Raw genomic sequence first — 71,426 nt, 5'->3', positions numbered from 1 at the left:
AATGATTTTAGCTCTGGGATTGTTGAAAGTAAGATTCATGTATTCGCTGACGACACTATCATCTATTCAATTGCCCCTTCTGTTGAACTAGCTTTGGCAAACCTGCAATCTGATTTTAATGTTATCAAACATGCGTTTATTGACCTTAAACTACTACTTAATCCTAAAAAGACAAAGTATATGTTATTTTCAAGGTTGTCGTCTCCTCCTCCACCTGATAACGCTATTTTAACCTTAAACGGAACTTCAATTGAAAGAGTTTTAAATTATAAATATTTGGGCATTTGGATAGATAATGTGTTGTATCACATCTCCGAACTAATAAGAAAACTGAAAGGTAAATTATCCTTTCTTTACCGGAATAGAGCTTGTTTTACTTTAAATTGTAGAAAACAACTTGTTCAGTCCACGTTCTTATCTGTTGTGGATTATGGCGATGTTATCTACATGCATGCTTCCTCTTCCGCACTGAAACCCCTCAATGCAATTTATCATTCTGCACTTCGCTTTATCACTGGTGATGGGTTTAGAACTCATCACTGTGTTTTATATGAAAATGTTGGATGGCCATCATTACCTGTAAGAAGAGAGCAACATTGCATGATTTTTATTTCTAAAGCTTTACTTGGTATGTTACCTCAATATTTGACTAGTTTGGTTTCCGTTAGATCTTGCAATCTGCGCACTCGTTCACAAAATGTCCTAACCTTGACTGTCCCTCATGTTAGAAAGGAATTAGGAAAAACAGCTTTTGAATTTTATGCTGCCAAAAAATTGAATGATTTACAACATGCGCTGAAATTGGAAACTTTGGTTTCCTTGGAATGTTTTAGAAACCTTATTACCGGTGTTGTGCAGACTGTTTGTATGTGTGAACTATGATTGTTGCGGTAACACTTTACTTGATGGGTGAGTTCATAACACATTCATAGCAGCTGTCATAAACTGCACATAAAGTATTCATGACTGTTTCATGAGACATGACTCAACATTCATACCAAACCTTTCATGAATGTGGAAGACAGAACAACAACAACTTGTCAAAATACAACTTGTATAGTGCTGTCTTGAGCATGTTCAGGTAGTGTCACCAAGTTTGACCTTTTTTTTGCATTGGGAAAACACTGTGAGAATTAACTGTCATAATGAAACCCAATGAATACCCAATTTATTAGCTAGAAATGATGCCACATGTCTACATTCAATGCTATTTAAGCCACTTCGAAAGTTTGTTTAGATCCAGTGATTCTGCCGTCATGGAAATGCTACGTCAGACTTCGGTACTCTATAACAGAAGCGTTATGTCATAAACGTTTATGACTTGTTTATGACATGTTCATGACAGTCTCATGTCACTCACTCACATGACAGTGTCATGTCAACACTCTTTTGTCAATGTTATAAAACAGCAGAGAATTGTATGAAAGCAACTGATACATGTCCAAAAGAATTTGCAATTTGTTCAGAGGAAGGGGAAATTGCTACTATGATGTGTACAAATGACTAAATGTTGTGGAGGTTGAACTAATAGTTATGAGAATTTTCATTCTGATCTGAGAAAAGCACCAAAGCGACTGAGAAAAACTGTAGGCCTATTGTAAATTGTAGGTTACACCTTAGAGTTGGGAGTTTGATTGCAAGAGACTGGACAAGATTCACATTTCTATGTTGTGGGGGGGGGGGGTGAGACTATTCAACAGAGACCTATTATAATACATTTTGATCAACATGACAAGCAATATATAATGTAGAAAACAGCAGAGAATTGTACATAATCATTTGCATGGATGTACCAAAACATTTGCAACTTGTTCAAAGAAATGAGAAGCTTTTTTGATGTGCACAAGTGACACAATGATGTGAAGATTGAACAGGTTTTAAGAATTTCAATTCCGAGCTGAGAAATGTACCAAAAGCGACTGAGAAAAACTGTAATATGACATTGTACCTCTCTGTTTTATATTACAATATGTTGTTTTTTATTTAGCCTCTTACTCTCTTTTCTTCCATCCTTCCTACCATCCTTCATTCTTTCTTTCATTCTGTCTTCCTTCCTTTCTTTGTTTTTACATTACAATAACAACAGTAAAAAGATGAAAGCAGTCAGGTATTGATTGAAACTAGTGATTTTATTTTATTCAGACACAAGGCCATGCTCTAGCAGGAGTCCATGATGCGTCTCATGGAGCTGACCCTGTTCATGCTGCTCATGCCCATGTCTCTCCAGTTGCGGTACTCGCCGGGCCTCAGGTACATCATCTTGCCACGGTAGTGGGGCTGCTCGTACATGAGCCAGTGGCCATCCAGCACGTTGCAGGACTGCATGTCGGACATGCGGTAGCGCTCCTGGATGGACTCACAGTCTTCCATCAGCTCGTGCATCTGCCCGCCGAAGTTCTCCCTCTCGTACATCCTCATCCTGTAAGAACCTCTGTGCTGCATTGGGAGAAGGGGAAAGAGAAGGGACGTGAGACTCTGAACTGCTTTAATTGTGTTCTGGCCTGTGTAACCCATTGCACTTCTGTCACCCTAAATTCTCATTCATTATAATCAATAAATGACACACAACATTTTGTCTCTTTCTCTGTCTCTACAGTTTTCAATAGATAGATAGATAGATAGATACACAGATAGATAAATACAGAAATACAGATAGATAGTTAGATTGATAGATAGATAGATTGATTGATAGATAGATAGATAGATTGATTGATAGATTGATTTATATATTGATAGATAGATAGATAGATAGATAGATAGATAGATAAATAGATAGATAGATAGATAGATAGATAGATAGATAGAATTGTTCAATTATATCATCAGAAGTAACTCAGGTGTGACCGAACCTGTGGAATGAGGCGACAGGATTTGATGGAGTCGCTCATGCCCATGCGCTGGTAGTCGGAGTACTCGCCCCTCCTAACAAAGTACTGCTGGCCCATGAAGTTAGGATGGTCATACACCATGAAGCAGCCGCTCTCCACCTTGCAGGAGTTGCAGCGGCTCAGGTAGGGAGAAAGCTCGGGGCAGTCGCTGCTGCACTCATAGGAGCGTCCCTGGAAGTTCCTGTCCTCGTAGAAGATGATCTGAAAGCAATCATGTACGATGGGTGTTTAGCACAGTACAGTAAAGGCATTACTACACAGCTGTATTACCTGTTTTAGCCTTTACTTCAGAAGCTTTAACTTTCTCGAACGTATGATGCCTTTAATTTAAAAAAAAGCATAGATACTATTTTGTAATGGCAAATATACTCAACAGCAAGTTATATCTGTTTAATGTAAATAAAGCACAAAGCTGTCTTTCAAATAACTGAGAGGACAAAATGTGAGAAAAAAAATAAAATAAATGTATCTCTGCAAGAACCCTTTTATCTGTCAATAGCAGACTAAAGCCAACAAATCATTTCAATCCCCCATGGCCGTGAAAGATTAACAACTGTAAATAAATGTCAAAGCAATAGACACAACGTTGAGTGCATTTGCCTCTGACATACCTTGCCCATGTTTGATGCTGGCTCTGGGATGTTGTCCAACTAGCTGTCGTCCACTGTCTGCTTTTATACTTAATAGGCTTTGCTGTGCCTTTTTGTCATTCAAATCTCTGAACTTGATGAATAAGCAAGATGCTCTTTACTGTTAATTTGGTTCTGTATCAGAGTCCATAGAAACACACAGAGGTTTGGACGCCATCCATCAGGAGGCCTGACGCTCACAGCTCCCACTGCCATGACACAAGTTGAACTACTGCCCTGTGGTCATCCAGAACAGAACAGAATGGACACAGTTATCATGTATGGGACGGGCCATTACTGGACATTTCCAAGAATTTCTCTTATACATGCAGTACATTTTATTCCATAATAAAATTTAAATAAGCATCCTCGGCAATATATGTTGCCAGTCTTTGATTAACAGTATATGACTTTCTGTATGAGTTTAGTCAACTGAAGGAGTTTAGTGCACTTTAATTGAAAGGTGTTAGTCCATATGGAGGCCCAGAGGTCAATGGGGTGACGGTAAAGTAGAAACTTCCCCACAATGAATGACTTTTATTGAGTGCTTTTAGAAATGACTTCTCAATCAGTGGTGCTGCGATGGAAACAATGTGTCTGTTGCCATGACAGCCGATTTATGTATGGGGCGGATAAACAATTGTTCAGGGTGACAGACAAGGTCACCAGGTCATGTTTGGAGTTGGCTTCCATGACTCAGGCCAAACCAGGTGATTTGTTTCGGTTCTCACCAGAGAGAGAGAGAGAGAGTGTGAGAAGCAGACACCCACTGCTCTCTTTGTCATACAGTAGTCATGTAAACATTATGCAATTGGCACAATAACTTAACCCAAATGGATGCTGTGTTTTGCATTTTGTTTTAAAAAATGTATATAGTGAAGATTAACCACTTGATGTAGATGTTATACTGTTCAAATACACACTATGAATACCAACATAGTCTTCCAATTACAAAAAAGTGTATGAGCAATGTTGATTTGTATTACAGGCTTATATGTGTGTATACCAAACATCTACCACCTCATATTCAAATTGTCAGGGAGCTAAAAAGAGTGAACAACCAAACAAATGTGTACAGAAGTAGAACTTGTTTCACCTTATCCTGCGTCATCTCTCTTAAGCCCTCCTCATATAGCACATAGGCACCAACAAGAGATGCATGCTGTGCTTTCAACATTAGATAACATCAGATTCCATTGTTTTCAATACAACCCTGCACACCATCACCAAATCCTTTTGGCGCCGTGGTATATAGGATTCAGTTCATTTCTTTTTAGTCAGTGTCCCTCAATAAAATCCATTGTTTATTGAATGATTGAAAATTAAAGATTTCAGTGTGTTGGGCGACCGCCCCTTCTGGTGCCCCCATGATTGAAATAAACCCTCAAAGCCCTCAAAAATGTCTTGAAATGTTCAAAAATACGGCGGTTTTTCATAGATCTCTGTTTCTCAAGGTCAACAAGTAAGGTCAACACACACAGACACACAAAACAATTGGTAAAGCAGCCAGGCAGCTACAGCGCTACACTCTGGGGCCATGAACATACAGGCTCATGAAGCCTCCAGAGTGTAGCAGTGTAACTGTCTTGAAGCTGTAACTGTTTGCTGCAGCTATTCTAGCTAGGTAAAGATTATTGTTTTCGGATTTTTTATGTACCGACAGTACTCGTGACCTCGAGAATCGGAGATATATGAAGTTTTCTCCTTTAGAAGTAGCTTATAGTAACTTGTAGTTTTGCTCACTACATTTTGCCTATCACTGGTCTTAATGAATGCCCTTCTAGTGTTGTAAACATAATGCAACATCCTATAAGGTGCCCCTTAAAATGGTCTATACTTGGCGTTCCCTATGTGTGCCCTTCCATTGGAAACGGGTACCATTCTGGAGTGGCCTCTCTATGCTAAAAAATGCCAGTGTTCCAAAGGGTGCCATTTTCAGTACCAAATGCAGTTGAATGCAGCCCTATACATTATTGTACTACATGTGAGAAAACATAAAGAAGTGCCAAACATAGGTGCTTCTCTAGTGGATAAAAATGTGATGCAGTGAAGTAAAGGGTGTCCCTACTTCTATCGATTTAGGGACATTTCCTAATAGATACCCCTGCAGTGCAAAATATGTGATAAATAGGTGCCTTGGAATAAACGTCATGTTCCCTACTGAGGCAAATCATGAAGTGCCCACTCAGATAGCTCTGCATCACTATGAAGTGCCCTTGCAATGGAAAGGAACAAATCCCAGTAAAATGAGATACCCTACAGTCAGGGATGGATTACTGAATGGGGCTCAGGGGGCTCTGAGGCCCAAGCCTCTGCATGAGGTCACTACTATGTTCTCCACCCCTCATATCTAAATAGGGCCCCTCAGTCAAATAACATGGATTCTGTGAGATGTCTTAATTGGGCCCCTCAATCATATACCATGGGTTATGTTATTCACCCCTGATATCTGAATGGGCCCCTCAGTCAAATAACACTGTGCTGTGTGTGATAATGCTGCTTTTTAATCGGCATCATTTTCACAGCAAAATGCCTTAAATCTGTTGATGGTTGTGTCACATTTGTATATCTCAATCTGTCCATTTCTTTCCACAAAAAAAAGATCATTAAAAGAGTTATTTTTTAAAATTCTTACGTGCCCCCCAGCTTAGCTGAGCAACCAACTTTATGAGGTGTGACCTTTTCATATCTGTGCCCAGGGGCACATTGGCTCATTATCTGTCCATGCTTGAAACATCATAACTTTTTGCATGGGGTTGGGACCCCATGTTGTGAGATAGGTGCCCTTTTTGTTTTTGCGCCCCTGCCCTTCAAGAAGTCTGAGCCCGCCACTGGTGAAGAGAGTAAGTCTGTGCACCCTCTGGAGGCAATACATGGAGACAACAGCCTGAGAGGCATAGTGCAAGTCGACACAGACGTGAATACATAGGAACGGAGACACTGCTGGGATACAGATGAAATTTAATACAAGCCAGAAAGTAGCAGAGTTCTAATACATCAAGATAAAAAAATATTAACTTACATTCTCTGCATTAATTCAATTGTGTGCCAGGATTGTCTGATACGTGTCGTATATGCTGCAACTTTTGAATTTGCCAGGCTGTATCACAGGCACAGCACTCATGTTGTCTAGCAACCAATGAAACATGACCACATCTTTTCATGCCATCAATAGAGTATTTATTTTTCCCTGATAAACACAATTGATATCTTACAGTATGAATACTTCAACAAAAAAAGAGACAGCGACAGGATTCAAATATTGAAAATGCAATGCAAATACAATAATTTAAGACTGTATATCTCAACAGGAAATGAGAGTGAAAAAATGCTATTGTGTAGATAGATCCTTTCAACTGTTTCTTTATAGTCCTCCACTCCACAAAAGAGATGAAATGACATTCTAACATTCAAACAAGTTCCAGGTTCATCTTTCTCAGCAGTTACTCACACAGGAGGAAACGCTGAACTGTTTGCAAACTAGTATTTGTCATGTTCTTGGCTCAGCGCCCTGGACAGCAACAGAGGGTTTTCCTGATCCACTCAGACTCCGACTCTAACATAGCATGTAGATCTCATCTCACACACCATACTGCATACATCCTCATCTGCACCAGACATTTCCACCAGGGCATTCTGTACAAGCCCATGTATGTGATGAAACACCATAAATATTGAATGATATCAATATAATCAGAAGTAATGCATGTCAAAAAGCATGTTAGTGGTTGAGATGTGGGTATGATCCTGGAACAGTGACTGACTGAGAGAGTGTGATGACAATGGCTGGCAGTGTATATGCCTTTATAGGGCTTTCCTCTGTGCTCTGCCAGTTGTTTAATACAGTGTCATTAAATTGTAACAAAGAGATATCAAACTTGAACAAATCATTTGCTGATATGCAAATCAAGGCAATTTAGTTAACAATTGCTTTTGGCGGTCAGCGCATTTTGTTTACAGATAAATACCTTGACAGCTGCAGAGGCTGAGAAGGAGCTCCACCATATCCAAAATGGGAAAAGTAAGTCCTACTTTAACGAGGAGTGGAAAAACAGGGACTTGATTACTGTACTGGTAGATATAGGGAGACTTGGGAACTCAGTCAACTCCATGACTCAATGCCTTCAGATTTTATTGCATTACATGTAGTCTCTCTTAAGTCTCTCTAATTCTCTTTCCCTCTCTCTCTCTTTCTCTCTCTCTCTCTCTCTCTCTCTCTCTCTCTCTCTCTCTTGTTCTCATCCTCCCCTCCTCTCTCCAGATCACATTCTTTGAGGAGAAGAATTTCCAGGGCCGTTGCTATGACTGCAACAGTGACTGTCCAGACCTGCGCTCCTACTTCTCCCGCTGTAACTCCATCCGCGTGGTCAGCGGCGCCTGGGTCCTCTACGAGCACCCCAACTACAAGGGCTACCAGTACATCCTAAGCCCCAGCGAGTACCCCGACTACCAGCAGTGGATGGGTTTCAACGACAGTGTCAAATCCTGCCGCGTTATCAAAAACGTAAGACGCACACCCATGCTGCATGTCTAAAAAAAAAACTGTGAGGGAATTTACTGTCTTACAGGATATAAAGGGGTAAAATGTTAAACCAGCTGGTGTTAATATGATGTATTGGATTAGTTTGGGCTGTTTTGTTTTGGGGCTTTTTTTTATGTTAGGCCAATTTTGTATGAATTCTTTATAGTCGGAATATGCTGTACAGATTATACTGGCCCAAAAGTCTTAGAAGTCACATGGATTGATTTGTTTGCTGAAGCACAAGTTATATGACTATGAAAACATTAGGGTGAAGGGCAAGGCTCTAGACCTGTGTCAGTGCTGTCATCCATTTACCTTAGATGTATCTATTCCAGGTTTTATGCCAGTATTGTGCCAGTTTAGCCTAATTGCTGGATAGTTGTCCCTATCATTGATGGAATGTCAGTGAAAGCACCATCATGGTCTTTATCCAGCAAAAGCCAGTAGACAATAACCGCAGACAAAAGGGCCATTTTTTGGCAGAGGTTTACTCCAAACTCATCACACATGCCAAGAAACTCTTTAAAGGGGAACACTCGAGAATTTGACAGAGAAAACCATGACAAACCTCTGGCCTAACCAGGTCATCAAAGAGTCAAAATAACAAATTGTCTCGAATAGATAGATAGATAGATAGATAGATAGATAGATAGATAGATAGATAGATACTTTATTGATCCCCAAGGGGAAATTCAAGGTCTATATATTTGCTTTGATGTCTTCATACAGAAACTAACCGTTTAACAGGATTAATCATAATCATTAATTACATCTATAGAAAATACTGTAATATCATGTTCATGCTGATGGACCTCACCCATTGAATGTTATTTTGTTTTGGTATTTCCACTATCTCTGCATGCACTAACAGGTCTATGGCAATGCTTGGAAGTTGAGGCTCTACGAGCGCCCTGACTTTGCAGGCCAGATGGTGGAGTACTCTGATGACTGTCCGTCAGTGCAAGAGGCCCTCAAGTTCCGCGAAGTCTTCTCCTGCATGGTCACCCATGGAGCCTGGTGCTTTTACGAGCAGCCCAACTACAGGGGGCGCCAGTACTTCCTCGAGCGCGGCGAGTACAGGAAGTTCTCCGACTGGGGGGCCCAGTCTCCTGACGTTGGTTCCTTCCGCAGGATCACTGACTTCTAAAACCCCGCCGCCACCTCACCCACCACCTCTGTGCAGATCCATGTTGATCTGATGAGCGAACCCAGTTCTAATACCAATAAAACTCGTGCAAAGCAAAATGTGTCCAGGAATTTGTTAGTAGTAAGTATTAATATACTCTTTTGATCCCGTGAGGGAAATTTGGTCTCTGCATTTATCCCAATCCGTGAATTAGTGAAACACACAGTGAGGTGAAGTACACGCTAATCCCGGCGCAGTGAGCTGCCTGCAACAACAGTGGCGCTCGGGGAGCAGTGAGGGGTTAGGTGCCTTGCTCAAGGGCACTTCAGCCATGCCTACTGATCGGGGTTCGAACCGCCAACCCTCCAGTTACAAGTCCGAAGTTATAACCAGTAGGCCATGGCTGCCCCTTGTTATTGCCAAATTAATGTGGTGGCATATAAATGCATTCACCATGATCCGGAAAGGTCAAAAGGGTCCTCTGATCTATGGACTCTGACTATGGTCATGAAATCCTAATAACATATATATTGTCGAGATCATGCTATCTATCAATTTTCTGATTAAATGAAATCTCTCAAAATACATAGAAATAAATATGAAAATGAATGAAATAAATAAGTGATACTTAATCACTTAAATTGACAGTAAAGCAGTGCTCATATTCCTGAACAGTGCAGCACAAACATACACTCCACTGATATCCCTCACTACCGGGATCGCCTGGCTTTAGGCTGAATGGACTGCTACAAATGAGGGTTCTGTATTCAAGAATGACTTTAGCAATTATGTCTTGTCCTCACCGTGGGATAGAGAGAAACGTAATTTCGATCTCTTTGTATGTCTGGAACATGTGAAGAAATTGACAATAAAGCTGACTTTGACTTTGACTTTGAAAATGCGGACAGCTCCCCAGCAGTGCATTTGACCACGCAAACTGATACATTACTGTTGACCCAAAGACGTTCAAAGACATTTCTTAAAAAAACAATCTTACATTCAGTTAGTAAAAAGGATGGCGACACTTCAAATAGCATATCCTTTTCAACAATTAATCAACTCTGGTAACAATTTGGTTTAGGGAACACATGTTAACCATCAATATATAATTACTGTGTCTGTATTAAGCATCATTGCACATTTATTAGGTCGTTATTGAACAATTTCTTATTCTTGGTAATAAGCTACTAGTTTGTCTTGATCTAACTTTGCTGATATAATATGGATCAAAACGAGAGTTTATAGACTCCTAATACACTCCAATATGTGCACATTAAACCGGGTAAATATAAGTAAGCCTAATTATTTATCCGTCACACACACGTCCACATTAAAACGGCATATTTCAACACAGGAAATAATGCTTTTCAAAAATTGCTCTCTGAGGTGCGTACATTTTAAAACTCTGGCTTTGCGTTGAAGTATGTACAGTAAAAAAATGCAAAATTTCAGATACGACAACGTGCGGTTGCCGTGATATTTAGAAAATGTAGTGTAACACCACCAACAACAAACTCTTCTACAGTACATGTATGGCATTTCAGTGTTTCAGTGTGGACGCAAAACTTTTGAAAAACAATATGAAAATGTTAATGTGGAGGGAGATTGTTTTCACTTCAAATATGCATATTTATTTCTGCCCAGCTTAAAGTGGACAGGGCCTAAAGTGACAGAATAGTAACATATAAAGACAATGTATTGGACAGCTATTAAATGTTTGATGCTGATCAACCGTCTGCTTTCACTTTTGAATAAAGTTCCAGTCCTTGCGTAGTGATATGAAATACCTGAATTAGAAGCACAAACTGCTATTGACAGCGGTCATTATTTTTTTCAGAGGTCCTTTCCTCGGAAATAATGATCGCTAGAACTTTGGGAAATCCTATTCAAGTCAATGGAGCGTTCTACTTGCCTTGTCAAGAGCCGTGTAATAAATGCACATAGGCTATTAGCTAAACTAAAGTGTTATTCTTTCAAAAGTCAAGTGTAACATATGGAGTGTCAATAGCAGATGGATAGATTGACTTTATTCAATACTTTGGAAGACAATATATAGAGATCTGCTTCTCATGCACATTCTTACAAAGATACACAATAAAGCTAAAAAAGCTTATTTCCACTGTGGTCCTCAATGGGGTAGGGGTAAAGGGTGAGGGGACCAAGCAAAGCATTCAAGATGTTTATGTGTGTGCAAACTATCAACTTCCTGTTACACAGTGGTTGTAATAAGTGTGCTGCCCTACACTTAGTATAGTCACAGTGGTACATGAAAAGGTACAATGATAAAGCTGACTGTAGCACTTATCAAAACTGTGCTTTTTTATATGTTTTATTACAATTCCCCATACCTTGTTTTCGTCTTCACAGACGGATCACACTCACATCAAATGATTAGCAATACTCAACATTTGTGCATGCATTCTGTGACTCAATCACAGAATTCTAGTCGGATACTGCTCCATTGGGACTTCATTATGGGGCATGTTTCAACCGATATACTGTAGGGAGGAAAACGCCTCTGCACTCAATTGGATAGACCTAATCAGAGCAACGACATAGCCTACCATGTATCCTGTAGGAAGAACACCCAAACTATCCTTCTTCTGCACAAATTAGCAAGCTTAACAATGTTTTCTGGTTGTTTTTTAAATATTGCGCTGTCAACAGACGCGATAGCGAAAATCTAATGTCTAGCTTAGATAGATAGATAGATAGATAGATAGATACTTTATTGATCCCCAGGGGAAATTCAAGGTCTCAGCAGCATACATACAACACAAACACATTCTTTAACAGCAGAAAGAGTAATTAAAGTATATAATATAAAAACACAACTAAGCAGTAAGGACAGTAGAAGATAAAGAATATGCTAAATATACTAAAATACAAATTACAAAAATACAAATTATACTAACTAACACTTAATCTAAATCAATTCTAAAAACAGTATCCACATAGTGGTGATTAATAAATCAGAGGCGCTTGCAATGATGAGGCAGGGACTGAACCTGTGATTCTCTGTGCATAGTAAGGTATGGTAAGGTGCTCTAAGGTGCTCTGTGTGAATGAGTGTCATGGTGGTAGTGCAATGGTGATAGTGGTCATGGTGATAGTGCAAATGAATAAGTCAACAGTGCAACAATGCAGAGATAAAGTAAAGTAAAGTCTATATATCTATATATTTAACTATTTAAGAAAATGTATAAGTGTGGCCACAGTTCGGCTGTGGCATGGAGGGGGGGGGTTATGCATATGTGCTAATGTGTTAATATAGCACGCAAACAGTGAGGCATAAAGACAGTGGTACAAGTGGCTAGTGGACAGACAGTACCAAACATGTAGGGGGTAAAGAGGCAGACAGACTATAAGAGCTTTGCGACAGGCTTTTTGTTGCAAACAAAATCAACTAAAGCGTGCTCAGGTGACATGATAGACGAGACACCATTTTTCATCTGTCTATCATTGTACAAAGCCCGTCCAAACAATTTGATTGGTGCAGTCAGTTCGAAACGCTCTGGTTCAGACATAGTTGATTCTCAATGGAACAAGTCCAGACTGAAGTTCCCTACCTAAGGATGAAGGGATGAAATTCGGACTGGCTAAGGCTAAGAGCATCCATCATGACGCTGGCAGATATCAAAAGATGCTACTATAAAGATGGTTATATTTCTGGACTGAATTTTGCCCTGGCCAATGTCTATTCCTGAGTCAGACTCTGTGTGTGTGTGTGTGTGTGTTTCTCGAATGTACTTACTTGCTTGTTGACATAAACCAGAAGTATAAGTATATATACTCTTTTGATCCCGTGAGGAAAATTTGGTCTCTGCATTTATCCCAATTCATGAATTAGCGAAACACACTCAGCACACACACTAATCCCTGCACAGTGAGCTGCCTGCAACAACAGTGTCGCTCGGGGAGCAGTGAGGGGTTAGGTGCCTTGCTCAAGGGCACTTCAGCCGTGCCTACTGGTTGGGGTTCGAACCGGCAACCATCCAGTTAGAAGTCCGAAGCGCTAACCAGTAGGCCACGGCTGCCCCTAAGAAGTAGAAGAAAGTGCATATATGGGTAGCAGTGCATACACCATATCAAATCAATATATTATATGTTTCATCATGTTGCATTTGCTAATTGCATGTATACGCAAATTCTGGTTCCTCTTGCATGGAGAACCGAATGTACTGGATAACCAATTGTAATGGAATATCGAATGTACTTTTGCAAGACATTGCAACAGTCTCTGCAAGAGCTAGGCAGAGAGAGCAGTAATAAATTCTGCAGCCTATGAGTGCATCAGTTCATATTTGTGCATGATATGTCTGATCGCTTCAATTCTACCATGAGCAGTTGTTTGATATTTATTTGTTGGGCTCTCATCCAGGAGTTTGTAAAGAGTGGGCACCTGTTCTTCTGCTAACCACAAGCTGGAAATGCGTTTAATATGACTTAATAAATATTTTCTGGAATCGAGCTTGGTGAGATCAGGTCAGCCTCTATATAATGGCCATTAACTTCCACATAAGGCTGAAACAAGCGCCGCTCCAGCTATTGTGTGGATGTTAATGGGGACTTCATTTAAATGACAATGATTCTACTGGCAATGCATTTTAATGTCCTACATATAAATCTGACAGTTACTTGTAGCATTATTGTGTATGTGAGCCAACATTTTTTATTTTGTGCAAATTAAAATCGAGATCATCAAAGTCAACCAACAAACATGGAGCGTGGGAGGGTAGGTTGGCCACTTTGACCTGGGTGATACTTTGAGTTTGTTCTCTAAGGCCTTGTGTCTAACACCGTGATCCTCTTTCTCTCTCTCTCTCTCTCTCTCTCTCTCTCTCTCTGTCTCTGTAGATCATCTTCTACGAGGACAGGAACTTCCAGGGCCACAGCTATGAGTGCAGCAGCGACTGCCCAGAGCTCAACTCACACTTCAGCCGCTGAAACTCCATCCGGGTGGAGAGCGGGGCCTGGGTGGTGTATGAGCGACCCAACTACCAGGGCTCCCAGTACGTGCTGACCCACGGCGAGTACCCCGAGTACCAGCGCTGGAATGGCTTCAACGACACCATCCGCTCCTGCCGCATGATCCGTCACGAAAGTAGGCTTCGGGGTGGGTGAGCTGTGCAGTACCAGGGTCTGGGTTTGGGTCTGGGTCTTGGGTGCCAGCCTCCAGGTGTCAGTTGCCTGACTCATGGGTCAGTCACAGCAGTTGGCAGATGCCCCTAAAGTCCGATTCAATTCAGGTAAATTGTGCCAACTCATGTCATATTATTACTAATGACCACTGGATCTAAAGGGTGTAAAGGCCTCTAGTTAGACTGTTACTCCCACCTTGTTTGAAATTCACCTGGGAGATCTCATAAATGAGTTCCAGCAGGGTAAAGATGAAGGCTGTGCTTCATCAGTCTATTTGACATTGACTTGTTGGCATAGTTCAGGCAAAAACTCAACAGGAGTCTCCATTGCCTGTTAACAAGTCTCTTTTTTGGAATGGACAGAGAGATATGGAATTGTATAAGAGGTGATTTGTGGTTCGAAGCCCTTAACACAACTAGTCCTCACTCAAAGCCTTCTTCTCTCTCATCCTCCTCCTTCTCTTTCATCCTCCTCCTTCTCCTGCTCCCTCTCTTCTCTCCCGCTCCAGAACTACGGCACCTACCACATCCGCGTCTACGAGCGCCCCAACTTCCAGGGCCAGATGATAGAGTTCAACGAAGACTGCCCCTCACTGGTTGACCGCTTCCAGCACCTCGAGGTGCACTCCTGCAAGGTGTACGATGGCGTCTGGGTCTTCTACGAGCAGCCCAACTACCACGGACACCAGTGGCTGATGGAACGTGGAGAGTACCGCCGCTTCACCGAGTGGGGCGCCATGCACCCCAGTGTTGGCTCTCTACACCGCACTTTTGAGATGTTACCTACCTGTGTCTGTCCTAATCAATAATCAATAATTATGCAATGACAATAATAAAAAATAGCATGATGGAAGGTTTTATATTCACCTAACAGGATGAGTGTCATCATTTACTCACACATGCAAGATCTGTACATTTGCCACACACACACACACACACACACACACACACACACACACACACACACACATACAGACACACACACACACACATTCAATTAGACACATTTATTGTAAATTCAGTAGTTGATCACTGATTTGTTCACCCAACTCTGCAGAAGAGAGCTCTCTCTCTCTCTCTCTAGCACTCATTCTCTTTTTCTTTCTTTCTCTCACCCTCATTTTCTACCACTCACTCTGTCTCTTCTCTTTCTTTCTCCCTCCCTCCCTCCCTCTCTCTCTTTCTCTCTCTCTCGTGCAAAGTTCATGTGGCAGCTGTAATACCGTAATATTCCAGCAGCTTGATGTTGTTGATAAGGCCTTTGATGCCCCCACCACTCCACACTCACCCCCACCCCGAACCCCCCCCCCCCCCCACCAGAAGCTCCCCGATAATTCCAGACAGTGGGAGCATGGCCCACTGTGGCCCATCAGGTTATTTCGGGCTGGAAAGGGGGCACCCGGGGCAGGTGCGTGTCAATGGGCACCGCTAAACCCCACACAGAAAGGGGGCTTTACAGTGCGCTGATGATTCAGGGGGATTTGCCAACAAGGGTCTCCGGCATGCCACCGGGGCATAGCGCTGAGGTGGCAACCAGTGCCAGAGATCGCTGAAATAACACTGTGCTTTTGGGACGCCCGGCCACACACAACAATGACCCGCGCAGGATTCGCCCAGTCCATTCCACCCCCCCCCCCACCCCCACACCCTCCTCGCACCACTCTGCTGGCACAGCCCTGGCCTGGCCAAGCCTGCGCAGACCCACACTCCACAGTATGGAGAGCCATATAATATAGTTATATAAAATATATAGAAATATAACTGATGCAAAAGATGCTATTGTTGGATTTCTATGCAACGTCACGAAAACATGCGTGCGCAACCAAGAGGCAGAAAGCACCATAGAACAGCATAGAACAAAAGAATAAAATGAGTTTTTGTGCTGAAAACTGCACCAATTCGAAATCACGATGGTTAGAGAATGTTAAATATGTTCAATATCCCTAACGGAATGCATGTCTTTGCCAAAAATGACAAAATACGATGTTATATTAATAATAAAAATGAACGGCAAACTTTGAAATATAGTCTGAAATGAGATGTCATTATCATTGAGACAACAGGGGTATACAAAAAATCCGATTGTAGCTTACAGTAGCCGACTATTTAGGTTAAGTTTATAACGTTGTGGACAGCCACTAAGCGTCTTCTGCCCCACGGCTGCGCGCGCATCTAGTTTTGTTGGTAAACGGGAAACCCGTGTATACTACTCCTTCTTCTTCTTCTCCCCCTACTACTACTACTACTACTACTACTGCTACTGCTACTACTACTACTACTACTGCTACTACTACTACTACTGCTACTACTGCTACTGCTACTACTACTACTACTGCTACTACTACTACTACTACTACTACTACTACTGCTACTACTACTACTACTACGACTACTACTGCTACTACTACTACTACTACTACTACTGCTACTACTACTACTACTACGACTACTACTGCTACTACTACTACTACTGCTACTACTAGGCTAATAATAATAATAATAATAATAATAATAGTACTAGTAGTTGTAGTAGTAATGCCTGGGGAATATAGGTTTGAGGGCACAAGTCCAAGTCCAACTTTAGTGTACACTGATGAATCATGATATATCACAATGCAAGGACAATATTATTCTTGTTTTAACCAAATGCTTAGATTCAATCTCTAAAAAGACACAAGCATCATCATAATAAATAATGTCTGCAGACACAGTACACTACAGGGTTAAGGTTGTGCTTGCAACTGCACTACAGTGCTGTGCTGTGATAATCTTGCAGAAACACAATACAATAGTGGCAAACACACACACACACACACACACACACACATACACAGAGGTATTTATATGGACTTGAACCACTTTATTTGTAAAGTGTAGACTATGTGATGGTGATACTGCACTATAAACAATAAATTGATTGATTGATTACTAACATGAATTATTATTGTATATTTATTGTCAGAAGTTGAATATCATAAACACTAGATGGCGCTAGTGATTCAGTGCACAATAATGATCTTCTATGGATAGATGATAGTGAAGTAATTCTGATGTCTGATTAAAATACTGTTTCCTAATAGAGAAAGAAATACTTGATTATCGGTGCTTATACCTACCTTGTTTAGATGATGTAAAATCTAGATTATATACCAAAAATGCAAACAGAATACTGTTACTGTAATGTATCAAATCCCTGATAAAATAAAATAGGTATATGGCCCCATCTAGTGGAAAGTGAGTTTGTCCTAAAAACATAATTTGTGTAACAACATCATTCCATGGACAAAAACAAAGCATCATGCATCAGCTCTTTCACTTTCCCTCCACCTGTGCTTAACTTTCTTTTTTTAGTTTACTCTTTTACTTTCTCTTTTATTTCAATCTTTAATGTCCTCATTTCTGTCCTTTGCTTTCTCTCCCATTTTAACCTTTCACTTTCACTCTCAGCATTTCATTATCCATATTTATTTGTTCAGGGGTGTTTTTGTTTGTTTTTCCTCATGGTTTCATCAGAGGAGGTCCAGTTCAGAGGGGTTCATGGAGGCTTTCTAAAGGTGAAGAATGTGTGTCTGTAGTCTCTCAATTCTTAAGCCAGGTCAATCAGACTGATCCACTGAGCTGCTTGACATTCTGATATGGTTTTTGGTCATTCTAATGTTGGACTGGTTCAGACAAGTTATACACAAAAATGGAAAAGGGCTTTTTAACTGAACAGACCTTTGAAAGCAAAGATGATGAATGTGTCTAATTGAACCCAAAATGTGGCACTCTTAAAACAAATGTGTTAGAAACAACACAACACAACAAACAAACTGTGTTGTCCCTATCTGGACATAGAGGTGTGTGAAAAAATAACACAAGTTGTGTTATTTTCAACACATTTGCAAGAGTGTACACAATATAACAAAAGCAATGTGTTAGAAACAACACACGTTGTCCCTATCTGGACATTAGATGTGTTAAAAACAAGTTGTGCTATTTTCAACACATTTGTTTTCAGAGTGTGTAATCATTTATATTTTCCTTTCTTCCACTTAATAATATTTAGCCTTTCCCCCCTTGTTCTAGGTGACAAATCATGAGGTGTACTGCAAAGTAAACTACCTTTCTTATTTGGATGACTACCGCTTTATTTTTGCAAGAGTTAGTTCATTCCTTCAAGCTACCTATGAGGAAAGACTTGATCTATCTTGTTGCTACATGTTAATTTCGAAACACATATACAGTATTGTGTGGTATTATTTGTCCTTGTAATCCTGGTTAGGATCTGAGCTCCATCTCTCATCTCTGACATATCTGTTTTTTTTTTTGTCTCTCTCAAATCCAAAACAAAAGTGTTTATGGCTTGCTACTGCAACTTCAGACTTTAGATTAGAATACTCGTCTATTTCTTTCTTAAACAATGAGTGCAATCTAACTGAACTGGAGTAGCCCATTAAAAAACCTTAAAAAAATTGTACAAACATCCAATCCCGTCTCCCCTCTTTACTTCAGATTATGCAGCATGCAGGAACAGGAGAAGATAGCTCTGACCAACAGGGATTAGGCCTGAAGTGACAGATGACAATCACATACGTTGGCAGTGATTCCTAGGCATGTTAAGATGCCAACCATACTGTCAGACAGATGGACAATTAAGAGAAAAGGACTATCCAGATTATCTACAGTATGTTTACCTTTGCCTTTACACACAACAACCTCACGTCATTATGATGACCTTACACAAACACCTTGAAAGATATAGAATTTAAAAAGGTTTGACACATCTGGAAAAATATTTTTATATATAAATATACAGTTTACAAAGCATGTGCTCTGTCCACTGCTCTGTTCTTTATGCAGATACTGCACCTCCCTCAACAATATCAACATTAACATAAGATTTGTAGGAATTGCTTTAAAACAAGCCCTAAACATGGAGTACTCTATGCCTTAATGAGAACATATTGTGGCTGTGGTAACCTGCTTACGCCGTTGAGGAAGTCTTTCAGTCAATAGGTCAGCAGTCATTCAGTCAAGAATGCCATGCAGCCATTCACTGATTGCTTAAAACTGAACAGCTTTCAGATTTGGAATTTGAACAATTTAACACGAATGTTCCACATAATAAAAAGGTGAAGTTGATAACCTTGAATGGGCCTATTCTCCCTGACCAGAGTGCCTGTCTGACTTTGACTGTGGCAGGGATCCTTGACCCACTGGTGGTCAGTGAAAGCCTTGCCAGTGGTTCCTGACCATGCTATAAACAAATCAATTAAATTAAAGTGTGGTAATTACAATGATTTTTCATTCAACAGGGGTCCTCAGGTTACTTTGAAATTCAGGAAAGTGGTCACTGGGTCGCAATCAAACCCCTGAACTATGGCATACCCTGACTTCACACGCTGGGAGAAGTTGAGGTTTCCTGTGACTCGTATGAAGTTTTCCAAAGGCACTTTTCCTTCACAGTCACTTCACAACATCATAGTGTTACTAGGACTGCAAGGGAATTTGACACTGTGGTGGATACAACTCAGTGGGTATAAATAATCATGGAAACTGTGTGATATCTCTGTATCATGTGTCATCATGACTACGTACCACTACACCATGTGTCACCTGCAGAAGGTTGTGCTCATCCTCAACTGTTTTGTCATATCAATTTCTAATTTTAAGCCCATTTTTTTTCCCCTTTAAAACATTCATTCATCAAGATATGCAAAATCCCCATAATTATGTGTATTTTTCATGTCTTATTCACATGTGTGCAGGCTATTCTATCAGTCATGAACAAATTCAGAGTGAAAACAGAATGAGAGAAATATACCAAAATCTGCCCTTCCGCTGCAACTACGCCATGATTTCATGGTAAGTCTGAATCTCTGTAGTGACCGTCTGTCTGCAGTTCTAGTCTACTCCCTCCCGTTTAGCTCATTTGCTCTGGGACAGGCGTTCTGTGTGTCAACCCACGCTGCACAAATGAAGATGGATTGGTTAGGGAAGCCTGAACTGGGAAATGGACGGGAGTGAGACTAGGCTGTAATCACTTTTTCCCAGACCTTGCCCTTGCATCAACCAAGATGTAGGCATAGACACAGGCTTCAGTGACATGCAGTCCATGGCAAGAATGAGTCAGGTTCTTTTTTTTTTATATAGTGAGGGTTATGACAGGAAATTGTGTGCTATAAATATCACAAAACCACTTGTTTTTTTCCTAATAAAACTTTATTTCAAGATTCACTCTTCAAATGTTATCATGGTGTTATTCTGTTCAACCGTACAGATGACAGCAGAATTAGGCCTACGTTTAAAAAAAATCTTCCAGTTGTTCCAGCTAGGCTTGTTCTCAGGAGAGCTTCTCAAAAGAAGACTACTTTGAGATGTCTGCTAGTGGCATATCAAAATGTTTACATGTAAACCCAAGACAATCTGATAAGAAAAAAAAATCCTGAGATAGATTATCATTTGGCATTCTAGGTACCAGCCCTCATCAAAGAAGCTATGTGAACTATTTCACATAATATGTAACAACTTATATATTACAGTGTGAGTGTTATAACACATCTTGTGTAGAAATATAAAAAAAAATAACAATAAACATTTGCACCAATATTTATGGACATTGAATATATTAATACTCTAAACAATATGCAGGAAATGAGTAAAAGAACACAATAAAAATGCAGGAATGAGAGCAAATCAACTGTGCTGTTAAAAGAAACAAATCAATTAAAATTCCAAAAGTGATTGTTGTGTCCAGTTTGCACGGGCAGTGTTTTTGATATAACAGGTCACATAAATAAAACTATAAATAATTACCTTAATTGACATGTTATAAAACTGATTTCAAAAAATATATTTTTTAATCCCCCTCCATTTAGTGTAGTTTGTCCTTGGGTGTGCAGCGTAATATTAAATGGGGAGAAAACATTCTTCCTGTGTTTTGACAAATCCCCTAGTACAGATCTTGCGGCAAACAGTAACAAAAAGTAAACAAATCAGTGGAAAGCACGCCACAATAAACAATTTGTAATTCCATGTGATGACGATATAATAAATAACATTACGACTAACATCTAAGTACAAAACACCAAATATCATGGACTATGCCTTTAAGAACTGACATTCAGAATTCTGTGCCAGACAACCACTCCCCACACCCTCCCCTCCCCCCGTCACCCCTACCCCTCAATTACTGAAAGCTTGACAATGCAGGCAGCATTTTTAATGAGAGAACTGCTAACATGGCGTTTCTAGGTCTGGGGCTGGGATGGGGTGGGGGTGTTGTTGACTGCATGGCTGCACAGTGCACTATGGGGCAGTGAGCGGGGGGTCTATAGGGACCTCCATGAGACAAACACAGCACAGCCATCTGATGGTGCTAGGATAGTGCGCTCAGTTCAACCCCATATGATTCTGCAGAGGTTTCCTTCCATTTCCCATCCCTCACCATCAGCAAGCTTTGGCTTGCCGGTGACATACCCGACAGAGAGTGAGGTGAGCAAACTTGCTGGGGCAACAACATCAGAAATGCCATGAACTTGTCACGGAACACGTGTAATAATGAAAGAGAAGTCTTGCAAAACAGCCTACAGCTACCCGATCAGGACTGAGAACTGAGAAATGCAGCCCTTGAGCAGAAAAGTGCCCAGTGAGATTAATACCCAGCGTAGGCAGATACTTTAAGTGCTGGTTTTAAATATACAGGCATAGTAAAGCAAGCAAAGCTATCAGATTGTTCTCTCATTGTGCCCACATACTGGATACTGATCGGAATATGAGATATTGGTAGTGTTCTGATGTGTTGAATTTCAACATCAAATCAAATGTCATATAACACCTTTTAGCAATGTTAAAGCTGCCAAAATCTCTACATCATTCTTCTTATCAAGCATAGTAATTCATAGTGTCTTTCAATCCACACACCTCTCTATTTGCACATGTCTTGTGCAGTTGTTTGGAAGTAATTCAGTCTCTTATCAGTAGAGTAACCTAGTCTTATTACACTCAGCTTCATCCTGTCTGACATGCTGTGGCCTGCAGTGGTAACGTTCAGTAGGAGGCCTGCAGTCCACCAGGGCTTTAGTTTAGATTAAGACCTTGTTACAAAATACAGCGTGATTTAACACAACATGTGACCGTGTGACACTGAAATCCTTTGTCAGTGATCCAGGCTACTTAGCAGGTCCAATGGGGCCCTTTACATGTAAGCTTTGGTTATAAGCTCACCGACCAGGGAATGGTCCCTGCCAAAGAGATTTCAAATTTGCAAAAAATGTTGCACCACTATTCTGAAAGGTTCCAGATATTAAGGTTACTCCAAGTAGAAATTAATTCCCTGTAGGCTACTCTCATACAACTACAGCCTTTCATAGGCTTAGAGGGCTTTACTGTTAGACCTTTGTTGAAAGTTAAAGTACATTTCAAGTAGCCTAAAGCAATGATGAAAAAAGGACACAGTTAAGAAGCAGATTTGTTACATATACTACATTCTCAACCCACAGTGAGAATGTGAGAGAATGTAAATAGGCTGGTTTTGATCTGTTATCGGCTCACCCAAACAGGCTTGACATGGGCCTGGTCCGAGGTGGACTTTTATGGTGAGCCACCTCGCTCAGCTGCCTGTCACTGAACGAGGTGCTGTGAACTATCTGTGTCCTGAAGCGGATCTTGTTCATCTTGGGTTTCATCTTGCTCAGCGAGGACTTCCTGCGCAAAGGCTTTGCCCTGGCAGAGCTGGCACCGTCGTGGACATCCTCCTCACTGTGGTTAAGTAACTTCAGGGGCCTCAGGTTAGACTGGAGGACCTTTGACAGCCTCCATCGAGTGCCCTCACCATAGTCATTGTTCTCTGTGTCTGACTCCCCATGCCCCCCTGTAATCTCACATATTTCCCGAGCCACGCTTTTGGGAAGGTACTGACAAGCTTTTTTCCCACTGTAGTCTCGGGCTTCCACATCTGCATCGTAAGCCCCTACAAGTAGCTTCACCACATCGACGTGATTGTGCATAGCTGCCAAGTGCAGGGGAGTGTAGCCAGCACTTGACCGGACATTTACGTTAATAGGCACCGCATGCTGCTTGGCATAGTTCACCAGCAGGGCCAAAAGCTCCTGCTTGCCAAGCTTAGCTGCCCAGTGGAGGCAGGTGAATCCCGTGACAAAGTCCTTCTTCGAGATTAGGGTTGGCTCGCAGGCAAGAAGCCGGTGCAGGCTCTCCCACTCCCCGTCAGACGCACACATCATCCACTCATGTTCCATAGGGTCCAAGGAGACCGGGGTGTTCTCGTCATCTGTGATCGAGGACACCATAGAACCCGTCTCGCTATCGCTCCTTGAATCCTTGTGCCTTGTGGAGAGATAAACCGAGTTTCTAAGCACCATGCTGCGTCGTACCTGTGGAGAGCTGTTCATCATCAACTCAATAAAATTTTTACGGCTGCCTCGCGGGGTGTTGGTGTCACTCCCGGACATGCTTGTTGTGTCAAAATGCCCCTCGTCGCTTCCTTCCGATATGTTGGACCCCACACTGCGCTGGGACCCTCCAGATTTTCTCCTCCTCACGACACCTTTTATACTGTCCTCGTATGATTTCTCTGGCCCCTGTCCGTTCTGGGGCACCGCCTCAGAATACTTTTTTGAGTTATGCTCATCAAACGCATCGACTTCGGACAAAGTCTGATCGTGCTGTGGCAAACACACAGGTTGTGGAAGGCTGAACATGGTCCCATCGGAAGCGGCGGGCAGGGGAGACGCCTCAATCACGGCGATCTTTGGTATGCTCTGGTCGCTCGAGTGCTGTCTTTCATCGGACGGCTCGTCCATATTTTTCATAGGCGTACAGCTGCTCGTATTCCCCATTTTCGGAAGATTGTTAGATTCGGGAACTAGCAAGGCTGCCGAAGATGCATGCACTCCGCCAGAAGAGCTGTCTCGTGGCCGTTCCACTTCCCTGCTGTTGTCACTTCTGTAACCTGAGCCAGGTGGTATTTCTTGTTTTGCATCATCGTTTCCCGCAGATTCCAAAGAGCGCTCTGATGCCTTATTGCAGTCGCTGAGGTTTATCTGAGGTATGTTGTGGAGAGAGCTGCCAACGATTATTTTTTTGGTGAGAGCATCATTTTCACCGTTAATTGTCTGTTCGCTCCTCTCATTGCCATTGTCTCCACACAGGGTGTTTTTATCCTGTCTAGAACCCCTGTATTTCTTTTTCAAACACACATATTTAGTCCCATTCTCGAGCTTCACAAATGCTACATTGTCCACGTGCATTTTAAAAGCATCCTTCATCATATCTTTGTTATTTGGATCTGACGTTAAAACAGCTTTGAAATGATCAATCAGTTCCAGGTTCTTCACTGTACCTCCTCTCTCCATTAGGAACCTTAACACCGTTTCTTGCGTGCAATCGGTCGCCATTGGGGTTGTGTAGATAATAAGCTACTGTTAATCCTGAAAAACGTATGAGAGGTCTGGTCATTGCCTCTAAAAATGTTGTAAAATATCCTAAATTTGGGTGGCAGCCTGCGCACTACAACAACTAGGACATGGCATCAGGCGAGGTCCCCCTAATCACCCAGGTAAGAGCTTGGCAAAATCTGACAGCAGCTCGCAAGCTCGTGGGTTACTAATAAATAACAATCCACGCCCCCTAGCAACCACCTTGCTATAAGCCATCAATCGATGCAACTGAGACCTGAGGTTTGCCATTTTGGATCAAACCATTGTAAAAAACCATGGGGAAACAGTTCTTCGGTTGAACCAAAATGGCGTCAGTTTCACAAATGAACGCTATATACACTTCCGGAACAACCCCAGAGTTGGTTCATACCATTAAAATGAACTAGGTGAATCGTTTATTTTATGGAATACCTTCATGACCGTGAAAGGTATCATTCATATCACACTTAAGTAAATATGTATTATTGAAGTGTTCCATATTTTCATAAACTTGCGTGGTCACGTTACATTCGAAATATAAGATAATTTACCATAAGTGTGCCATCAAATCACCTAGTGAATCATCTCAACATGAAATAGCACTGCATTCCATTCGTGGTTGAAAGGAAAATTGTCCAAACTTTCTTTCGCTATCTATCTCGTTTGTTTGGATTTCGGTTATTTGTTTCAGGACTTTTCTTGATTGTAAGGAAATAAACACACGTAGCATGTCTTCATCCGACGTTGCACGACAAGGGGTACGTCTACAGGTTTTCATTCAATTTAAAAAAAAAAAAAAATTCAACGTAACACCGAGAGTCAGCTAGCAAGCAAACTTGCTAACTAGGGCGGCTTGGGCCTTATACAAATCATAGCCTACTGTGCTAACTGGCTAGCTAACTACCAACTTTATAGCTATGTGGCAAAGTTGTATCAATTGCGCCTTGTAGGCTACGTGTCACGTTAGTTTAACTGGTGTGATTAAACAAGTAAGCAACTTATATAGCCATCATATTGAGGATCTTCGTTAACGTTAGGTAGATTTCAGTTGATATAGCTCTAGAATGTTTAATACTAAATCTTAATTATTCCAGGGCATCATCACAAATATTATATATATATAGTTATATATGAAACTGGACAACCATAGGTTGCCAGGAAATCAGTGTCCCTTAAGCATTTCTGTGAACGGGTCTGAACAAGCTAGCCCATAACCTACACCAAATGTTGAGTGATTGTGTACATCCCAGCCATAAGTCCACTTGGACCCGAAGACCTTTCATTCAACTTGCGTTGGGCGTGGTTTTCCTAGAATCCCTATTGTTACGTTTTATCAATCAACGTTACATGAATAGTTTGCATGACATGTAATGCAATAGACCACCTTTACTAGTAGGGATGCGCAGAAATCAGCGTTCAACTCTTCCAAGAACGGCCCAGGCCGTACCAATTTGGGTAGAATGTCCCGAGGTATTTCAAGGCTAGGGCCTTGTCGTTTGCGTTAGTGGAAATAGTCTAATTTTAAGATTATAAATATGTACTAGCGGAGGTAAACATCTGAGAGTACTGACTGCAGTAGGAACATCCATTCATTTTTTTGAAAAGCATCACTCAGAGGGAGGGTTGCAGACTCCATGGTCTTGGTCTTGATAGTTTGCTTGTTTTTGTGTGTTGGTGGCTTGTGAACATCTCTCCTGTTCATCCTCAGCAGGACAAGAATGCTAGACCCCTGTCCTTGTCAGGACATGTTGGCTTTGATAGCCTACCCGATCAACTCGTCAACAAGTCCACCAATCAGGGGTTCTGCTTCAATATCCTCTGTATTGGTAAGTGAAATGGTCATATGGGTTCTCATGCATTGTGGTCTGTGGGCGTATTAGTTGTTTGTTGAGATGTGTGTCCTTGCACCTACCACCAATCCCTTTCAAGAGAGTTCCATTATCAGCATCATAGTTAGCCCCACAAGGCTTCCGTTTTAACATTCCATATGTTATCTTAATGCAGAGGAAGTAGATTGGGAACCAAATAGAATGTTCAAGCATGGTTTTTGTTTACCTTGTTGAAAGGGTCTATAGCAATCGATTAATTGAAAGTTTTAGGGTTTGAATGCAAAACATAGCATTGATTTTTGTTTTGCTGTATCATACTGCAGTTCATTTGACAACGAGGTTGTCAGTTCTGCTATGAAATTCTCTGAGCAGTCTCTGAAATTGTGTGAAGTAAGCCAGTAACCAACCACCCATGTGTGTTGTCATACTCAGGTGAAACTGGTATCGGGAAGTCCACCCTGATGGACACGCTGTTCAACACAAACTTTGAGAACTTTGAGTCATCTCACTTTGAGCCCAAAGTCAAGTTGCGGGCCCAGACCTACGACCTGCAGGAGAGCAATGTGCGGTTAAAGCTCACCATCGTAAACACGGTGGGCTTTGGAGACCAGATGAACAAGCAGGAAAGGTAAGAAGATACAGTTACTTTATATCTACACCTTTAGAAAGGTTTGATTTATTATCAGGGCTGATTTATTATGAGAGTGTTTTGTCAACTGAAGTGCTGTACTGGTTACAGCTACTGGTCTACCCCTAGAACATCTACACTAATCGTAGTGCTGAAACTTCAGAGATTGCAACACCTGGTCCTACAAACGGAATATATTTTTTGGGTTTTCCCATCTGTCTATGCAGAGCTGTTATCACTGTGTATTGATTGACGTTCTGCTGTCCTTGTCTTGTAGTTATCAGCATGTGGTGGACTATATCGACACCCAGTTTGAGTCGTACTTGCAGGAGGAGCTGAAGATCAAGCGCTCGCTGCATAACTACCACGACTCACGCATCCACGCCTGCCTCTACTTCATCGCCCCGTCTGGCCATTCGCTCAAGTCCCTTGACCTCGTCACCATGAAGAAACTCGACAGCAAGGTCCGCTTGCACACCCTGATGTGTGTGTGTGTGTGTGTGTGTGTGATGTTCGCACGCACGTTGCACTCACATTTGGCTACTTAATATCACATAGCCTATGATTGCTTGCATGAATTCAGCATTGTTGACAATATATCTAAAAGGCGTTGCACATGTCAACTTCTATCACATGCCGTAGATTACAGCTGCTCGATTATGATTATGCAGAAATGTAGCCATGGAGGTTTGGTTAGGTTAGAAGTCAGGAAGTAATGGAAAAATGGTTTAAGAGTATTTATTGTCATAAACGGGAAGAGCATTTAGCACATTCCACAAAGTATATGAAAATACTTGTCAAGGCCTTATTTATTGCTTTGTAGTAACCAAGCTCTGCAGTGGGGCCAAATTGCATAGTGCCTCAGCGTTTGGGTGACAAGACCTTCATGATTCACTGTTTTAAGGATAGATAAATATATTTTGTCCACTACATCTTTTTTTGTTTTTGTCAGTTTTACCTACACAACAAATGCAAGCAGTTTTTTAACCCTACATTTGACTTAGTTGACTTGGTTAGTGTGCTTTTGTGGTTGAGTATGCCACTCTTTGATCTACATAAATCATGTAAGCCTTGTAATCTTCCTGCCTCTCCGCTTTCTTCCCCCAAGGACCTTTTTGTTTGTTTATATTGTTCAAATATCATGTGAAATGGCAGTTTCCAGAGAGTTCTGAGGCCTTCTGAAAGCCTGTGTTGGTTTCATACGATGGTTAAGTGGGAGTTTCCTGCTCTGGGAGATCTTGGCGTGACAGGAGAGGACAAGCCTTAAAATAGCGGTGGCTTGACTCAGTGCAAGGGTAACCATGGGCTAGGCTGGGGTGTGACTGCTTCCAGAAGCCTTAGTTCATGTTTCACAATGGGTAGTTACTGAAACTTGTTTCAGAAAAGGGTTGGACCCAGACATGCATACAATGATAGAAGAGGGTAAAAAAGTTCAAAGCTGTTTGTCATGGCAGTTTTTTTTATGACAATTTTTAATGATCTGTTGCTGATGCTATGATATGGTCCCAGACCCAGTTTGGCCCTGTGTTCACATTGCACTTTGAAATGTATGATCTGTTGAAGGTTCTGTTTAAAGTGCATTCATCTTTGACATATGCCATTAATATTTGTTTCCTTGGGTCTCAATCTTGCTCATTGTTATGAATAACTTAATCCTTTCTGATGATGATTGCTGGTCTGTTCAGGTGAACATCATTCCTGTCATCGCCAAAGCAGACACCATCTCCAAGAGCGAACTGCACAAGTTCAAAATCAAGATCATGAGCGAGCTCGTCAGTAATGGGGTCCAGATTTACCAGTTCCCCGTCGACGACGAGACCGTGTCCAAGATCAACACAGCCATGAACGTGAGAGCCAAGCTCATGTTTATTTACCCAGCCAATGCTTCTCATTCTCCCTCTCCGCAGATGCCTCTGTTGTAGACATGAGAGCAACTAAGATGTTTTAAAGACATTATGAAGTATTGAGTTGAGAAAGATTTTGCAAGGAGATCGTAACTCTCTCTCTGTCTGGCCCTGATGAAGGCCATAGTCTATGTTTATGCAACATCATAAAGTAGTATATTCGACCACTGCATGTCTCTGTTACCAGGGCCACCTTCCATTTGCTGTGGTGGGAAGCACAGAGGAAGTTAAGATCGGCAATAAGATGGTGAAGGCAAGGCAATACCCATGGGGAGTGGTGCAAGGTATGCTTCACATAACACTGGGCTTAGGAAAGCCCCTACCAGGTCATAGCTTTTATATGTACTGAACCGGTCTTGATTGTCTAATAGAAAGTTGATGAATAGGCCTATGGCTAATGACTAATATGCCAGTTGTAATGGTTGGTTTAAATTATAATTTCCAAACGTTATATCTTCAATATATGAGTAGAATTTGTTTAGCATTCAAACTGACTTTTAACTTCCTTTTACAAGGGGCAAATACATAAAAGTTGATGTAGAAAACATAAAATGTTTCATTGTTTTACACATTATTTGTAATGATCTGTGTTGCTGTTGTTGTGGTTCCTCAGTGGAGAACGAGAACCACTGTGACTTTGTGAAGCTGCGGGAGATGCTGATCTGTGTGAACATGGAGGACCTGCGGGAGCAGACACACACGCGCCACTATGAGCTCTACCGCCGCTGCAAGCTGGAGGAAATGGGCTTCAAGGACACCAACCCAGAGAGCAAGCCCGTCAGGTACGTACCTAGAGAGCAACGCCCGTCAGGTAATGGTTAGGGGAGTAACACCCAAGTGGCGGCAACAAAAGTAGTCCTGAATCAAAATCGACACGGTGGCGTCGGCAGAGATCTGTGAAAGCGTCTTGAGTGCGTCACATTCATGTCGGCTAAGAGTTATAGAAAGTGAAAGCCTAAGCATTTAAGTGTCCCAAAAGTCTGCCAACAAACAGACAGGGGTAAAAACATATCCCTCCTTGGCAGAGGTAATGATTGGAGTAACCTATGTGCAAATGTAGTTGACCAAGTTTGTGTGTGTGTGTGTGTGTGTGTGTCCAGCCTGCAGGAGACATATGAGGCCAAGCGGCAGGAGTTCCTTGGGGAGCTTCAGCGGCGGGAGGAGGAGATGAGGCAGATGTTCGTCCAGCGAGTGAAGGAGAAGGAGATGGAGCTCAAGGAGGCCGAGAGAGATGTAAGGGGCCTGGAAATGAAACACACACACACACACACACACAATTACACTCTCCAGTATGCATGCATTTTCGAGAACTCAACAATATCAACAAATTAATTTTTAATGCCAATGTAGTTTGAATTCAACATGAATAAGACTCTAGGGTAATAAAGTCCCTCTTACTTTGTGAGAACATAGAGCCTCAGAGTATCCAATTGCAAACTATGCTTGGAGCTCAGTTCAAAAGTACTTGATAAAGTGTGAGGGTCTAAACCAGAGACTTTCTAATGAGGAGACAGTACTCAAAGAATCCTCCATAGAGATGTATGGGGTAAGTTCATAATGCCAATATGGCAGTCTACATATATCCCGCCCCTTCCTGTAATGTAAATAACCAACTGCATTTTTATCCTTTAGCGATTTGGGGGAGAGTAACCAACCTTATTTTTATTCTTTAGAGCGATTTGGGGGAGATATGTATATCGTTCAATTCAGATTTAAACACAGATTCGCCTGATGTGTGGGCATTCTTACATACACCTCCCCATTCTCCCCGAAATAACGGCCCATAAGTGCATTACCAAGATGGCCACCAAGTAGGGGGATTTTGTCTAAGCATCCTTTTTTATTGTCTTCATCTGCAGCTTCAGGGCAAGTTTGAGCAGCTGAAGCGTCTCCACCAAGACGAGAAGAGCAAGCTGGACGACAAGCGGAGGACCCTGGAAGACGAGATCAACACCTTCAACAAGAAGAAGGCCGCCGCCGAGCTCCTGCAGGGTCAGTCCTTCAACACCAACACCAACGCCAAGAAGGACAAGGACCGCAAGAAGTAAGCACCTCTTCACCTGGGTAAAGTATATGATTACCCAGCAGCAATGCATTAAAGTATCACTTTTAAATGAAATTTACAGGCACAGATTAGTGGTAGAAAAGTCTTTCATTTTATACTGTTTAATCTCACAACCACTATAGTGGTCGTTCTAAATAAAATAAATACTAATGGTGGTCTTTATACTATGACCGTTTTCCTAAAATTAGATTTAAAAATCGCAATATCGCTTGCAGTATCACAATGTACTTAAGACAATAACAGTTACTCTTGAATATTAATAACGTGTTTTTTTTGCCTCTTCACAGCTCTGGATTCATGTGAACAATGCTGGAAGAATCACTTGCTGCACCACTATCATCTTCACAGTGAAGACCAGTAATAACAGCCCCTCATTTCTGACCCTTCTTTCATTGTCTTTCTTTGCACAGTGTCTGTTTATGATATGTATATATGTCCATCACCAGCTGGACTGAGTTAGTTTACACTACACGTCAGTAAGCACAGAGTGCATGAGTCCCTTTCTACACTGCCAAGACCGATGCGGAGCTAAAAGAGGCCAAGTTACCTTTGAACTCTAATCGCTCTTACTTTTGGGTCATTTTTAAGAGCATCGTAAGTGCGAAAATGACCCTGTGTTTGAGGTGCCAAAAACTCTCCAGTCAGTATCTGGCTGGAGTTTGATATCCTGTATTAAGACTTTTCGTTTTCTACCAATACTGTTGTTCAGCAAGGCTGGATGGGTTCCCTCCCAGTGTACGCGTCAATAATGACTATCCCCCCCAAGTTCCCTACGACATTATATCTATTGTTGTTACATTTGTCATTTGAAACACTTATTGCATGTATTATTTTTATATATATATATTAAGGTGTGGTTCTGTGTTTGTATACTTTGTTCTGAATCACAGTGTAGGAGGACTTTGTGTCTTTATTGCATATCAGTGGTTTTCATTACACCAGCATTACTTGGGAAGGGGGAGCAGGTTTGGCAATCTCAGTCATTCAAGGTTAGTGTGGCTACAGGCCCAGCGAAAAGCTTATAAGCCACCATTCATAATATTTCTACATTTTTCATAACATTTATACCAGTGGCGACTGACCACTATGTTTTGATACATGTGGTTGACATTATAAGCACTGAATTGGAAGGAAACCCTGAAGTCAGACTATCTCTGTATGGTTCAGATTGCCCCATCTCCCCCGAGAGAGAGGCGAAGACTATTTTTATTTGTATTTACTAGCACTATGCAATAAATAAATTCGTAAATATATATTAATGAAACCACAAATAATGTAAAATGTTGTATGCCAGGTACTGTTACTAATATGTGAGTGCCTTTTGAAAAATGCTTGAGTGTTACACATGGTATGGCTGCTGACACTTGACAAGAAGAATAGCTCACTTGAGAATACGTGTTGCCTTTTTGTAGTGGATGTTAGTGATAACGATCCTCTAGTCGGATTACCGGTGTAGTATAATTATCTTCACTGAAATGTTCACATGATGCCTGAATTCACTTTTTACAGTTTGTAACCACATGAAGCATTTTTTTCTAGCATTTCTAGTATGTACTTTTTGCATTTATATTTATCTTAACTGTTTACATGGGGTTTACGAACACAAAAGCCAAAATAAAACTTTATATTAATGTGGTATTGCATTATTGAATAAGTTGAGTCTTGTCCACTTGCTTTACTAGTAAACACTTAAACTAAAAATATAAAACTAAATATATTGACACTCTCAGGTAGTAGCAGTGAAGTACAATGTACTTGTTAATATTTTATTTATAAATATACAAAACACACACACACACACACACACACACACTAAAACAAACAATCAGGGGACCCTGGACTTCAGCACCCTCAGTGCAGGCACAATGTCATCTATCCTCTGGACATCTGAAATCACAAACACCAGTTCAGGGTTACTTCCATTTCAGTGCATCAGTGTTCAGTCATTCTGTATTACACCATATCAGCCAGGCAGATGTGCACAGAAACTTGTGGAACACCTGGTGCAAACTTTACAAAACACAAACAGGCATTCAACATTCAAAAAATAATAACACTGACATTTGAAGGCTCATTTAATAATAATACTAGAAAAAGTAATTTGTTAATTGTGTGTAGGAGCTGGGATTTTTAGGTTATCCTGGATGAATTTAGCCTTGACTTGGTTTCACAAAAGAGATGGCACATAAGTTACCATGGGGATTTATTCTCTGCAGGCTAACAGCCAAGCTAAGTTAATTCTAATGGTAATTATGTCGTCTTATTGGTTCAGCTAGCTGTCATTCACATCAGACCTCCGTGCTAATTTTTAAGGAGCTTTATTCCACGTATAAACTATTTGCTAAATGTATTTGCTCGCAAAACAAAACAGATTGTCTGCCTACTACCATATATTTATTATTTTAATTGTGATAGCCTTATAATTATTAACAATAATTATTTTATTGATAGGCGTTTGCTGAATGTACTGTAGTTGATTGGAAGTGGAGGTGCAAGTTCTCTGAGGTATTTTTTGCGTGCCGAGACAAGAAATCACTCACACGTGAGTGCATACGTAAATTTTCATTCAGTTGGTCTACCACGCCTACTCCCGCTGTTTTACAGAAATAGCCATGATTCCCCATTCCAAAAAAGACAACTTTACTTCATTGTTAGTCTATATCAAAAGCGGTTGTTCACTTTGTGTGAATGACGCTATTTTCCGCGTCTTTTTGTATTCCAACCGTGGGCATTTTGGAGCAGAAACGAGAACGCGCACACATCCTGAATTACTTACACCTGGCTTGACATAGTTGCTCCTACTCATCTTGGATTGGCGTTAGCGAAACGAGTTTAGCTAGGATGACCAGACAACGCTATCAAAACTCGCTTTATCACTTATCTTGGATGTAATTCGGCCTTTGTTAAATACCGCTCAGGTTGAGAAGCACAATAATAAACAAACTAAATATGTGTCTTTTACAACAATGTATGAATATAACTGATATAATATAGAAGGAATGCACCAACGGCAGTCTGTAGAACAAGATCTCTGAATTCCTGTAGCATAGCAGCTCTTTTGCATTTTGATTCTTTTTTTGGAAAACCATAAAGTTGCTAGGTCAGTAATCACCTACAGAGGCCGCTCAAATAACAGCCAAGTTGTGTAGCATTAAAACACAGAAGAAAACGTTGAGGTGTGTTTTACCAAGTGTCTGCAGCAGCTCCAGCACTAGGGAGTGGAAAGTCGGAAAGAACTCCTCATGCTCCTTCAGTCTGAAAATAATACTGAAAGAAGAAAATAAACAAAACAGCATGTCTCCCTTTATTCTCCTTCCACTGTACTTCCATATCTCACCACCAGATGGCAAAGTGGATCATAAAACTAGTACCACCCTAATACAACATCTCTGCAGCAGTTACACGGTACCTGTCGATGTCGTTCGTTTCTAGCAGGCTGTGTACTTGTTGAGTGGTGAAGTCTTCAGTAGGGGAGGCTATTCTGGCCACCTGGTTGACCACCTCGCTGGGCGGGGCTTTTTCATCTGCCAACAGGAAATACCCAAAGTCAGAGTCTTACACAGCAGAGATCCAACTCCAGATAGTGGTGAACTCTGGCTGATTCAGATATTTTCATCAATAAGCTGGTAGAGTTGAGTAGAGAAGGTTTTTTTTACAGTTATACATTTCAGTATGTGTGCTGATAAGTATTAAACCCATAACCCATTAAACCCATACCATAAGAGTATTAAACCCATGACGTTAAGCTGCACAGGATAAAAGTTGAAATATATGAATGTGACTGGTGATTCGGTTCTAAGCTCTACTATTTTTTGATGGAGGAAGCTACAGTAAAAAGGTTCAATGTTAGAACGGTTAGCGCCGACCAAGGTCCAGGACATCCCGGAGGTTCCTCATGGCGTTGGTCATCTCGCCCAGTCGTGTGTAGACCTCGTTCATGCGAGGGTACACACCCCTCAGGGAGTGGACGTCAAACAGCTTCTGGAAGTGGGCAACCATGGACTGCAGTGTGTTCTTTGTGGGACTGCAGAGCACCTGTAGGAACCAATCACCACCAGAGATGTTACCTCAGGTTTCTTCAGTCCATCAAGAGTTCTCTTTGCACGAAAGGCTCTCAATGCGGCCACTTTGTTTCCGGTGGAGCCAGGTGTGTTTGAACCTGACGCTATTGTTAATGTAATTAGTGTCTACACAGACCCGGTTGGGTGTTGCAACTAGTAAATCAGCACGTGACAAAAAAAGAAGGATTTATGCGAGTTAAAATTGTTAATATTGGGCAAACAAGATATTCGGAGTATCGGAGTGAAGATGTTAGGAGCAGAATATAACAAGATGCAGTTACAACACAGTTGATACTCCACCGGAACAAAGGGGCCGCACTGAGAGCCTTTTGTGCAAAGAGCCCATTAGGAGAATGGTTCACCCTCATTCAAAGTGTTGTATTACTTGACATTGCCATGTGTGTTAAGTAGACCAGCTCCTAAAACTATCAGCTACACTAATGTTTTTATCAAAAGCAACTTACAAACGAGAGAAGATCACATATTGTGCATGTGATATAATATAAATGTAATGCATTTATACCCTCCATATGCTTTATGTCACTTATAAGGAAAAAACCTTTGCTAAATAACAGTGAAACTGACAGTGCCACCGATCTAAACAACATGGTAGTTACCAAAAGGAAAACTGTAATAGGTTATATGTAAGTAGCATATACTGTATTAGATACATGTAAAATATTGTATATGTAAAATTCTTTTTTATATAGTCTGTAAGCTGCAATGGTCAAAAGTTTCTGCCAAATCCCATAACCAAACAAAGTTGGAGCTGGTGTGGTGACTGGCCTTGTCTGCAGGAGCCGTCTCCTCCAGCAGAGTGTCCACCAGCAGTTGCAGGTCCTCCACCTTCACCCCCTCTGCAGCGGGCCTGTGCTCTTCACACACCTGCCACGGCAGCAGGCGCTTCACCAGTTTCGTCAAAGAGTGGTGCAGTTCCTGCATACACACACACACACACACACACACACACACACACGTGTACATACAGATAAACGCATACAGGCACACCACAAAAAGAATGGGTTCCATTTATGACATGGCACACGATACAATATAAGATAAGCTATAACACATTACTAATATCGGATTATTTTTTCATAGTTAAATAAGGGTACCCATCCCTCCCCTCTCTTCGGTCGGCACCATGTTGTAGCCCACCTGCTTACCTTGAGAGATGCCAGCTGCTCCCGCCAAACCTCCAGAGTGGGCAGGATGCCCTGGAGCTCCCCAGGCAGGAAGGCCTGGTCTAGGGGCTGTCTGCTGGGCCTTTGCCTCAGGAGCTGCAACGGTGCCCTGGGACTGGCCAGCAGAGCACTCACATCATGGAGGACCTACAAGAAGCCATAAATCACTAATTGTTACAACACTGACGATACTTCATTTGTTGGTGCCAGTTATTGTTTTGTTCATGCAGTGTTTCCTATTTCTCTTAGTTTTGGAGTTTCCTCGTAGTTTGTTTGTATGCATATTATTCCTCAAACGTTTTAAAACAGAAATGCAAAATAAAACTAGCTATAGTATTACAATAGAACACAGTCAACAAGTAGATAGATGGATAGAAACTTTATCAATCCTGAGGGAAGTTTACAGTATTACACTAGTACAGTCAACTGATGGACTGATATTTTATTAATCCCGATGGAGGATTTAGAGGGGATTTACAGGGACAGTAGAGACAAGTGGAGTGAGTGTGTATAAAGTTTTGGTCATCTGTGCATTGTGATAAACGAGAGAAACTCCCACCTTCTCCAGATGAGTTGAGTTTGCTTCTCTAGGCCTGGATTTCAGTGCAGGTAACAGGTGATTCACATCGTGCACCCCCAGCTCCACACAGGCAGACTGCAATCACAGCATTTGGCCCAGTCAACAACCATACAACTACACTTACCGTATATATACACACACCTATAGAGTAAATATATACTAAAAGTGTATTGTCACACACACACACACACACACACACACACACACACACCAAAAACTCTGAATCTTAAGCAAATGTTGCTCACCTTGAGGAGAGCACGGCAGGCCGAGGCCTGCATGTGGTCGATGTTCTCGACCTCTGTGGTCTCTTCAGTCTTAGGCTCCTGAGCAGACCTGCAGACGAGTGTGCGCCCGTGCACACACACACACACACAGAGTCGAAGAAAAGATCATGCTTCATATGATTTGACGCTTATTATTAAAGCTAATTGCCGTAATTTTCCAACTATTAGCCGCTATTACCGTATTTTCTGGACTATAAGTCGCACCGGAGTACAAGTCGCACCAGTCAAAAAATGTGTCATGAAGAGGAAAAAAACATATATATAAATATATGTTGCACCTGAGTCGCAGGACCAGCCAAACTATGAAAAAAAAAGTGCGACTTATAGTCCGGAAAATACGGTATACATTGATTTTGCTACATTTCTTCAGCTATGAGGTTAATACACTGGGGCAATTAATATGGTATTAATATAGTTTTGTTTTTTTAACTTGCATAAAACACTGTCCTGTGTTTAAATACACAATGTGGCTAATACACACAGGGAATTACTGTGTGGTCACACTTTGTGAAGGGAAGGACATGATTGAATATGAAGTCCCTACTTGAGGTTAGTCTGCTGGATGATCCGATCCATCCTCCTCAGCTGCTGCTTGTAGGACTTCAGCTCCTTCACCGTGGGCCTGGATAGAAACACAGAGAGGTCTCCGTCACACAGGAGGTGGATGATAGTCCATACAGCAGCTAGTAACTCAGGTAGGATCCTGATCCCATCCTGTTGTAGGTTTTATAACCCAAGTATAACTGAGCTGGAAGATCACAGCGATACTATGTGAACAGACAACACAAGTGGGGGTGTGGTGAAGCAGCGCTGGCATCGCCGCCTGAGACACAGTCAGCCCCGGCTCGAAACCCCAACCTGACGCTGTGAACCCCTGATGCTTTGTATAGAGGCGTGTGCTAAATCCAACTGACTTTACTTTACTCTTTACAACAGGCCCAGTCTAATGAGTCACTATCCACCTTGAGTCCAGGTCCTGCTTCAGCTGCTGGATCTCCCTCCTCAGCTCCTCCCGATGGGCCTTAGTGTCCCTCAGCTGCTCCTGGTACGACTGCAGGAGAAAGGACAGGGGGACGAAGACCTGTTCACCTATAGCTTTATATAATACAGTATATACAAACGTGAAGTAGTCGCCCGAACTCTCTCTCTCTCCTTAAAACACTACAGTATAAATGCCAAGGCCCCATCAACACTACAGTATAAATGCCAAGGCCCCATGGCCCCATCAATAATGTTTTTTGATCCATGCAATGGTTCAATAAAAGGGGTTTCAAACGTCAGTCTCTCTCTCTCTCTAAATGTGACAGCCCAATCCTGCTCCTTGTAAGTATGAGCTCAATCGATTTGATTTAATTAAATTAATAGCAAATAACCACTATTTCATTTCTGATTAGGGATGTAACGGTATGAAAATTTAACCTCACGATTATAGTGACCAAAATTATCACGGTTTTCGGTATTATCGCAATATTTTTAAAAGCTGGAACTCATTTTCATCTGGGGGTGCTCATAGAGGGGGTGCTGAGGGAGGGTAAAACAATTGTAGATGTGATTCTTTTATTCTGGTGCATTTTAAGGTGGTCTATTGCTACTGGAGAAGGGCATATTTTCATTCACATTCATAGGCATACATCCTGACTGCACAAACAAACTTGCCTGAGCTGAGCATTCTTAATTCATAGCATAACATTACCGTGGCATTGTGTGTTGTCCCGTTCACTCTTTCCTTGGTCATGTTTAATTGGCTTTGTGCCACGTGGTTTACCATTATACCGGTAATCGTTACATCCCTACTTCTGATGTCTTCTATTTTAGTGCAGGTGTATGAAACCTGCACTAAAACAGTCTTTGTAAACCCAATCTAGCCCAGTAAGTTTGGGCTGAACCCTGGTCAAAGCTACATGCTTGTCTACAAGTTGAGAAGTTCAGTTAAGATGGCATTTACACAGGTGTACAGTCAGTGGCACACCTTGAGTAAGGCTTTGTGGTTTGTAGAATTGTCTGAGGCTTTGTGGTTTGTAGAGTTGTCTGAGGAGGTTCGCTCAGGCTGCCCATTTGAGGTGTCACTCTCTCCAGGCTCCCTAAGGGTCCTGGGTGAGGACAAAAGGGACAAACATGAGTGGGAAAAGACCCAGAGACCAAGAAAAGATACTATTAAACGAAAAGGGGACTGAATAATTTATATTTCATGTGTCTCTGTGCAGACATACTTGAGTTCATTCCGCATTTGTTCCATTTGGGACTCATAGACATCAATGACGTCAAGAATCCTACAAGGCAAAACGTTTAAGAAAGAGTTAAGAGTAAACTAAAGTACAATTCAACTCAAATTAAATATATAATTACACAGTGCAATAGCTGTTGATGACAAAAAAACATTCCTGAATCATTCTGATTTTGTAATAATGACCAATGATTTATAATGTATTTGAAATATACTACAAGGACATCCAAGGGGTTCTCTACTCATTGCTGGTCTTTGGGGTCCAGTCAGTGGGGGAGCGCTGTGTACTCAAATTTAAATTCAAATTCAAAATGCTTTATTGGCATGACAAGGTATTGCCAAAGCAGTTATTATTATACAATAAATCTTGACATACACACATACACATACATATCAACAGATTTTCACAAGAATAAAATAAAATGCAGTATATGATAGTGTGTGTGTGTGTGTGTGTGTGTGTGTGTGTGTGTTTGTTTGTCCGTACTCACTGCTGGTCAGTGGGGGAGTGTGTTCTGGCGGTCCTCTTGTGGATCTGCTGGAAGGCCTGGTTCTGACGGTCCACCCTGCGCTCCTCCTCCTTCACAGCGTAGTAGAGCTTCCTCTGGAGCTGTTCCACCTGTTGTTTCTCCAGGGACAGCTTCTGCTCCAGAGCTTCACATCGACTCTGGTGGTCAGTCCATGCAGAGGTGAAGCACACACACACACACACACACACACACACACACACAACCATTTACCATGGATTTATCTCATACTTTATGTAAAGAATTGTCATTGTATCCACATACTAGTGTGCAGCAGCGTCTGTTCAAGGGCATAACAGAGACCACATGACTAACATCAACATTTTTTTTATAATTATTTGTATTGATTTATTTTATTTACTTTTTAATATGCACGTATAATATTTGCAGAAGACTAGGTTTAAGGAGATCTAGCCAAATGGTATCCCACTGCACACATGTATGACATAGTAACGTCAAAATCTATGCGCCATTGGCTTGGTATGTTGGTGAAAACAAATGCCAGAGTATTACATGGGACATTTCAAGATCCCTGAACATACTGGTGTACTGATGACCCAGACAACAACAAATAAGCCACAGGGTGACTTCTCAGAAAGCATGTGAACTAGTAAAGCACCTGACTCCTCGCTAAATGAAGAGTGCATGACTTGTAGGGTGTGGTGTGTGGTCGGCTACCTCGGCCTCCGTCTTGTGCTGCTGCAGCTGCTGGAAGACGCTGTGCTGCTGGGAGGCTTTACTGATGTAACGGTCCTCCAGGTCCTGCACCTTGCCCTTCACGCCGTCCAGAACCCCCTCCAGCTCCAAGGCCCGCTGGGAATGCCGTGCTGCACGGCTCTGGTGCTGCTGGACCTCCTCTCTGTCAGGTCAAGCACGATTTAAGTCAGTATCAAGCACGATTTAAGTCAGGTCAAGCACGATTTGAGTCAGCATCAAGTGCGATTTAAGTCAGGTCAAGGACGATTTGAGTTAGCATCAAGCGCGATTTAAGTCAGGTCAAGCACATTTTAAGTCAGTATTGAGCATGATTTAAGTCAGTATCGAGCACAAGTCGCATATAAATTCCAACCTATGACAAACAAAGATGTAAACATAGTGATGTGAATTTGGAAGGACAATAGTCATAAATAACTATATGCTAATATTATGTGTTAATTCTATAATATGTAGATACATTATGACACTACATTTACAAAACATAATGGACAAACAATGAATGAATCCTGAAACTTTTTAAAAGCTCTTTATCCTGCAAATGCTGTTATTTGCATAGGTTGGTTCAAGTCTCAATTGCCCTACAAAGCTGACTCCATCAGGTGACACTGTGACAGGTAAAGTGAGTGGGGAAATGCGTATCAGTATGCAGCCCTGGGCAAAGGGCCGTTGACAGGACAGGTGCTGGGCACTGGTCACACCTGAGGGCACATTAACTCTGAGTCCACTCAGTTTATATGTGTGCAACGCATGCACATGCAAGGGCACTATCAGGTGACACCAGGTGTTAAGCAGCACAGGACGCCGGGCCTGAGAGGACCTACATTATTGAGCAGAGTAGGATATCAGTATAGAGGAGAATATGCATTTAGATGAAGGTATTACTGCTGATCAGGTTACGCAAGATAAAATGACAACGTTGAAGTAGGCAATAAGACTACATTAATATCTACAACAATTAAGGCTGTGAACTTATATGTTAATATAATTTAAATCTAATCACATACAACTATAATAGGTTATTTAAAAAAAATTAAAACTTCCCTGAAGTTGTAGTAAAGGCTAGTTTACATAAGAAGATGAGGAAATTTTACTTGAGCTGGCTGTTGGACTGGATGAGCTCCTGAATAAGGGCCTGTCTCCTGTCCGAGTCGGCCAGCATGGTCCGCAACATGGTCCGGATGTCACCAGCCGCTTTCTTCTCCAGAAGAACCAAATCTAGATTGGATTGAACCATAGGGTTACACAACACTCTTCGAAATCAAAGAGAATATGCAACATGTACATGACATTGCATGCAATATCTAAACATTTTTCATAGGAAATGTACTATTGGGCATACAAACTGTGAAGGCACAAACTGTCACGCCTAAGCATGTGTGTGCAATAGAGGGAGAGATAGTCTAATTTCTGATAACAGAATGAGATACCTGACAGGTTCTTATTCTCCACAGGATCAGCAAACTGAACCGGTTTAAAGCCATGACGCTGCAGGAGCTTATTAATGTCATCCCACTCTGATAGTTCCCGCTATAATTCAAAAAAGAGAAGAGTACACCAACAATGTACGTGATTCAGTTTCAAATGCAAATGATAACTGTTACAACATGAGAAAAGCCAATATAAATTCTGTTCTTGACTTCATTTCTACCTGAAACTGGCTGTATGTCCACAAATACAGGTAAGTCCTGTCCCTGGTCTGAAATATAGAATTATGGCTCGTAAAATCCATCTCCTCTTTCAAACTATATCAACGTTAACGTCACAGAAAAAAACAAAACATGTTTTTTTTTTATCCCAGCACAAAATACTACCAGGACTGCCAAATGAAACGGTCTATGGAATAGACCAACTCTACCTGTCTGGGCTTTCCCTCAGCTGTGACAACCCACAAACCCAGATCCCTCAAGTATGCAGAGGTATCCAGTTTCAAGGTAGCTCAGCCAACGTTAATAGCTAGCATAGAACAAATGAGTCAATCCATCCGTCTGTTGTTGGGTTTGTAAAAGCCGCTGTATGTATGCCAGCCTTACCTCCTCCATTTCTCCTCTGCGACGACGAAGGCAGTGGCGTGTGTCTGTGTCAGTCTGACCTACCAATACCCACACCAGCCGTCAGAGGATGACGAAGTATTGAATTAACTAACTTAAACTAACTCACTGTTGTCTAATTTTATGCATCCACGAGAAGCCAGGTACGTTGACTAACTTGATATGATGACTGATCTCATGGGTAACAACAGCTATCAGATAGCAGCGTTGCAATAAGTTAGCTTGCAGGGTAGTCAACTGAACTAATAACTTTGCTCTTAGCTTATTCGTAACGCCAACCCTGTTTCTTTTCGAACAACCGTGTAAGCTCCAACCATACATTGAAGTTTAGTATAATGTTAATGTGTAGTTATACTGTACTTAACTGTATTTAATTAGTATAATTCGCGCTCCCTGATTCAAATTCACTTTACACGATAATAACTATCAACATCCGGTCAACAGTCATAATTTTGTGTAGTAAAACTTCCGGTAAAGAAATACCATGGAGTTTTGTCTCCACTAGATGGCAACATATGATATACACATAGAATTTAGGTTTCTGTATGGAAGAAACCAAAGTGAGAGCTGCGATTATAAGAAAAGTACTTTTTTGTTGAAATAACAGTTCTTATCCCAATCTGTGAATTAGTGAAACACGTTCAGCCAGAGAGGTTTCAAGCGGAGCTTTAATCAAGGATCTTTGGTTCAGCACAGTGAACACACAGTGATTACATTCATGTGGATCATTCATGCACAGTATTTCCCCCTCTGTTGGAGAAGTTGTGCACCATGCTATTTCAAACTGGAAAAAGCAACGATTAAGCACATGGATTTGTTTGCAAGCTAGCGAAACTGTTAGCATAAGTTCGGCAGAACAATGTGGATGTTACACGGTAAGAAACACGATTTAAAACTAGTTTCTTGTTTCTTCTCTTAGTAGTCCCAATGTTGCAAGGTTGGTTTTCCGCCTGAGGACGCTATGGGGAGCGGGAAAAGTCACCATTTTCACCGGAACAGGTCATTTAACCATTAAAATCATAGACTGTATATACAGGGCGAGGGGATACACCGTCTATGTTATACAGTCTATGATTCAAATGATTTAAGGAACAGTATGTAAGATTGTGGCCAAAACTAGTACTGCAATCACTTTCAAATGACTGTAGAGCGGTGTATCCCCTCGCCCTCCCCCCTGACTGGCAGAGCAACCCGGATGCCAAGACACTACTGACTTCGTGATTAGTATCAGGCCAAAACACAACATGACAACATCAACATCATTGAGGGCTGCAACTTCACTTTTTAAATGACAATATCCTGGCCGGACTACACTGTTGTCAGTAGGCCTAGTATTTGAAATTAACGTGATTTTTAAATGTCTAGCGACATATCAGGGCCATTTTATGATTAATTGAATTACATACGGTTCCTTTAAATTGAAATAGTTGCCACGTTCTCATTTAATAGGCTATAATGTACAGTGTGCAATATGTGATGTATAGCCTTACTGCAATATTCAGAACTTTCATGAAGATGTAGCTGGGCCTATGGATTGAGAAGGGGTGTAGGGGCGGAAGGCTGGAAGTGGCTTTTTTGCTGTCTTATTGTGTAAGTGTGAAGTTGTCCCAACTGAAGGTCAAAAAGTAAAAAATAAAATAAAAAAAAACCTAGCTCTGCTCACACACAAACGGGATGCTTATTTGCAAATGGGTGGATGGTAGGGTGAGGAGGAGAGGGTCCCTATAGACATATCAGAATATTGTAAATTTTGATGTTGATTGGCATATTCAGTATGCCACTTCTGGTATGACATAGCGTGATGTGGCGTGCCTCGGGAGACTGAAAGATCTGACTCCTATATTGGAGACCAATATTTCAGTTGGCCTAGTTTTTTACTACTGTTTTACTAATGTCCACAGCCTAATGTTTTACTACTGTTTTACTGCTACACTCTTTTTCATGCTATATTAGCACACATGACCAATGGCTTCTGCTACAATACGGAATGGCTGTAACCCTATTACCTCAACCTATTCTTGTATTGATATAGTTTTATATTGCCTTGTCTACATTATACATTACTCTCTTATTTGTCCATATTTATTTATGCTGGTCTCTAGACCTTATTCTTGCACTGTTGCACTGTTGGACTACTTTTTGCACCTTCATGACACTCACTCTCTTGAGCACCTTACCGTGCACCGGCCCTTTCACTGCAAGCGCCTCATGCTTGATCATCCTTAAGCACACTGTGGATTTTTTTATTTAATTTATATAGTATATTTAGTTTTTAGTTTTTCTTATATTCTACTGTCTCTATTGTACAGTGGAGTTTTGTTATATGTATTTACTTATATTTACTCTCTCTGCTGTTGTTGTGTGTGATGTCTGTATGCTATTGAGACCTTGAATTTCCCCTTGGGGATGAATAAAGTATCTATCTATCTATCTATCTATCTATCTATCTATCTCTTATTTTTTATTTATCCGGAAACCATACTGACCTCTTGCCTAGAACTGATGACATTATCACTATTATTGAGAATATCTCATAGACTATTAGTATCATCTCAGTGGGGAGGCTCCTGGTGGTTCCTATGGCACTATATGTATCTTTGTTGATCTGTGCAAGAACATTACCCTTGACTCCATGATTGAGTAGCCTAGGCCTACTTAGTTGGGAACCCAGTACAAAACTGACGACAAGGGCAATCCATTCAAATTCTAATATCATGTTGATTTAAAAATTCAGCAGAAGTCACATTATGGTTCTCCACAATTCCATTTTATTAGTTACGGTTGTGATTTTTTGTCTCGGACAGTACAGATGTCACGTGTACAAGTACTCAATCAAAATATGAACATCTAGGCTTCACTTCTCACTGTGCTTTCTTTGCTGACCGTGTGAGATGTCATCCTTGTCCTCCCAAATGCTTAAATGCATTGGATGGAGTCTGCTTTCACCATAAAGCATTTGCCATTGAGGATCTCGTAATTCTCCACAATGACCTTCTCGCATGCACCACTGGGGCTCTCTAAACAGACCGTGGCGTATATCCCCTTTGTCGAAAAGCTGAAGGTATCATTTTTCTTGATTATTATGTAATTGTAACTCGTTTTTCCAGGTTCCACAATGTTCAGTGTCTGCATCTTTGTCTTGTCATAGTACACCCGGATGGTCTCCCCTGTGATGTTAGCAACGGTACATTCCTGCGGTTTGGTAGCACTGGTGCCATCCTGCGGTTTGGTAGCACTGGTGTCATAGGTACCAATGTTACCAATGTTACCAATGCTACCAATGTTACCAATGTTACCACTGACGATGGAATCGCCCTTTTCTGTGTTGTCGGTGACATTGTGACAATCCGTAGTAGAGCTGTCGGTAGTTTCACCTCCCGTTGTAGAGTTGTCGGCTCCCATTGTCAAAGATCTGTGGAGAAAGTTTCAAAGATATAATGATACTGTTAGGGACACAAACTATAATGAACTAAAGCACCTTTTCAGGATCTAATGGCTCATTTCAGCAGCATGGGTGGTCATAGTAACTACCAGGCTTGTGCAAAATTCCAGAATTGAATTGAAACTGGCTCTTAAATTCTAATTCAATTCTTGAATTTCACTTGCATTTCAATTGAGGTATAGCAAACAGGAAGCAGAATTGCCATTTGAATTGTGCACAACCCTGGTAACTACATGGGACATCTAACCCTCTGTACCCCAAATGAGTTTTGCAACTTCAGATCAAATCCTGCTCATTGCATAACCAGTAGGGGGAGCCAATGTCCAGCGAGGGGGAGCCTAGGTTCAGCGGGGTACTCAGATTAATGTAGATCTAGTGAGGTGGGGTCAGTGATTTAAGTGACCGTGAAAGAATGGATTGATAGTGGATGCATAGAACACCTTCTCATTCAGATTCCTGAGAACTGATAGAAAAAAGCAAGATAATATATTTATTGAGTCTATTTAAAAAAATAACAGCTTAAAGTTAGGTCATATAACTAATACCAACATAACAGACTAAATTGAATATAACTGAATAACATAAATAACCATAAACATATACAAACTGTGACTGTAAGGAGAATGAATTGTTTAAATACAAGGTAAACAGTCTTTAGACGGTTACTGACGAAAATAGGGCCTATCTATGCCATCCGTCCAGCCAACCACATGTCGATTTCAATGATGTACATTTCATATTTTCACAAACATCATGCTAAGGATTGCAGTAATAACACCTAATACAAATTTTCAAATTGCAAAAAAAGAACATACCTGTTGCTCTGGATCAGTTATGTCTGTAAGTGTGGGACAGTGCTACCCTTTTATTTATGCAGAGGCAGGAAATCCACACCCCTCTAGGTATACATGCACAGCTCTCATTATAATTGTGACATAGGCAGGGGCACAGCAGGGAGCGGAGTTAGGATGATTCTAGATGGACCGTTGGCAGCAATTAAAGCATGGAACCTGTGTGGATAGGCCTCAGTTAGGCTTGCACATTTTGATACTGCAATTTTACTCCATTTTCTTTGCAAATCTGCAACTGTCAGGTTGGAAGGGGATTGGGTGTGAACAGCCGTTTTCAAGTCCAGCCACAGATTTTCAATACTTCTAGACCTTGCTGTCTTTAAATCATTTCTATGTTGTTTTCGTTGTATGCTTTGGCTGATTGTCTTGCTGCAAAGTAAATTTTCTCCCAAGTGGTAGTTCTCTTGCAGACTGAATTAGATTGTCCGCTAGGATTTCCATATATTTAGCTGAATTTATTTTACTTTTACCTTTACAAGCCTTCCAGGGCCTGGTGTCGAGAAGTATCCCTACAGCATGATGCTACCACCATGCTTCAAATTAGGGATGGTGTGTTTTTATTGATGTGCAGTGTTTGGTGTCCGCCAAAAATGGCATCTAGTCTGATGGCCAAAAAGCTCAATTTTGGTCATATCAGACCAACAAACCCTTCTTCCATTTGAGCTTGGAGTCACGCATGTCACATGTCATTGGGCGAACTTTAGTCGAGGTTTAATAAGAGCTTTGCCACTAACCCATAGATCTTTGTTAATGAGCGGCCAAACACCGAACGCACTAACGCTCCCTTTTTCATTAAATCTTCTGTTGATTTTTCATAATTATATGCTCACACATTTTGATGTTTACATGTCTACATTCACGCACCCTCTAGACACATAGACTTTTGATTTCATACAACATACAGACTTTATTGCTTAGTTCAATAATACGTGATTGTGTGGTTGAGTGCACGCAACTTCTCAATTGTGTTCTGTTGTTAATTAGCTTAAGTTTGTTATTTAATGCATTTTGTTGATTTACCATGTATTATGTTTGTGGCGTTCCTGTTTGAGTGCGGCCGACTCCGGGAGCTGTATACATCATGGTAAGTTTGGTCCAGGCGGTCCTCCTGACTGTCAAGACGGAGTGGCAAGTTCCACTGGTTTAAATTATCTATGGCCACATCCATTTCACGTCTTTGCCATGGGGGAAGGAGAAGCCTTTCGTGTTTATTGACTGGAGCTTTCTGGTTGGATTCTTTTGTGTTTATGCCCAGATGTATTTGTGTAGTTTATTTATTGCTAGCATTATGTGTGGTTATCTTTGAATGTTTTGGTAATGTCTGAAAGTTAATTGATTTTGTGGTGTTCCCCTTTTAGTTATTCATGGTCTGTCCAGTCTGTATTTAAGTTCCCCTTTGTCTCCTTTTGTCAGTTCTTGCTGTGTGTTCATGTCGGAGGTTTGCATCGGAGGTTAATGTTTATTCTGTTTAGATACCCTTATTTTCGGCACAGAAATGTATTTAAAAAAGTAATTTATTGATTTTTGGTAATAAAACCATTTTTGCGGAATTTGCAATCCTGGCTCGATCCCTCACAGATGGATTTCACTGAAATCCAGGGGATGTTCAGTGACTTTTTTTGTATCCATCCCCTCACTTAGCTTTTCAATATTTTTTTCTTTGAGTTGTTTGGAGTGTTCTTTTGTCTTTATGGTGGAATTATAACCAGGAATAGTGATTGACCAGCGACTAGACCTTCCAGACGCAGGTGTCTTTATATTACTGTACTATACACATTCACTGAACTCAGGCAATCTACATTTCACTAATTGTGAGACTAGCACCAATTGGCTGGACCGCTGTTGATTTAGGTCAGCCACTTTAAGGGGAGTGAATATTTATGCAATCGCTTATTTTGCATTTTATATTTTTAATTAACTAACATTTCTTTGTAAAAATGTGTTTTTACTTTGACATTAAAGTGGTGATTTTTTAGAATTATTGTAAAAAAAAGCCTTATTAAATTAACCTGACTCTCGCCAGATGAATTTCGTTCCGCCTAGCTCCACTCATCCATCTGGGATCGATCCATTGGAGTGGTGCTTCAGAAGGCTGGGCCTTATTAAAAAATCCTTGCATAAGATTGGATAAGCCACTTGTCCGTCATCTATTGATGTGCTACTTCAACCACTCACATCGAAGCCAACCTGTGACGCTGAGAACAGTCTCACAGTCGCTTCTACGCTACGTCACATCTATGAAACTCCCGCCCTGCGTCCTGATTGGCTCTACCATACAATCTTGTGCTGAAATCACTCTCAACGGAACCGATCCCAGATGGATGTGAGTGGAGCTAGGCGGAACGAAATTCATCTGGCGAGAGTCAGGTTATTAGGTCATAGCAATAAAAGGGGAAATATCCAAGGGGGGATGTATACTTTTTTTTACACTGTATCTTGAGGGGGACTATGTCCAAGGGCAGGATTTTTTAGAGGCACTACACTGCTACTGAACTACCATAAACATCTTATAGTATTTCTAGTTCATTTTCATTTGGTAATTTGTTAATAAATGCTTCACACTTTACTAAGACTGCATTTTCCAGTTCTAAATGTTCGTAATTCAGTAATGTTATGTGCTTTACACTCATACATTTATCAATCATATTTTGAGGTTCACATATTGTATATCTAACTTATCCCACACACTCTTCTCCAGAAATTGCTCATTAGAATATCACAATAATCGGTAACACTTTACTTGACGGGTGAGTTCATAACACATTCATAGCAGCTGTCATAAACTGCACATAAAGCATTCATGACTGTTTCATGAGACATGACTCAACATTCATACCAAACCTTTCATGAATGTGGAAGACAGAATGACGACAACTTCAAAATAAAAGTCCAACAATCGCAAATCAGCATTGCTGTTTTTGTTCCAAACTTCTTACCTGATCACGTCACATCTGAGTCAATGGGCTACTCCAGTGCCAAAAAGACAGAACATGGTCAAGCAAATCATTTTTGTTTCATAAAAATGTATTTGTTTAACGATGTAACCTTTGCAGATGATTTCTCATCTTTTGCTACTGGGAATGTCCAACCATTCCAGATTAAACAAATACGGGTCAGCTGAATGTAGGCTAGTTTATCTAGTGTTAAACTCAGTGATTACGAATACTTCACAACTTGTATAGTAAAGTGACATTCGATGTAGACTTCATAAGATATTCATGAAATATTTACAGGCTGGAGAGTAAAACAGCAATGCTGCTTTGCGATTGTTGGACTTTTATTTTGGCAAGTTGTCGTCGTTCTGTCTTCCACATTCATGAAAGGTTTGGTATGAATGTTGAGTCATGTCTCATGAAACAGTCATGAATGCTTTATATGCAGTTTATGACAGCTGCTATGAATGTGTTATGAACTCACCCGTCAAGTAAAGTGTTACCCAATAATCATATACCATTTACTGTTCCAAAGAAATCAGATTGACGGATAGGGATTGGCCCATTGGTTCATCATCACTTGGATGCAACATCCGCAAATGCTTCTAGGCTATGCAATACAGCATAATGACAACTGCCTTATTGGAGGATATCAAGAATTAAAAGGGAATGTAAAGTCTATTTAGAGACAGTGCCGATATTTAGTTCCATGATTGATGATGGCTTATCAAACATTTCAGATTATGGAATGATTTCCACAAAATCTGTGATGAATGGGGTCGGCTCCATATTTGCATGCCTTGAACATTTGCCGGGATGTAGGCTAATTATTTACCACTGTTCCAGAGAAATAATATTGAAATAGAGGGATTGGCCCATTGCTTCATCATTATTTGCCAAGCCATTTACTGTTCCAAAGAAATCAGATTGACGGATAGGGATTTAATCATCACTTTGCAAGCCTGAGCGTTGTGTGGCAGAATGTCACGTACCTCAATTTTGAGCTGGACAAATATGCAAACGTTTATCATCAGATGATTTCTCTGGAACATATATTACCACTGTTCCAGAGAAATCAGATTGACATAGAGGGATTGGCCCATTGCTTCATCATCATTTGCCATGCCTGTGCATTTTGTGGCAGAATGTCACATGTCTGTTTTTGACCTGGACTTATGTTAGGCTATAAAAATATTAACCAATCACGGGAAACCGTGTTTGCGATGTAACCTGAAATAAAGTTTATTTAGCCCACCAATAAAATACAATCTTGGGTACAAAGTCATTACCCATCATAGTGTTTATGATGCTAAATGGCTTCACATCTTAGACATAATAAAGTCCGGTTACACTTTACTTGACAGTATCGACATAAGAGTGACATGACACTGTCATGAATGTGTTATAAACAAGTCATAAATGTTTATGACATAATGCTTCTGTTATTAAGTGACATTCGGTTTTTGTCACAATAAGTTAGGGTTAGGTTTAGGGTTAGAGGTGATAGTATATTTTTACTACCATGTGCTTGCATACAGACCAAAGACACACACAGGGTACACATGGGTACAAAAATCACAGATGACCATAAGAAGTACGCAGTATGTACAATTACAGAAATGAGGCTGATTCACAACACTTTTTAAATCCCCCTTTTCAAGTCATAAAGACTTGAATCATTAAACTATTCACATAAAATATGAATCAGCTTATAACACACAGAGGACTTTTAGGGTGTGGAAGGAGGTTACAGATTATGGGAGAATAAAAATAACAACAGTAGAAAGACTGACATCATCTACCATAGAAACAGCTAAGAAAATGCAACCAAAGCCAGTTTCCATTCTTCTTGTGGTGCACAATGCAATAGAATAAAATCACAGGTGGGTTGCTTTCATGTGGTGCACAATGTTTAGAATGTGTATGTGTATGCAAAATGTGCTTAGGGCGGCGCTTGGCTCTATTAATAGGGGGCGTTCCCCCACACCCTGTGTTCCTCTTCTTTTCTTTAATCTTTCCTTCTCCAGTTAAAGTATACCAACAAAAATAAAAATTCTCTAGTCTGAAGGTCAGGGTCGACTACCTGGAACCTTCGGATCCTTGCTGTTTTGGGGGGTTATTTTGCCCACAGCAGGTCCACTATTCTAAATTGATCCAATCTTTCTTGTGATGTTCTGACCACGGTCCTTTTGTGGGATGGTACACAAGACTTCCAAATGCTGCTCTCCCAGGAACACTGTGCTGCTGGGGTCTTCAGGGGTGGTGTTGGATATCAGATCAAAGGGCTGTCCCCATTTTCGATAAGCTGTGTCTTCCACCATCACACTTCTGTCCCATCCATCACACTTCTGTCCCAACCATGAGAAGCCAGCGGGGGAAGTGAGACATGCGTCGTTAGGATGTTTCTTGGGTCTGCGATTTCAGAGTCTGTAAACAGATCTTGAAAATACATGTAGTCTTGGAGCAAAAAGGTTTTAGCTGTCATTCTAGTACTAATAAGCAAAGGATCATTCAGTGGAGTTCAACATTTTTCAAAGATGACGTCAGCTGCAGTCAGGTCTGTCTTGACCTCTCAGTTATACCTCCAAACACGCAAACAAGACAGTACATGAACTTTGAGGCTTGTGGTGCCTCAGAACAGAATTCCTAGTAATAATGTAAACATTTCTTATGACAGTGGTCCAAATCTATTAAACAGTGTTCTTGAGAGGTATACTCCTACAGTATAATGTAACAGGCTATTTACACACATCACCATTGTTAAAAACCATCAACCATCCCCCTTCGGATCGGTGGCACACCCTTGTCCTTCAGATCCGCCTCCGAAACTGATAACAAAACAAACTACATTGTATGAAATAACATGGTTAGGTTCTGCTTGTAGACATCAAATATCATCCGGTGATGGGTGGCTAGGAGCAAAGCTTGTTAATGTATGAAATAAATCATTACAAAACAAACAAACAAAGTAAACAACATAAAAAAATGAAACTTCATCCCGCTTTCTAATGAAATTAAAATATATCAGCAGTTAAAGCAAGCAAACAGACCATCAGAAATTTAAACCAATGAGAACAAGGAAAAAATAAAATAACAACACAGCCAGGAAAGGCTCAAATGGGGATTATATAAAAAATGATCCTCCTGTTCTTGGCACCTATAATGGAATTGGGAAATCTGTAACCATATCATCTGAGCAACAAGTATTCCTAGTCAGGACAAACTGAGAAGGAAATCAAATGAAATAAACCGTAATATAAAGAAATAAAGGTGCAACAGAATAAAAAAAAGAAAATTCAAAGTCAAAGAGAATCAAATCAAAGAAATAGAAATGATATTAGTTACTACCAGCATCTGTATAGCCTAGGTGCTTTAAAGCAACAAAAAACTTAGAGTGCTCTTAGACCGGAGCATACAACAAAAAACAGTACATAACTTATTATCTTCAGCTTTAAGTGACTAGAGAAAAAAATAAACTAAGTAATCATGAGTCAAACTTAGTATTACAGAGGGGAAAAGGAAGTGTGTAAAGGAACAGACAATAACACTAGATACATGCTCATTGCAAATGTTTACCATTGTGTTCCCCATATAAACCATAGAAATAAAATACAGTAAGATAAGGAAAGTAACAGTAATCTGGACTTGCCCTGGTCAGAATGCCAGACATGAAAAGAAAGAAATAAAAATAAAACAAAACAACAAAAAATAGAACAAACTAAAATAACAACAATTGTCAGTCTTGATTGCATTAAACATTGGCTCACCATTAAAGAAATCACCAGCCAACCTGGAAATCAATTTGTCTTATAAGCATATTATAAGAAAGCAAATAGTAAGAGACTTGCAATCATGTAGTGTGGAAGACAAAGGTAAAAAAAAGCAAACAACAAAGCCACTCTGACATGGCAGAAATTCATAAAACAATATTCAAAACATTATAAAAACAGGACCGTGATTGTAGATCACCAAAGAAATTAAATCTGTGTTACATTTATAAAAAGTTCCCTTTGGTACAAAGCTATTACCATTGGAATTAAGTTTCCACATTCACACATGCTGGCCAGCACATACACTCACACATTCATTCATTCATTCATTCATTCAGGGCCCATGTTGACAATAGCAGTGACAAGACAGACAAGACAAGACAAGACAAACTCATCATGTTGCAACACATAACACTGAACATAGAAAACTCCATCTTTGCAGATGGGGCAAATATTACTTGGATCCTGATCATCCATCATAAGTCTCCATAATTTAAAAGTTGCATTATCAATCCAATTTCAAACTAGTTGTACTTTTATCAATTTGAAGAACACAGTATCATACCAACTCCAATGTCTTTACTTTAAACGGTGGAAAACGTCATTCGACGCCCAACTATTAATATTACGCTTTCAGTTCAACATCTTTATAGGCTACTTCAAACTGTGATCTTAGTTACGCAATCTAAAGATGGTTTCATACATCTGTTATGACCAGTAACACTCTTATGCAATTTCATTTTCAGGTGAGAGATTCTTAGGCAAGCAGTCCCAAATGTAGCCGTAAAGTGGGAAATGGCCAAGACCCCATTACCCTTTCATTGAATTCAAGGATAAACAAAGGATGCTTGCATACAGACCAAAGACACACACAGGGTACAAATAATGTCCATTCAATCAATAATATAAACAGACGCGGCTCGTTCACTTGGGCAGGAGGGGCAGAGCACTAAAGATTCATCCGCTAGAAAAGTAGATCCACAAAATATTTTTTTTAAATAAAATGTTTGTTTATTATTGTAATCAGTGGCAAAGTACTCAATCATGTTTTTGTATGATTTGCAAAGAAATTTCGCAAAGATCGCAAAGATCTCGTTGATCATATCCGTAGTTGTTGTAGGCCTACTGTAACGTTACATTTCATTTGCCCTGAAGAAATTGAACAGCGCCTGCTGTTTGTCTATGTAAATCTGTCGACCGATAATGGAACTGCAGCTAGAGCGCGGTTAGTAGAAGGTCGGGTGGGCAGATCATGCCACTGCCCACCCTATACGACATCAGAACTTACTGCCTACTGTAGGTGGTAGCCTATGCCTACTGTATTAGTCCGCACAAAGTTTGTGAGGTCAGGCAGACAGTTGAAAAATGGCGAGTGAACAGTGTGTGTGCAATAGTGTGGAGTTTCTCTTAAAGAACTTATTCGAAAGACTTGAGTTTGTAGTTAACTTAGCTATCAAAGACCTAGGACCTGATCAGCCCGACATTAACATCGTATACCAACAAACAAAGGACAAGAGTCGGTCATTTAATCGGACATTTTCACGTTCGTGGTAGGCCATATGTCTGATAAGAAGCTCTGGTTGTCCTGAATGCAATAAAATGTTCGGTTTTCCATGCCTGCTTTTCCGATCTTCTGGGGGACAAGGGGATGTTTGGAGTAGGCTAGTGTAGGTGTGTGTGACATGAATCATTTTTCAGAGAAGGCAAAAAACATGAGGCTAGCATCTGAGTTGTGCAAATTAGCCATGCTGGGGAAAGCTAATATTGCAGCACAACTCGATGAGGGCTACACTGTAAGTGCGAAATCGTGTACGAGTTTGTTCACCTGAGAGTAACACAGATAAAGTAAGGCTGATTGCACAGACATTTGATGGGGCTAGTGTCATGGGAGGAGGAGGATGCACATCAATTGAACCTGGTGATGGAAAAGGCTGCGTCAGCAGCATCCTCAGTGCGTGTCTTCTCGGATTTTTATAGTTTCTCCTTTTTTTTCACAAGATCTCCGAAAAGATTTAAAAGCTTATTTTGGAGTGTTTCGAAATAATTGAAACATCTGGAGATTTTAATGCAATCTCAGTTAGAGAAGCTAAAGGGTTTTCTCGAATGCTCTTGGATCCCGAGTTTTTATTCCTTAGACCTGTTCTAAGATCATGCCCCGTGTAGATGTGCTCTATGCACAGCTGCAGAAAAGAGCAATCGATGCAGTGGAGGCACACAGGGTTACAGACAAGTTTGTGGCCAACATGAGAACGATAGGCCTACGTGATGTCCCGTGCCTTTGTGCAAAACATACCGGTGTCCAGGATAAGCGCAGGACCGCTCTTGAAAAAAACTGCCCTTTTACGTGTATGTGTCACTTAATATTAATTTCTATACAAACCACGGTGGACACGCAAGCACTCATTCATACACACAGAATATTTACCTTTTTAATGAATAGCCTACTTTTAATTTACTCTTTAAAGTTGAGCTGGCTCTTGAACATAATAATTTTGTTACTTATAATTTCTTTTATGAGTAGGCTAGGCCTACATGACAATAAACAACTTAAACTTGACTATGAGAGCTGAGTGGTGTAAGGCGGCGTGAAGCCTACACTTGGAGCTCTAGTGGAATTTTGATTTCGCAACGAATTCTCGGTTATTTGTTTCCCTCTTGAGTTTTTCCCCCAAAGTAGTTCTCCACTGATCTGAGCTAATGAGCTGATTACCGGTACCTACATTGTAGCTTTTATTTGTCTGGAATCTCAACATTTTAAACTTCACTTCTTATGAATAAAATAACATTAAGTAGGCTAACATAGGTTAATAATGCATGAACAAAACGGTATTTTGACCTCAAGTGGTAACATTATGGAATTCCATTCCCCAGATTTCGCTCATAGCCTAGCCATAGAAAGAAAGAGTCGTAAAAATGAACAAAATCTCCGTGGACCGCCCTTGTGCGTCCAGCTGCCGGTGACCTGGAACTATGCCAATTTTTTTTTTCTAAACTTGATCAACAGACTCTGCCCCGCCTATTTGTCAACCCAGGAGCCGCTACTGAATATAAAAACAATGACATGGTAAGACTACATTAAGGAGAATATCAATAATAAACAATAATGTCAAATTAATCAACAGCCTAATGAAAATAAAATAATATACAAACCATAATGCATAAGAAGCGCTTAAACAACTAAGTGCATGTTGAACAGGAATGTCTTTAGACCCCTCTTAAACGACCCAAAACTAAATTCCACTGCCCCAGGCCTGGTCTCCCCCCCCCCCCCAAAGACAGTTACTTTGGATCACACCAGCTGTTTGTGGTCTAAGTGTTAATATGTGTCTGTGTGAATGGGCACACATATTTGAGTGTATGGGTGGGTGTTAAGGGTGTGCATACAAATAATGTACTATTTGAATAACCGACAGTGTTATTCAGATAAGTTTACTCTGACAGGCTACCATAGAGGTGAAGTCCTCCTTCCCCTTTTGGGCCAAGGCTAGCTATTCTATCCTCGGCAGAACAGTTTGTCTGCAAACTGTATGATCCACAAACAACCAGCATTTCAATCCACGATGTTCGCTGTGCCCTGTTTTGGAAAGTGAAAGCCAATGTGGATACTTTACCACCAACTCGGGATGCCTTGTTTCTGCACCTCATGAGGGCCCACTATCAAACAAAGGTTTGGAAACAGTCACTAGTGACCCATCCACAGTTACCCTCACCAACCAGTTGTGGTTGGCACATAAAGGATGGAATGCTTGTCCCCCAGCTTTTAACCAAAGAGCCTTTACAGGCCAGGTGCTTGGAGCTGACGATGTGGATGCAAGGGAAGTGTCGATGTCGAAAAAGTGGAATATTTTGTAGTGGGGCATGTGGATGTGCCTGTGCAGCTTGGTGCAAGAATACTCAGGTACTCACATCATTATTATTGAGTTTTGCCACATTATATGCAACTATATTGTTCCAGATTATTTGGCATGATATTGTTCTTCCTGTTTTGTAGATTTATATTATGCCCTTGGATGCATGCATGCATGTTTTGTATTGGGAAGGTATTCATTATCAAAACAGTAAACTCTTCTTTTGTGTCCCTGACCAGGACTCAGATTGAGCACATGGACATGGTCCCTGGGTGCCGTCCGTTGGCTGCCTACCTGAGAGTCACTGCTTGGATGGGGAAAAACATACCTTTGCCGTGCGACTATTAGCTATTACATTACATTACATTTGGCTGACGCATTTTTAACCAAAGCGACTAACAACATGGTTAACGGTTTAAGCTTTTTAAAGCAATTCTCTCAACAATTATAGGACAATTTAAAAAAAGCTCTAGTACAATAAGAATAAGTGCATCAATGAGTGCTGTTTTTTAAACAATACAGAGTCAGAGGTGGTAAGTGCTAGGATCAGCAAGACTAGTTATTACTACTAACTAGTTACTAATCCCTAACCCTAAAGATGTCAGAGAGCAGTTATGTTAAGATGGAATTAATAACTATAGTGATATGTCAATTAAATATAATTTGTGTTACAACCTGGTACATTAATGAAGTCAAATAGCACCATGGACCACCATACAGTTCTACATTTCTGCCTTGACATTAAAGAATTATAACTTGTGCAGCATTGCACTGTCTCTCCTTACAAGCTTTAAACTTGGCTTGACTCATTCCCATAGATAGGGGTACTGATTGATAGAGGTTTTGGGATATGTGGGATTATATTGCACACTTGCTCAAAATTACAGTAGGTAACATGGAAGAAAATGAAAGCACTTTGGGGGGAAAAAATCCGCTTTTACCACTTTTAAGAATAGTGTTAAAATTGACAAAAAAACATTTTCTAAGCTGACAACCTGGCTAGAACACATATTGAGAGGTTAAATATTAATACGGGATAGGTTGTATGCTTGTACCAAAAAGTGACCGACAAAGTTTTAATATCAGTTTTGGCTCCCTGACTATTTGCCCTTTTCGAAATGCTACTGGCACAGAGACTTAGGGCAATTAATATAAAGGTGTAGGTTAGCATTCAGACTGGACTCCTACATATTTAATGCATGCTAAATAATTTTTTGTATTTTATTATAGGTAGTTTGTCTAAGATTTCATAATTCTTACTTTATATGTTTTTTAGGCCATTCTAATATAGTCTACTACATCCTGACATTTCAGTTCTCTCTTTATTGTGATTTAATAAACTTCCTAGACTTTAACCTTTTTATTCGTTCTGGAGTTAACAATGAACTTCAACAATGTATCTACTTCATTAAGAACAGTGTAACAACCTAAAACCTTTTATGATATTGATCTCATTAATATCCCTCAGAAACATTGAGGTTGTCTCTTATTAAAAAGAAATTAATGTCATGAACGACGCTGAAAAATGGAAATTCCTTTAATATTTTCATTACCGAAATTGAAATGATCATCACCGAAATTGGCTTTAACTATTGCGGTAATGATAAAGTGCATTACGGTAATGAGACGACCTAACACAAAAATGCTAATTTTAGATTTAGCTAGCATGACCTATAGCTAAAATTACATCCATGACATTGTGTGTTTTATTACCTTATTGCTAAACAAATTTGAATTAAAGAAAATAGTTTTATCACAAAACTGTTACTAATTTCGGTAATGAGAATCATTAGTGTTGTCTTTAGACAGTTTTGAGACAAATCATGGAATTTCAACACAAAGACAAAAGGAGACATGCTTACCTTGACGCCATCTTTGATCTTCTGTTATTACTGATGCATGATGGGAAATTCCATTTCATGATGAAATTCCTAAAGGTTTTTATTGCAGTGCTCAAAAGTATTGCGGTAATGAAAACTATGACGACAAAACATTTTTTATAAATGTTAATATTATTGAAATACACATTTTGATGAAGCATTGGACTTAAAACAATATATGTAGAACTTTATTTTATTTTAAAGTGAAAGATAAAGATTTTCTTAATGATCAAACACTTGGGATTTGAGCCAGGACACATTGCGGTTATGATAATTTACTCATAAAATGCATAAAAAATACAAAATAACAATAAAAAACAAAAAACAAGATAAAGCACATGTACCTATATTGTTAAATAGTGTAATTAGTGGGATTTATGCCATATTTAACCATGAAATCCTTAGTACCGTAAGATTTCGGGGTTTCGCGAGAATCACATTTATGTGAATACTTGTGAAAAGTTAGTTCCCTTTATATATAATCTGAGGTCACAAGGTGTATTATTTTAAAAGAGAGCAGAGGCAGTATGCTTTGCATTGGATGCCATGTATGTCCTGAAGGCCTATTTTGTGTTTGCATTTTCCCAAAGACTGAATGTGAGATAAGCCAGTTTTGGTCTTAGTCCTTTCACCGCCTGACCACCGTTACTCATATGCCCATGTTTATTTATGTAAATTATGATATCACCAGTTAACATGGGCGTATGGACCCTTTCAAGAGAGTTCCATTATCAGCATCATAGTTGGCCCCACAAGACTTCCTTTTTAACATTCCATATGTTATCTTAAGGCAGAGGAAGTAGATTGGGGCCCAAATAGAACGTTCAAGCATTGTTTTTGTTTATCTTGTTGAAAGGGTCTATATATTTCTCACATAATATGTTAACCTATGTTACTGTGACTCAGACTAAAATTCCAATATATAGATAGAAATCACAAAACCATTTTAGCAGTTTGTAGTGTACTGGTGTAGACGACAGGAGCTAAGGAGCTAATCCATCAACTTTTTTGTCCATGACATCCAAGGTTCGAATCCCAGCTAGATCTGTAGTGTGTTGTTTTATTTTTTTCTGTTCATACAGTACGTGTCGTATTTATGTGGATAATGCTTAAACGGACAAGTAGACACAAACTGCTGATGTTTTCAGCGATATCCTTTATGTTGTCTCACTTGCAAACACTTTGTGAAAATGTGAACCTCTGGCACTCCAGGGGCGGATGCAAAGCAGAACGGTCTTAAGAAGTAGGCAGGGCCTTGTTGAATATTCATTGATTTTATGCAAATATCACCAGTTAATATGCTCACCAGCTAAACTGGCACACTGGTTCAAAGCCTTGCCTAAAGCAACAATGAAAAATTCATATTTATCCCCCTTGGTGTCAATATAACACCATGTACAGTGCTTACACGGTACCCAGCCAGTTAGTTAAAAACAACGAAAAGGGTCACAACCCTTCCTGATAAACAGTGTTACACAGTTACACAGATATCAAGCAATCTGGGCAAACATTGACAATATCAGGAACTTGTATCCACTTTGTTCCACTCGACAAGTTCAGTTGTGACTTTTTGAGTGCATCTCTGATACCGTATTTAGGCTATGATGTAGCAGGCAAGCCAACATAGTTGATCTGTTGACTAGGTTTATGGCATGTCTCATAGACAAGTGTCAGTCTCAAGAGTCAGTGTACTGATGAAAGAATGGATTAAATAGACAGATATGGAATATTTTATGCTCCCTTTAAGGATACAAAAATACAGTATTTTATCTTGGTACATGGTGTGGCTACTGTATTTTGTAGTTTATGTTTATACACAACATTTTATTTTATTTTATATTTTATTTTCACACAACTCTATATAGTTAGTGTAACATTCACCATTCATTTAAAGGTGCTCTAAGCGATGCCACGCGTTTTTTAGGCTATAACATTTTATGTCACTTACTGCAAACATCACCTAACCAACCTCTAGCTGTCTGTGTCCTGAATACACTGTAAAAAATACGATCTCTGTGGACAGCCCAGGCTCCAAAAACGGCAACAAAAACAACCTGCAAACCTAGCCCATAAAAACATAAACTGTTCCAGCAAATCACAGACGAGATGCGCGTTTAGGAGACTTTAAATTGCACGGGAGCAGCACAGGAGGGAGGGGGAGGAAATATCGAGCTAGCTCTCTGTTTTGTTACCCAGCATTGCTTAGAGCACCTTTAACATTTAAAATGAAAACCTGTGCAGCAGACAATGGTTACAATAACTAGTAGCCTAAGAGCTCAAAATGCTTTACTTTTTTCACATAGACTTCTGTTTCTCAAGGTCACCGAGTACTGTCGGTATATGAAATGTTAGGTGGTAATCAAATGAAGTCAGATGACCTGACTGGACTTACTGAATTGGATTGAGGTAATCCTATCAATTGATCTACTGTACCCTGGTGGTACAAGCATATTCCATTATGGTAATGTCAGAATTAAATTGGCACAAATTATGGATAGGCCTACTCTACTGTACGTGGTTCAAGGATCTTGAGGAATCATTTTGACACATATCTGTTAACTGTTTTCTGACCTTAATTCCAAATTAAAGAATTTGGAATATGCTGGAAGAGACTTTAAGCAATGGTCACTTTCCTCTCGTCCCAGATCGCAGCAAAAAATGAATGCATTAGCGGTACAATATATGACTGCCGCTCAGTCCTGCACATTCTCTCCGCCAAAATAAACCATGCTTGTCAATTTGTTTCCATCTCCATCCCATACCTTTCATCATTCACATCTCAATTTCTTAACATCCCCTATACTGGCAATCCTTGGCGCAACACCACCATCTAAAGGCCAATGGATGTACAGTCACTAAATGTACACATACATTAATTTATTGTATGAATTCCAGGAATCTGGCCAGGGACTTCTCTTGGCTTACCCTCAGAGGCTGTCAGAATAATCATACACATACAATTTGATGTAGTTCAGAACATCTTAACTTGATACAGTCAGCTCATTCTTCAGGCCATTCTGCGGGGGAAAAAATATGCAGCCGAAGCAGGCAATGAGGAGTATAAGCATGAGGATCATGGCTGATGTAAAACAGTCTGACCGATTATTGTTAAACAGACACACAATGTTCTTTGGTCAATTTTAATGATGTTCCATAACTTTACTTGTAATCTATACGTTGGCTCAACATCTGTTTGCTCCCTGAGAAGGCTGTGTAAGAAAACTTGGTAACGCTTTAGAATAAAATGTGCTTATTAGGTATTAACAGTGCATAATAAGCAGTTAACAATTCAGTTGCAACTAACAGTTAGTTAACTGCTGTTATCCTTTAATAACATTAACTAACTGTTAACATGCAGCTTGTAAGTGATAATAAGCAGCCTTTTAAGTTACTTACAAGCATATTTGTTAACAGTTGTAAGTGTTAACAAGCAGCTTGTTAATGGTGTATAAGACAGGTGGATAACTAATACACTTATAAGACCTTTCTTATAGAGATAGAAGGTTGGGCTTGTGGAACTATATGCTACATGGTCCTCGCTTTAGATTGGGGGGCTGCAAAATGTACTACAAATAGGTAAGAAAGGTCTTATAAGCGTATTAGTTATCCACCTCTTTGTCTTATACACCATTAACAAGCAGTAACAAGCTGCTACTTACAACTGTTAACAAATATGCTTGTAAGTAACTTAAAAGGCTGCTTATTAACACTTTACAAGCTGCATGTTAACAGTTAGTTAATGTTATTAAAGGATAACAACAGTTAACTAACTGTTAGTAATGAATTGTTAACTGCTTATTATGCACTGTTAATACCTAATAAGCACATGTTATTCTAAAGCGTTACCGAAAACTTTTTTTTTACAGTGTACTCCGAGAATGGAGAGCTTGCTAATTCGAAAGGACATATTTGTTACAAAAACTGTTATGTGTTAGAGCTTAGAATTGCTTGCCCTACCTTTAAGTGCAAAAAAGATCCTCAACTGACAGCATCCCATTGGTAGGCCACAACTCCTTCACACAGAGCCTTGCAGTGTGTAGGTCTTCCAGCAGCACCTGGTTGACTGGTGTAGCAACACAAGGTCATCTTCTCTACATCCATTAATGCACAGTGATGGAGCATTGTAGGTCATGGTGGTTGGCCACTGGCTGGGTGTCACTACATACATCAACTCTGCTGAGCAGAAAATTGAAATGGAAATGTGGGTGTTGAACCAGAGCGCTTCGCCTCTCCTGGTCTCCTTCTAATGATTCATTTCTAGGATGACATGGATTCCGTTACCCAACCCAGGGGAAAAGACCCAGGTAGATTTTTGCTTTATACCTTTAGGAAGTGTTATATGTTAGAGCTGGGTATATATGTTTTGATAAATATGTGTTCTTAATTTTCTGCTTTATTATTTGGATTAGTGTAGCTTTTGTAAAACAAAAACAATGATAGCCTAGTATAACAAAGGCAACTAACTCTATGTACAATGTGCAAAAAGTATATGCAACAAGCATGATCAATTTTCATGTCCTTTCATGCAAGCCAGAAAATCATTTTTTCCAGAAAAATAATTAACACAGGAAATACATAATCAGAACCAAAATGTCATAAAAGTTCCCCTAAATGCCACATCTTTGTTGGAAAGTTACTACATTTGACATTTTAAAATCTAAATGGCTCTGAAGTATTAATTGCAAACTGAATCCTGTAGTATCAGCAGGTAGGCCTGACCTTTTTTTTTTGGATGGTGAATGGTGATATTATTTTGGTTTCATACTTTTCCGTGTCTGGTTTAAGAATTTGTATGCAACATACTAGTCTCCATGAAGGCAATTTAGCAACAGAGTAGTCTACCACCACTGCTAATACTAGGTTAATACTACTACTAATAAAGTCACTATGACAACGAGGTGACTGCACGATAGCTAGTGCGGCTGGGTCTTCCCTCCTTACCTGCTCGTAGGCAGCTTTATCAGATCTGCTGGGGCCAGTAGCCTCATTAGGTGGATAATGGAGGTAGATAACTCAGGCAAATGAGCTGAGACCAGTGAGAAGCTGGTAGAGAGGAAGGGCATGTGTGTGTGTGTGTGTGTGTGTTGGAGGCTGTTGTCATTTTAACTGTCCGATACTGCTTTAATGCCCTGGGTTAAACACTGCTATGGCATGTCTAAAAGGAGCAAGATGCCTTTTTGTTGGATTGACTGGTTAATTTAATTGTCTTTCAGTTTGAGTGACTAGGCCTATTTATCTTGTGTTTCAAAATGATTACATCTCACTTTATCACAAGTTATTATTTGTAGTTTATAAGCTTCAGATTTTGAGAGCCAAATTGCCAGCAGGTCAATGCATCTTGGCATTGATGCTGCAGAGATTGTCAATGGCTCTCCACTTCACAACTTGAATGGAATGCAATGAAAATATATTACACCTAATGTGACTTTAGTCAAGATGTTATACAGAGAATGTTTCTGGGAAGTGTGGAGACAACTGACTCGGACATTATAGGTTACACTTTCACTTGTCACTCTGACCATATATAAGAACTCCTGCACCTTAAGCAAAGAAAAAGCCATTTTCTTTTTTCTTTTCTGCCACACTCTTAACCAGAAATTCAATTTTGTAGATAAAACATGAAAGAGGAGAATGTATGAAGGGCCTCTCTCACTAATCCCTCTTCACCTTGAGCCCAATCGACTTCTGACTGCCTGTCTGTCCACCCGCTGCCTCCTACACAGGAAAATGGTCGAGAGGGCATGAACCTCCATCCTTAGCTGCCACTTCTGGACCTGACCTGGTCCTGAAGTCACGATGGATCAGAACCACTTTCTTATGGTAAATGAATGGTTCCCTGGTTTGACTTTGAAGATTCTAGATTTATTTCTGTCGTTTTCTAGAATAGCCTACGAAACATGCCCAACTAGGTAGGCTTGGGAATGATAGGTGTTGGAAGTCGGATTGAAGATAAGGGGCTGATAGGTTTTTTTTGTGTTTTTTTTTGCTTGTTTGCTCCCTGCCAAAGCAGAAAAGACAGGTAATCCGCGGCGAGATTATCTCTCTCTCTCTTGCATGTCACCCAGGTGTTGAAGGCTGATATGACACAAAGTAATATCCCTCCAACACCCCCATGTGGAGATTTGACCAAGGATTGCTGAGATAACGCCTTGCAGACAGAAGCCGCCTATCTGAGCTTGTCTCAACCCTTAAAACACTGGCTGAATTTAGACAGAGCCCCAGTGTTTCTGTGTCCATATGTATATTTAGTACTTCATCCATTACACATCATGTCTTAATTACTGCTTTTCTACAAGAGTCAACATATATTCATTAGTGTATTTTTATAATCTGAATCAATCAGTCTTTGCCGACCCAAATAGACTCCAATTGTGAGATGTTGCTTGGTGAAATTGTGTTGTGAAAAGTGAACATTATTGCTGGATTATAAATAAAGCAGCTTCATTCACAAGCAGCTTCATTCACATCATTCCTGTAACATCTCAGAAAAAGAAATGACACCGACACACATGAGAGGTTTAATCACAAGTCTTAAAGAGTCTGATATGTAGTTTCAGTCGGAGCTCTACATTTTCATAATGATTTCTTTCATTGTTTCTGCAGGAGTTCAGAGATGATGAAGGGGATTTATATGCCTCAGCAAGCTCAATGGCGCTGCATGAGCCACAAATCAACCCTTTTTGAAGCAGAAGTGGGATTTATAAAAATCAAAAGACAAGTTTATAATCTGCAGATAATTGGGAGAAATACGTTGGGAATGAAAGGTCCGCTCATTGCAGGGAGTGTGTTTGTTTATCGTTCATGGCCCCCCTAGGAGGTCAAAGGCATTGATGAATACAATTTCATTCCAGTCACAATAATTACCACGCTACCGAACATGTCTGCTCTTATGTGTACCAAGTACATAAAAGGGTCTGGAAAAGACTGAAATGATTGAATGAAGAATGTGTTTTGAAAGATGAAACTTTTTGCTTTTTTTTTTTTACTGCTTCCATTCCAAGAACATTCAAACAAATCTGCAGTTTGGTACCACTGAGGAGATATGAACAGGCTTAGCTGAAATTTTAAAAATGTCTGTCATCTCTGTGGTAAGGTCAGAGAGTCTGACTTTCACTCAGTACAACCTAGAATTGCACTACATTGAATATCTTGTTGGCTCTTCAGTTCCCTCAGATACTTTGCTCACTGAATTTCATTCTGAAAAGGCAGCTGTTGAACTGTACAATGTACCATTTCACACAGCAAACAAGTAATATTAAGATTTTACTCGGTGCAAACTAAAAGATAACTGATGTCCATGAACCTGTCTTCTTAAACGGTAAAAAAGACTACCAATAAACAACGTACAAATGGAGAAAGACATTGACATTTATTTTATACCTTTATTTGTCACCTATGGTGTCATGATTCACTGCTGTACACTTGAAAGCCTCTGGGCGCCGGCCTCTCATGCTGTGTTTAGCTTTACTGTGGGCAGACATGCAGGAGGGTCCTTTTACAACTCTGACATCCTTCCCATCCAAGCCGGAAAGGGCAGACTCAAAACCTGTGACCACACCATGTCATTAATGCATAATGTTATGTCACGTCATGACAGCACCACTGGCACTAAACACCCTTTCACCATAAAAGGCCCCCACAACCAGCAGGGTCCAAGGGTTTAGTCACCTCCACTATAGGGTCCCACATGCAAGTGAATATCATTCCACTTAAACGACCATACTGTTCCCGAAAAGGCGACTGAGAGTCTTTGATTTAAAGGGCTTTGAGGAACATCTCAAAAGGGGGAATTCATTATCAACAGAAGTCTCAGTAAAATCCTTATCGGCCTGATACTTTGTGAGGACATCATCTGGAGTTTTCTTGCTATTTTATTTTTTCGAGATTGAGGGTACAGCGTGGACAACATAAGCTGGGGAGGGGCTCAAAAATTACATGCTAAGCCAGATGCGTCCTTCTCGTTAAAAAAAAAAAAAACAAATAGTGCAGGAATTAGCATAGAATCATCATATAAACAAGACAGCAAAAACAGTACAAGGTCCAGTGCATTTCAACAACCCTCTTAAGGGAAAATAAACTAAACAAAACATGCCAACTAAATAAGATGCTGGGAAGTTGCTAACCTGACAGCCTTATTTTTTGGTCCAGGTGTTGGGGGAAGAGATGAAGTTAATTTAATTACACTGTACAGGAGTTTTCACTCTTTCTTAGGGAATGATGTTTCCATTAACATAATAAGATCATATGAAATACATTTAAGCGCCATCATAAGAACTATACCAAACTAATATTTACAAATCATATTTAAAGTGTTGAAGCAAAATAAACTTTATGAATTTGTCCTTTTTTTTGGAATGCATTAGTATACATACTAGTTTTTAGCATACAGTACAATCGCAGAGAGGCCTCAAGGGCAAACAGTGTTCTCACCTTCACAGACAGCAAGTGCATGACCACCCTCACCAGCTTTCAATGAAGCAGACGAACAGAAGCACAGTAGCTGTTTCTTTGGAGGTGTTTCCATAGTTACCAAGCGTGTGATTCGGATGACCAACTGACAAAACTGAATGTAGCCTACAAACTGTAGTCAATTACTAACAGAAAAAGCCGCCAATAAAATTAAAACCTTGGACCTTAAAATCATGGTCATGGTCACTAGATACCAGTTTGAATGGTATATGCACCAGTCATTTTCTTTTACAGTACAGCATTTAGTAATAAAACACATTCTAATTTTCCATGTCTATATATTAGAACTCACAAATTATAAGAACTGTGAGCTCTGATTTGTCATATAACATTACTTTCCACTACACGGCATTGTGTTCTAGAATGTATGGCCAAGATAAAACTCCATTCTATGGGCTCGAAACTACTGGCCTCTGATCCTCCCAGTGTATTGCATCAGCGTCCTGTTTTGTCAAGTACACTTGAAGACAGGCAGGATCAAGGCTCATGGCCACAGAGCACTGGAAAGGACCAACACCCACCAGCCCAGCTCCTTGACAGGCATTACACAGTGAATTAAGTTGCAAATCTTGACCTGTGGGGAATATTTCCAAAGGCAATGGCATGCTGCAAAGGAATCGTTGACTACCAAGGTCCACCACTAATCAACGAAATATGTTAATTGTATATGCTATAATGAGTTGATGTGTTTAAAAATATGCTAAAATGGGGGAAAGGCATGAGTTATACACTCACAAGAAAATCATAATTTCATATAAAACACTACTTAAAATAATCTTAAACGGAGTACTGAAGGCAACTGAATTGTGAGTAAAGGTCAGAGGAACAAGTGAAGGACAGAACAGCATTACCCATAATCCCTGTCCATCAGCACCTAAGAGATGTCTGCCTGAATCCAAATATCAGTCTGAGGAGTATTGTATGTTTGGCAATGCTGTCCAAGTTACTACACCTGTGTTTGTTGTCCATTTTTTGTTCAAGTCAAGTCAAAAGTATCTATACTTTTCCTATTAAATAATGTATAATCTTAAAAATAATCTTAAAAATAAATCATATCACCAGCAGTGGTAAAGAAACATCTCAGGAAACATTAGACTCCCGACTCACACTCAGGAAAGACCAGAGGAGGCTCAGCAGAAGGACTATGGGGTCTTACACACACACACACACACACACACACACACACACACACACACACACACACACACACTACATTGTGATGATTGATGTCTGGTTGGCTGGTAATGCCCCTGTTCACTGTCATCTTACTCTCTCTCTCTCTCTCTCTCTCTCTCTCTCTCTCTCTCTCCCTCTCTCTCTCTCTCTCTCTCTCTTCATACACATCCCCCCTCCCCTGTGTCCACCTGTCCATGTCTCGATCAGGGGTTGAGGGAGAACTGGTCCTGTTCGATGGGCTTCTTGACCCAGGCGCCGAGGCCGGCCTTCTGAAAGGCCTTGAAGAGAGTCTGTTTGGCCGTGTGGTACTCCTGTGCCGCCTGCTTGGCGTCATGGTACGAGCTGGGCTTGGGCCCCTTGATCCGCAGACTTGGAGACAGCTGGAAGGGCACAGAAAATTCACACACACACACACACACACACACACACACACACACACACACAGATGTCAATAGAATTCTCCCTCTTACTACTCAAATTTCATATGATTTTAAGTGGTTTTGTTTGCTTTGGATAAACATCTGCTAATCAAAATGTAACCTTAGCATTTTACTACTAACACTAGTCATTTAGTACACAGACCCTTCAGGTGACCATATTCACACTTCTATAGGAGCAAGTGAGTGAGTTCTAGAGTGACCCCAAACTCACCTTGCTGTGCAGGCGAACCCAGCGGCAGTAGAAGGCGTGCTTGCAGAGGCGGGAGGGTCTGCCGAGGTCGTCCTTGCCCGTCGTGGCATTGATGACCTCCAGTGCTTGGTCCCCCACCGCCCAGTTCACGCTGAAGTTGGGTGCCTTTCCTGGCTGCCGCGCCTCAGCATTGCTTATGCCTGTGGACAGTCAGACAGAGTTAGGATCGCTGACTGCCCTTACTATATACAGGTGCATCTAAAAAAAATTGAATATCTTACGGTTTACACCTCCTGCAAATCAAAAATCTGAATCAGAATCTCAAAATATTAAAATAAAAAATGTATCAAACAGAAATGTCCTGAGATGAGGTCTACTCAGTCAGCTAATTAAGTCAAAATACCAGCAATTGTTTCCTGAGCCTTTAATCTCTCAGTCTGGGCAGGGCAATGGGCTTTTCCACGATATTCCATTTTTTTGACATGCACTTGTACTGTATGTACAGCAAACTTAACTGGCAGTCTACACCAGGCATATAACTGAAGCGTTCAGTATACTCAGAGCAAATGCTGTAATAATTTAGCCTGGCTATCACCAGACCAAGCTCAGTCTTTTAAGATTGAACATTAGTCTGGGGAGTCTGCTCTGTATTTTCTACTGTACAAGAGGTGTGATCAACGGGCATAGTTCAAATGACTCTGTGCGCAATTGGATAGTCCTTCAACCAATCAGACCAACGATCTGGGTGCGCCAGGTGGATAAGCCAGTTTGTGATTGGTCCCCACAGATTTGTAACGGAAGAAGGATAAAAAAAAAATTGGAGGTTTCCAGCCTGAGCTGCAGGGCGAAATCAAATCGCCGGCAGATCGGGCTGGGTTTACCCAGTCTAGCAATAATTAACTTCCAATATAATCAATGAAACTGACTACACCAGATGTGACAGGGGCACATACATTTGGAAACACTTGACCAGTCTTTTTTAAAAACTATTTTTAGTTTTTTCTTCAGTTGCACACCTGGTGGAGTCAGATTGTAAAGTAAAGTAATGTAAATAGGATTTAACAGAGAATAGGATTCATCCAAAACTCACAGCATTGGGTTCTAAATCTGGGCCAACTGTTTTTCAGGTGGTGACATACAGTATGGATACACACATATAATTCCCCAGCACTAGTGTACTGTATCCCTGTACTTACTGCACACATCACGTTGTGGCTGTATTACCACATTGGCATGGGTTATTTTCTGCTACCAAACCAGTGCTTCGTCAATTTCCTCCCTGCCTACTTCTAATTTAACGAGAATAGAGTGACCGAATATCTGGGACACCACATCATCCCTGTATTTCTTATTTCTCATAGTCTAACGTCAACACATAACACACATCAATGTCTTATTTCCTCTCCCACGTTTGACAGTGAAGCCAAGAGTGAGAAACTGCAACGTCGGTTCTATCCTTTCTCTATTTCGAACAGCACGAGTCCAATTTGCAAATGACAGCTTTGTCTTTTCCTACACACAATTACCCTCTGGCGTCAAATTACCAAGACAAACACACTCCAGACCTTGTCCCTTATCCATCATTTCCAAGTTTCTCTCTCTCTCTCTCTCTGGCATGTCATTCGGTCTCATTAGGTGCCGGATGTAGCCTG

At 40.5% G+C, this 71,426-nt stretch overlaps 7 protein-coding genes across 16 annotated transcripts in view; 3 read left to right on the top strand and 4 right to left on the bottom strand.

Annotated features, from left to right (window-relative positions):
* Window positions 1–2,157: 2,157 nt before the first annotated feature.
* On the bottom strand, window positions 2,158–3,733 carry LOC121698477 (gamma-crystallin M3-like). 2 transcript variants are annotated; one of them, XM_042080605.1, is made up of 3 exons: window positions 3,719–3,733; window positions 2,850–3,089; window positions 2,158–2,436 (listed from the first exon to the last, which is right to left on the bottom strand). In XM_042080605.1, exons 1-3 carry the CDS (start codon window positions 3,731–3,733, stop codon window positions 2,158–2,160), a joined length of 534 nt encoding a protein of 177 aa, XP_041936539.1. The 2 variants fall into 2 exon arrangements, with proteins under 2 accessions (XP_041936539.1, XP_041936540.1); XM_042080606.1 differs by lacking the exon at window positions 3,719–3,733 and adding an exon at window positions 3,500–3,508.
* Window positions 3,734–7,526: 3,793 nt separating this feature from the next.
* On the top strand, window positions 7,527–9,186 carry LOC121698578 (gamma-crystallin M2-like). 2 transcript variants are annotated; one of them, XM_042080788.1, is made up of 3 exons: window positions 7,527–7,538; window positions 7,779–8,021; window positions 8,911–9,186. In XM_042080788.1, exons 1-3 carry the CDS (start codon window positions 7,530–7,532, stop codon window positions 9,184–9,186), a joined length of 528 nt encoding a protein of 175 aa, XP_041936722.1. In that variant the 5' UTR covers window positions 7,527–7,529. The 2 variants fall into 2 exon arrangements, with proteins under 2 accessions (XP_041936722.1, XP_041936721.1); XM_042080787.1 differs by having other exon boundaries at window positions 7,530–7,538; window positions 7,779–8,009.
* Window positions 9,187–13,885: 4,699 nt separating this feature from the next.
* Window positions 13,886–15,115, top strand: LOC121699037 (gamma-crystallin 1-like). The gene is made up of 4 exons (XM_042081635.1): window positions 13,886–13,900; window positions 14,131–14,269; window positions 14,605–14,609; window positions 14,816–15,115. Exons 1-4 carry the CDS (start codon window positions 13,886–13,888, stop codon window positions 15,113–15,115), a joined length of 459 nt encoding a protein of 152 aa, XP_041937569.1.
* A 5,376-nt stretch (window positions 15,116–20,491) lies between these two features.
* On the bottom strand, window positions 20,492–24,906 carry LOC121698835 (ankyrin repeat domain-containing protein SOWAHC-like). Its single transcript, XM_042081273.1, has one exon. It carries the CDS (start codon window positions 24,701–24,703, stop codon window positions 22,838–22,840), a length of 1,866 nt encoding a protein of 621 aa, XP_041937207.1. The 5' UTR covers window positions 24,704–24,906; the 3' UTR covers window positions 20,492–22,837.
* A 422-nt stretch (window positions 24,907–25,328) lies between these two features.
* sept10 (septin 10) lies at window positions 25,329–32,781 on the top strand. Of its 6 annotated transcripts, none has more exons than XM_042081070.1 (10): window positions 25,329–25,482; window positions 26,436–26,550; window positions 26,986–27,181; window positions 27,459–27,645; window positions 28,867–29,028; window positions 29,273–29,369; window positions 29,699–29,867; window positions 30,186–30,318; window positions 30,945–31,129; window positions 31,438–32,781. In XM_042081070.1, the coding sequence occupies exons 1-10, from the start codon at window positions 25,453–25,455 to the stop codon at window positions 31,451–31,453; spliced, it is 1,290 nt and encodes a 429-aa protein (XP_041937004.1). In that variant the 5' UTR covers window positions 25,329–25,452; the 3' UTR covers window positions 31,454–32,781. The 6 variants fall into 6 exon arrangements, with proteins under 6 accessions (XP_041937004.1, XP_041937003.1, XP_041937005.1 ...); XM_042081069.1 differs by having other exon boundaries at window positions 26,433–26,550; XM_042081071.1 differs by having other exon boundaries at window positions 26,433–26,550; window positions 30,945–31,149.
* A 114-nt stretch (window positions 32,782–32,895) lies between these two features.
* On the bottom strand, window positions 32,896–43,218 carry cep70 (centrosomal protein 70). 3 transcript variants are annotated; one of them, XM_042081367.1, is made up of 18 exons: window positions 42,758–43,218; window positions 42,376–42,423; window positions 42,155–42,254; window positions 41,819–41,942; window positions 40,689–40,869; window positions 39,975–40,150; window positions 39,470–39,529; window positions 39,229–39,349; window positions 38,222–38,310; window positions 37,804–37,881; window positions 37,221–37,308; window positions 36,955–37,050; window positions 36,378–36,542; window positions 35,998–36,147; window positions 35,017–35,185; window positions 34,560–34,674; window positions 34,338–34,417; window positions 32,896–33,037 (listed from the first exon to the last, which is right to left on the bottom strand). In XM_042081367.1, the coding sequence occupies exons 1-18, from the start codon at window positions 42,764–42,766 to the stop codon at window positions 32,976–32,978; spliced, it is 1,911 nt and encodes a 636-aa protein (XP_041937301.1). In that variant the 5' UTR covers window positions 42,767–43,218; the 3' UTR covers window positions 32,896–32,975. The 3 variants fall into 3 exon arrangements, with proteins under 3 accessions (XP_041937301.1, XP_041937302.1, XP_041937300.1); XM_042081368.1 differs by lacking the exon at window positions 42,376–42,423; XM_042081366.1 differs by lacking the exon at window positions 42,758–43,218 and having other exon boundaries at window positions 42,376–42,471.
* A 24,134-nt stretch (window positions 43,219–67,352) lies between these two features.
* Window positions 67,353–71,426, bottom strand: part of LOC121698574 (double-stranded RNA-specific editase 1-like) — a 77,263-nt gene continuing 73,189 nt past the window's right edge. Inside the window, exons 12-14 of the mRNA XM_042080783.1 lie at window positions 69,796–69,974; window positions 69,281–69,524; window positions 67,353–69,236 (exon numbers count right to left, since the gene is read on the bottom strand). Of these exons, the coding sequence (XP_041936717.1) occupies window positions 69,348–69,524; window positions 69,796–69,974 (356 nt within the window). The 3' untranslated portion in view covers window positions 67,353–69,236; window positions 69,281–69,347. The remainder of the gene's footprint in view (window positions 69,237–69,280; window positions 69,525–69,795; window positions 69,975–71,426) is intronic.

This window comes from Alosa sapidissima, chromosome 23, assembly GCF_018492685.1.
Source record: "Alosa sapidissima isolate fAloSap1 chromosome 23, fAloSap1.pri, whole genome shotgun sequence".
Lineage (NCBI taxonomy): Eukaryota > Metazoa > Chordata > Actinopteri > Clupeiformes > Clupeidae > Alosa > Alosa sapidissima.
Note: the sequence above shows the minus strand (reverse complement) of the source record. Positions and strands in the feature narration are given on the sequence as shown.

Coding starts and splice junctions, on each gene's coding strand:
- LOC121698578 (XM_042080788.1), top strand. Junction 8,022..8,910: donor CCTGCCGCGTTATCAAAAAC/GTAAGACGCACA, acceptor ATGCACTAACAG/GTCTATGGCAATGCTTGGAA.
- LOC121698835 (XM_042081273.1), bottom strand. CDS start 24,703: ATGGCGACCGATTGCACGCAAGAAACGGTGTTAAGGTTCCTAATGGAG.
- LOC121698477 (XM_042080605.1), bottom strand. Junction 2,437..2,849: donor CCTGTCGCCTCATTCCACAG/GTTCGGTCACAC, acceptor CTCCCAATGCAG/CACAGAGGTTCTTACAGGAT.
- cep70 (XM_042081366.1), bottom strand. CDS start 42,456: ATGGATTTTACGAGCCATAATTCTATATTTCAGACCAGGGACAGGACT. Junction 42,255..42,375: donor GGACATACAGCCAGTTTCAG/GTAGAAATGAAG, acceptor TTTGAATTATAG/CGGGAACTATCAGAGTGGGA. Junction 36,148..36,377: donor AGCAGCTGGCATCTCTCAAG/GTAAGCAGGTGG, acceptor GTGTGTATGCAG/GAACTGCACCACTCTTTGAC.
- sept10 (XM_042081066.1), top strand. CDS start 26,123: ATGCGCAGAAATCAGCGTTCAACTCTTCCAAGAACGGCCCAGGCCGTA. Junction 29,370..29,698: donor CCCATGGGGAGTGGTGCAAG/GTATGCTTCACA, acceptor GTGGTTCCTCAG/TGGAGAACGAGAACCACTGT. Junction 30,319..30,944: donor TCAAGGAGGCCGAGAGAGAT/GTAAGGGGCCTG, acceptor CTTCATCTGCAG/CTTCAGGGCAAGTTTGAGCA.